Genomic DNA, 53,509 nt, shown 5'->3' with positions numbered 1-53,509 from the left:
GATGCTTTTGCTTATTGCCAAGGTTTATTTAATTTATTTATTTATTAATACTGTGAGCCGTAAGGCCGTTACAGGGTGCACGCATACAACTCAGGAAGTACACACAGCCACAAGTAAAAAAATTTATACAACTATATGAAATCATCTTGCCAGCAGACAAAACCACAAGTGTGCCAGATAGGTTGCGTGTTCATAACAATACGCTCGGTTTCAGACCACCGATGATCGGAACCGCAGGCAAAGAACATAATGAATGACAGCAATGGCAAATGGTTTTTATACGCTTAAATAAAGGGACAGATAAGTTTCAAACTGGTGTAGATTGTCTGCTTGCAAAATGTCCTGGTTTAAACTCACGAGGCTGTGATCAGAGAATGAAACAGGTATAACGTTGTAACTATTGTAAAGGGGAATTAGAGCTAGGGACACGTAAAATCTGCCAAGCCTGGCTTGACTACCTTGCTGGGTGTGAGTGAACTGCGGCCGCCCGCCGCTTATTATTGTGTGACCCACGTGCTCCAAGTCCTTGTCAACCACAAAGGAGCTAAGTAACTCGGCGCTCCTATCACGTACATATGCCACTCTAGATCTATCCTCCGAAAAGCAAACACAATGAATGTCTCCCAGCAGAATAAGATGCCTTTCATAAGGCAGATACTAATTAAGGTGTTCAAAGAAAATACATATCTCACTGACATTTGTGCGGGGCATAGACACACACCAGACGCCACTTTTCTCCCGCCAACGAAAAATCCCAGACGATGAGGCGACCGTTTTCGGACACAGTAATCATTTCCTGAATAATCCCCACTCTTTTGCGTATCAATACAGTACAGCCAGCAGATTTTCCTACTGCATGGCATACACAGACTTTATAAATCGTTGTGAAAGGTGACACCATATAATCAGTCTGCTCTTGGTTTTCCACCTTTGTTTCTTGTAGCGCAATTAGATCTAACTTGTTTTCTATTCAAATGCGGCATAGCTGGTATTGCCGTCGCCTTGCAGCCAAGCCTGTAATATTAATTGTCCCTATGCGTAGCGAAGAATTTAAGATAGTTGCCACTTTGAATGAAGCATAAAGATACCAATGATGTCATTACAAACATGACTGACCCTGTTCTATCACTTCTAAGCTGAACCATTACAACTTGACACACCAAAACCGAGTCCAGTAAAGTCTTCAACCTTACATCGAATGTGTTGCTCGTAGTTTCAGTTGTTCCTTCCAATTGGAATCAGCAATTACCCGGCGCCTTCGACGGCAGCAAGTGTATATGCTAAGTGGGCGTCACCGCCGAACTTTTATCCGGCGGGATTTTCGGTTTCGGGCGCAACGTAGGCCGACGCGCACCCGGCGTTTTTGTCGGGGGTTCATCGTTGTTCGGCTCACTCGGTTGTCCATCGTGGGTAGCTAACTCATCATAAGTTCTCTTTACCACCATAACGCTTGTGCCTGTGTCGCTGGCGTTCATTGCCTCAGCTTTCTCCGTAGCATTTCTTCCATCGTGCGTGCTTAGAGAGGTTGCACCCGTAGTCGTGTTCGTAGCAGTGGGCTCCAGTTCAGAAGTAGTGCGAGACGGAGAATCACTGGCCGTTGCCTTGTGGTCGCCTCCGAAATAATGTTCCGGAGGCTTCGCGTCCTCGCCGCTCTTCTCCTCTGCTCCTTTCGAAGATTCCTCTACTTCGGCTTCATCTGTCATTAGGTCGCTGACGTCTAATTCCCTCGTAGCTTTCTGTGTGACAGAAGCATACGTCTTCATGCACTGCGCTTCTCCGTGGCCGTATCGGTGGCATAGTGCGCAGCGTGGCACGCGGCAGTCGCGTCGAATGTGTCCGGTATTACGACAGCGCAAGCATAGCGTAGCCCTACCGGGCACACCAACAAGCTCCAGTTCACCTGCAACACGGATCTGATGTGGGAAGTCGTCCACTGTCACGCCCGTCACGATAAGAAACAGACATTCTATTATGCAAGCCCAAACATTCGTCGATAGAACGATCCCGTTTCGAGTTGTCGTACTTGTCACGAACGGCTCCCGGCTATAGATGTTAACCGTATCCACCGTAACTCTGCATCCCAAACGTTCCACATGCAGCGATAGCGTATTTATTCATAAACAGATAACTTTAACCGATGTTTATCTGCTATTTATTTATTTCTTCTCTTTAAAACTTAGCCGAAAACGGTGTGCACGATAATCGCTGCATAAGCTCATTTTCTTTTGTTTAGCCCTTGCCCCCTTTCTCCTTTTCTCAACACGGCGACCTCTGGTTGCACTTTTTGGCCATACAGCGAAAACGTATAACAGCTAGCTTTTAGCGATGCCCGTCAGAGGATAACGAAATCTACTGCAGGAGGCACCGTGAGTACACGTCTTACGTTCTACGTTCTTTGCCTCAGGCAAGCAGCTTTCCACCGAAGCAACAGCGCTGTTCGCTGAAAATTATTCTGAGCGACGCGTAATTACTAGTCAATTCGAGCGTGAATTAGTTCACTATACCCTTCGCATCTGCCAGCAGAGCTAGCCGAGCTGCTGAAGAGCCTGCTCTCGCCCCATAGTTGAGCAGAACTCTCTTCCTTGGAACCTGAATTAAATTTGATTTGAGTGCTTTCGCACGTAACGTTCATTTGCCTGCCTGCGTAAATTTTACTGACGAAGAACAATGAGCATATAGTCTCGCGTAAGGTTTGCTTGCATTGTACATAACTGAATGCATGCCCGCACGCACCTAGCGGAATGTATAGCGAAACAGTACAATAATTACTTACAAGCAAAACTGTACTTAGTGCCTATCTTCACTAAGTCCAGATTCAGGAGGAGAAATTAGGCACCAGAGCAATAAGTCTTGTATTTCAGGGTCCATTCCGTTGGGTAACCTGAAATAAATAAGTGTGCTCCTTTTTTTGCTTTTTTTTTCTCAAACGCAACTACCCGTTCGCACACTTATTATATTTACCAGTAATCCAGGTGTGTAATTTGATTATTGCCGATTCCTGCCTGTCAGTGACCACATAGCTCGCCCCCTTCTGCAACTTTCAGGATATGGCCGTCTCCTATGCACTGCTGAGAATTGCGCTCTGCGCGTCAGAGTGGCCACAGCCGGCATAATGTGTGGCTCTGCACAAGACGAAGCGGCCGACAGAACAAGCTGCACCGTTTGGAACTTTCGCAACGACCACGGTGACACCGACTCAGACAACTCGAAGCACCGTGGCGAAAGGCGAGATGGAGACCAGGAACCCGTGAAGAGCGTGTGTCCTGACGATTTGGCACGTATCCAGCTCTGAACAGAATGCATTGAACGAGAGTCTGGCAAACTCAACTCATCCGTTGCGCTAACCCTGGACCGTGGGCAGCGAGAGTTCTTGGAACGTCTCTTGTTGTGCCCAGGGCAGCTTTGGTTGGTCGAGTACAGGCAACAACACCACTGGCAGAGGATCTGGAAGGGGTTGGGGCGGTAGCGACGGAAACGTCTCCAAAAGCGCCAAGTCGTGGGAAAGAAGTTCTAGATTCAGAGCAGAACCGGGATCTGTACAAGGCTATCGTTGAGGGGCAGGGAAAGGGCCAAGCAGTGGTGGGTGGCTTGGCGGCTCAGGTTAGGTCGGCAGGAGTGGCGAAAGTGAGCAAGGCTCCGGGCAAAGCAGTGGTTAGCATGACGGCTCGGGTAAGACCGGCTGTAGTGGTGGGAGTGGACAAGGCTCCGGGCAAAGCAGTGGGTGGCATGGCGGCTCGGGTCCGGTCGGCTGTAGTGGCGAAAGTGGGCAAGGCTCCGGGCAAAGGAGTGCGTGGCATGGCGGCTCGGGTCAGGTCGGCTGGAGTGGTGGGAGTGGACAAGGCTCCGGGCAAAGGAGTGCGTGGCATGGCGGCTCGGGTCAGGTCGGCTGGAGTGGTGGGAGTGGACAAGGCTCCGAGCAAAGCAGTGGGTGGCATGGCGGCTCGGGTCAGGTCGGCTGGAGTGGCGAAAGTGGGCAAGGCTCCGGACAAAGCAGTGGGTGGCATGGCGGCTCGGGTTAGGTCGGCTGTAGTGGTGGGAGTGGCCAAGGCTCCTGGCAAAGCAGTGGGTGGCACGGCGGCTCGGGTTGGGTAGGCAGGAGTGGCGAAAGTGGGCAAGGCTCCGGGCAAAGCAGTGATTGGCATGACGGCTCGGGTCAGATCGGCGTTGTGGTGGGAGTGGACAAGGTTCCGGGCAAAGCAGTGGGTGGCATGGCGGCTCGGGTCAGGTCGGCTGGAGTGGCGAAAGTGGGCAAGGCTCCGGGCAAAGCAGTGGGTGGCATGGCGGCTCGGGTTAGGTCGGCTGTAGTGGTGGGAGTGGCCAAGGCTCCGGGCAAAGCAGTGCGTGGCATGGCGGCTCGGGTCAGATCGGCTGTAGTGGTGGGAGTGGACAAGGCTCCGGGCAAAGCAGTGCGTGGCATGGCGGCTCGGGTCTGATCGGCTGTAGTGGTTGGAGTGGACAAGGCTCCGGGCAAAGCAGTGGGTGGCATGGCGGCTCGGATCAGGTCGGCTGGAGTGGCGAAAGTGGGCAAGGCTCCGGGCAAAGCAGTGGGTGGCATGGCGGCTCGGGTCAGGTCGGCAGGAGTGGCGAAAGTGGGCAAGTCTCCGGGCAAAGCAGTGCGTGGCATGGCGGCTCGGGTCAGGTTGGCTGGAGTGGTGGGAGTGGACAAGGCTCCGGGCAAAGCAGTGGTTGGCATGACGGCTCGGGTCATATCGGGTGTAGTGGTGGGAGTGGACAAGGCTCCGGGCAAAGCAGTAGGTGGCATGGCGGCTCGGGTCAGGTCGGCTGGAGTGTCGGAAGTGGGCAAGGATCCGGGCAAAGCAGTGGGCGCATGGGGTGGCCATGGTGACGGTTCCGGTGCAGGCAAAATGCAGGTATCTGGTTGGGGAGCCGGAAGTGGACAAGGAGGTGGCCAAGGCTCCGGCCAGGATGGAGGCTGGGGCTCTGGTCAAGGCAGCTGCCAAGGATCTGCCTCCGGCCAACGTGGAGGATGGGGCTGTGGGCAAGGATCTGGCTCTGGACAAGGCGGCGGTTGAGGTACTGGACAAGGTCAAGACAGCGGCCAAGGATCTGGCTCCGGACAAGGCGGCGGTAGGTGTTCTGGACTAGGTCAAGGCAGCGCCCAAGGATCTGGCCCTGGACAAGGTGGCGGCTGCAGCTCTGGACATGGTCAAGGTAGAGGCTAAGGAGTGGCTCTGGACAAGGCGGCGGTTAGGGCTTTATGAATACTAGACATAATAGAACGCCCTTTGAGGCCGCATGTCTGTTGAGCGCCTACTACCACATTCATTACCCTTTGTAACCGCCTTGCTTGCACCATCATAAATATTTGGTAGTCCACGTTCGTGAGTGAAATCGGCCTGTTGGCTGCAACCTGCTTTAACTTTTCGCGGTCTTCTGTTTTTGGAATTAGGGCAGTGTGAGATATGCAAAGAGTAGGTGTTAGTGCTTTTAATTCATATGCATCATTAATGACCGCAGTCAGCGAGGGCGAAATGTCTCGCTGAAAGGCTTTATACAAAGCCGCACTTAAACCATCTGGTCTAGGCGACTTACCCGAGTTAAAGTTGTCTATTGCTTTTTACACTTCACACTCGCTTATTGGTTCCGTTAATATCGGTTTCTGTTGATCACCTTGTCTTGGCATTGCTTTTAGAAACTTGTCTTTGAATGTGTCAATGTCTACGTCTTGTTTTGAGAAAAGCGACTGATATTATTCACCAAAAGCTTGCTTTACATGCCCTTCGTCATCTGCTATGACACCACCCCATTCATTCTTATCAACCCGATTACTCTCAGCCCGGGCTTTTTTCATTCTCAATGCTAGTTTTGTTGGTGCTTCATTGAAAACCGCCTCTTCTGCTCTCGCACGCACCAGCGCACCGCGATAACGTTATTCTTTCATAACTTCAATGTTTCGCTTAATTTTCTTTAAGTTATCAGTACACAGACCAGGAGCTTTATTCTTCTGCTCAATTAGTTTCCACAGCAGTTCTCTTAAATTCTTTTCCTTACTTTTCCTCTTTTTTCATGCAGCAAGCCTTTTCAATTGCATTCATTTTAATTTGCTGCTTACATAGTTCTCACTGCTCTCATAGGTTTTCTCTTGAATTAGGCATTCCTTTGCAAATTTCTTCTTTTAGGTTGTCATATATGTCATTAAATTTCCACAAGTTCCAGTTAAACGCATTGTCCCGTTTTCCTGTGCCTAGCCTACACTGTAACAAACTGTGGTCTGAAAACGATACAGGTACAACCTCGTAAATGTTACATCTTTGAAGCAGGCCTATCGCCATATAAATATGATCTAGACGTGCGTGACTTGACCACTGAAAGTGCGTGAATTGCACATCTCGCTCGCTTTCTAAACAGTCCTCCCCATCATCAATATTTCATTTATCTACCAACGCGGACAGTATATCGGTCCTTCTGTCTTTGAGTAAGTTATCGCTTGATTTGTCCCGCGCCGGCAAGACAGTTGAAATCACCCATGACGATCAACTGCCTTTCGACAGTACAGTACTGTTAGATGCTTTCAAAAAAGGCTGCCTTCTCATCAACCTTGATAGGTGCGTTAATGCTGATTATTCCACACTCCACTTCCAAGTCGGCATAATCAAGCGCAATAAATCGTCCATGAGAACATGTCGCGTAAGCTTGAACGACCCGTCCCGGTAGCTTTTTACAGAAGAGCACACACCCAGCCGACGTTCCAACTGCACCATCAACTATCTCGTAATACTCCGAAGTGAAACGCTGTACCACGCACCCGGTCTATTCCTACCCGTCTACTTTAGTTTCTTGCACCGCCAACAGACAAATGTCGTAGTCAGTTCTGAGTCGATATACTTTTCTCTGTTTTTTTTCCCCGCCATCCCCTTTACATTAAGTGTGGTTATTTTCAGGCAAAGTAGAGGATCAAATTTCGACAAAAGTAGACGAGACAGAGAGTATGGCGCTTACCTTTCACGTCCAGCGTATTGCTAGACGCTTTCTTTGAAGCCCGGGTCATCAGGTCGATCGCCGGGGTCTTGCCGCACAGGTGAGCTTGCGGCGACTCGCCTCTCAGCAGAAAAGTTCGGGCGCGGCTTGAAATCAGGCCTCCGGGCGTGAACAGTTTTCGCTGGAGGCTCCTCTCCACTGGCTGCAGTCTCGTTGGCCTTTTCCTTGCGAGCCGGTTCATGACGTTTGACGGGCGCGCTAATTGCCACCAAGCGGCTGTCGCTGTCATCCATGTCCTCCTCACACACAGGTTGGGGCACCTCGGTTTTTGAAGCGCCTACAGATCCGCCGTCCTCTGCCATTTTGATTGCCGTAGATGCTGGCGGTTCAGGCTTCTCCCCTTGGTCACTGGGCGTCCCGGTGTCCTCCGCCGATGACGGTGAGGAAACCGTGGCTACTGCTGCCTTGTCCGTTTCCTCTGCACCCTTAGAAACCTCCTCTGCTTCAGCGGCATCCATTTGCTTCTCCGCTTTTTCTTCGTCGACCGCAGCTACCGTTACCGATGCGTAGGTGCGAACGCAATTAGCGTCGCCATGACCGAAACGTGTGCATTTAGTGCAGCGAGGAATCTTGCAATCTCGCCACACGTGCCCAGTGCCGCGGCAGCGCAGGCATTGCATAGGCCTGCAAGGCACAACCACCATTGGCAGCTCTCCCGCAACACTCACCTGATGAGGGATGTCTTCAATTGTTACACCTGGCTTCATCTTCAGTAAAACAGTCCTTGTAGTCGAGGCTTTATCCGTCATACCTTGAACTTGCCACCGTTCATGTTTCACTGCTGTGACCTTTCCGAACGCTGCAAATGCCGTTCTTATTTCCTCGTCATCAACGCCAGGGAGCATCCAATGAAGCCGCACTTTGACATCCTGGCCCTCAGGGTCGATGATCATGCATCGCCCCCCTTTTACTTGCACTTCCCTCACGGCGAGCAGCCGCTTGGTCGCCTCAGCAGTTCTCAAGGTCACCGCCCATAAGTGGTTAACCTTGTACGGTCCCAGAGCAACCACGTCAGGCAGGCTGCCGGTCTCGGCCAGGGCATCTCGGAAGTCCTGGACTTTGAAGGGCCGTAGTCGCACATCGCCATGAAGAAAAAGAGTATTTAACACCACGCGTCCGGTGGGCAAAGTTGGTAAAAGAACTTGGTAGTCGTTATTTGCAGCCGCAGCATTCCTGTTTCCGCGGCCGCCCTGAGCGGCTATCGCTGCTCCAACGGAGCCCATCCTACCTGCGTCCATCTCACTCGGTGGCCGGAAGTAGAATGCCGATTGCGGCACGGAAGCTGAATGTCAGCAGAAGAGAACTCGACATAAGAAGGGAAGCAAACTGCGAAAGATTACCGTTTATTTTTGAACTGGAGGAAATGAGGATGGAAAAAACGGACAGAAGCACAGGACGCGAGCTCCCTCATTTTTCAAAAGATGGACAAGGCAGAGAAGAAGAAGAAAAGGACTGCCAAACATGAGCAGCAAACGATGCTAACCCCTGAAAATAGAAATAGGGAAGTCTTGAAAAGAATATAAAAACTGTATGCTCGCTTCCTGGAGGGATCGAACCTCCAACCTTTCGGTTCACACCCGAACGCGCTAGCCGATTGCGCTACGGAGGCTGAGCGTCGGTAGAGGAGAACTCGAATTAAGAAGTGCAGCAAACTGGGCAAGTTTGATGGTTTATTTTTGAACAGGAGAAAGTTTGGATGCAAAAAACGCCATACAAGCACAGGACTCGGGCTCCCTCATTTTTCAAAGATGGACAAGGCAGAGAAGAAGATGAAAAGAACTGCCAAATATCGGCAGCAAACGATGCTAACCCCTGAATGTAGATTGAGGGGCGGCTTGGAAAGAATACAAAAACATTATGTTTGCCTAAGGGGGGGAGGGGGGGGCTCGAGCCTCCAACCTTTCGGTTGTTAGGTTAGGTTAGGTTAGGTTAGCCGAACGCGCTAGCCGACTGCGCCGCGCACGCTGAGTGTCAGCAGAGAACTCGACTTAAGACGTGCAGCAAACTGGGCAAGTTTGATGGTTTATTTTTGAAGGGGAGAAAGTGCAGATGCAAAAAACGCCATACAAGCACAGGACTCGGGCTCCCTCATTTTTCAAAGATGGACAAGGCAGAGAAGAAGATGAAAAGAACGGCCAAATATCGGCAGCAAACGATGCTAACCCCTGAATGTAGATTGAGGGGAGCCTTGAAAAGAATACAAAAACGTTATGTTTGCCTAAGGGGGGGGGGGCTCGAGCCTCCAACCTTTCGGTTGTTAGGTTAGGTTAGCCGAACGCGCTAGCCGACTGCGCCGCGGACACTGAGTGTCAGCAGAGAACTCGACTTAAGACGTGCAGCAAACTGGGCAAGTTTGATGGTTTATTTTTGAAGGGGAGAAAGTGCGGATGCAAAAAACGCCAAACAAGCACAGGACGCGAGCTCCCTCATTTTTCAAAAATGGACAAGGCAGAAAAGAAGAAGAAAAGAACTGACAAACATAAGCAGCAAACGATGCTAACCCCAGAATATAAGAAAGAAGGAAGGCTTGAAAATAATACATAAACTGTATGCCCGCCTCCGGGAGGGCTCGAGCCTCCAACCTATCGGTTAGGAGCCGAACGCGCTAGCGGATTGCACCACGGAGGCATTTTTTCTTTACCGCCGGACTTCGACAGAGATCAACTGAAAAAATTTCACCAAAAACCACCACAAAGACGAGCACAATAGTAGCCTAAAACCTAAATTGGTTCGGCATTGTCAGGTTAAAATTTTCTGAGATGCGTCAAAGGTTCCAACTTTGACAACGACTCAGGAGCGTATGAATCTGTTTGTATTACCTCACAAAACTTGTGCATGCTTTCATGAAGATACATTCGAGCTGGCCTCGCGTCCGGGTCACAGTGGTACCCAGCCATTCGAGAGCGCCATATACTGTGAAGGCTCTTGAGCATAACAAGGTCTTCATGTAAGCCACCTTCGTTCTCTGTGAGCAGAAATCTGATTCATTTGGGGTGCAGCGGTAATTCTTTCTTTAAGGTCTTTTGCAGGACATCCTGGAAAAAAAACCCTCCCAACAATGAAGTGAAACGTGATCTATGGTTTCCGGTCTTGGATATTAGGCAAAGTGATCCCCGCGGAAAAAAGAGCCCCTTAGCTTGTTGAAATGATCTCAAACTCAAAGTTCTTGTGTTCAGCTTGAAAAAAAAAAGTTTTTTTTTGTCTATGACGGCACATGCATATTTTTGACCCGTTTAAGGAAGTCACTGCCTGGGCCTCCAGAGTATAAGACTCTGTACATAGGTTTCGCGAAAACGGTTTCACATATTTTCTTAAACAATGTTTTCCTCTTAACTTTGCTTAAAAACTGTACTGAAAAACGGGCGACGAGAAAACGAACACTGAGGACAATTTCTCTAAAAAGCCCTGAAGTTCGCACCGTCGTTTGTTGTGTTGCGACAACGAACAACGAACGAACGCCCACCAGTTCACCAAACTTCCGGTAACTCAGCTAAAGTTCTTTGCAACATCGACCGTGTGACTTATACTGCTCTGATCGACAGAAAAAACAGCGACGTTGTCAGCGTATGCAAGCAACGGCACTTCCGCTGCCTGCACTTGGAAGCCATGAATTGAATCATTTTCGATTATTTTTAAACACGGTGCTTCAATATATATATATATATATATATATATATATATATATATATATATATATATATATATATATATATATATATATATATATATATATATACAAATCAACAGAGGGCTGAGGGGGCAGCCTCGGCGCACCGAACGTTGTACGCTTATAGGCGGCCCTAACATCTTATTTACAATTAACCTTGTACTGCAGTTACGGTACGCCATGGCAACTCCCTCACTAATTACAGACCCGAAATTACTAGGGTCTAGAATACACAGTAAAAGTTGATGAGAGACACAGTAAAACGCTTTTTCGAAGTCGAGCTGGAGGACTGCGACACGGTCATACGTGGCATCACAGCACTCCAGCACGCACTTCGCTTTGTTGGACCGATGGAGCGCCATTTTTTTGAAGGGATGTTTAATTCCTCAGGGCAGAAAGATAATGAAGTGAGAGATGAGTAAGATGCTTAAATAAATGAAAAATGTTGAGCTGATCTGATTAAATGAAGAAGTGAACAATGATATGGACCCTGGGTCCATGCAATATATGAATCCGGACTGTCCGGTGAAAGTCCCACAGACGCCAGGTGCCGAATTCTCGTCGGCTTCAGCGCCGGGAAGTCCCTCAACAGGTGGTGGATATCCGCCTCTGTCTCTGTTCTTGCAGACTGGACACCCGGGGCGGGGATATAAATCTTTGAAATCCGGCCACTTGCGAGTCACAGTTGGTGTTAGGGCAACCCCGACCCGTATTCTCCGAAGCGCTACCTCTTCTGCACGGTTAGGACCACGGGGGAGGGTTACCGCACACGGAGGAATTAGAGCACATGTGCGGCGCCGGAGGTGTTCCTTTCTTGTTAAAAGGAGGGTGGTGTCATCCAGAGTGAGGACTCGAGGCAAAGACGAGGTTGAGGTCGAAAGTCGGGTCGAAGAATCTGCGCGGCTTTGTGCGCTCAGGAGGTCACGCGGGACCCACTCAATACGGATTTGTTGCGGTTGCGTGCCGCTAGACGATGGACGTTTTGGCAGGTTTCTGGGGTGCGACTGACTCGTCGTAATAGGCGTGTGACGTGAAGGGCGTCGGTGCGAATGACAATGCGGGCCGTGGGTAGCATGGGAACGGCGGCCACAGAGCAAAGTGCCTCTTGAACCGTAAGCATATCTGCACAGAAGGAGGTTCTGAGAGGTGAAACCTTGACGTTTTGTTCAGAGCAGGCTTGCAAGCACAGTAACCTGCTGTAGTTGTTTCGCAGGCCTGAATGCTTGCGTCAACGTACATAACGATGGAGCCATGCTGCAGATTGGCGTCTTGCTCTATAATTCGGTCGCGAAACGACGATGCCGCGCGGGTAGATGATGGCCGACGTAGATCAGTTGGCTTGTTGCCGCTTAGCTGCACAAAACGCCAGGGAGGAAGAACTGGCGGGGGCGGCTGTAGAATGGAGTGCGATGAAGCATATGTTCTGAGTGCACACGTGATGTGTGTAAGACTTGATTTAGGAGGCGAGCATACACACTCTCGCGATCTTGACAGAATACGGCTATGCCATCAGCATACGCCAGCAGTTTTACCTCAGAAGAATGCACTTTTAAACCTCGTATTGACGTTTGGTGAATACGGCTAAACAAAAAGGATCGACACATATAGCATACAAAAGGGGAGGAAGTGGATATCCTTGCCTTACAGGAGATTGCACTGGGACACTTTATGTTAGTGAATTATTTATTACGAGCTGGGTGCAGCAATCTCGATAGGCAATCATTACACCATCTAAAATTGTGCTGACAACGTTTGCATGCTTCAATATGCAGAAGAGGACCTCGTGTGACACCCTGTCGAAAGCTTTCGCCAAATCGAGTTGCAACATGGCAACTTGGCCGTCCACGTGGTCGCAGCATTCTAAACCTACGTGAGTGTTCGTGAATATCGTTGGACCTTTCATGCCGCATGTTTTAAGTGCTTGATCACCGTTTGCACCTGCTTCGCGAGCACTTTCATAAACACTTTGTAATCGGTGTTCGTAATGCTGATAGGCCTGTATTAACCTACTGACAGCAGCTTGTCACGATCATCCGTCTAAGGAATCAAAACGATATAAGCAGGTCTTAAGGATGGTGGCACCCGCCTTGTTTTATACGCCCCATTGATAACGCGATGTAATACACATGCTAGTTGATGGGCGAAAACCTTGTAAAATGAGGCTCCCAAGCCGTTTAGTCCCGGGGACTTTCCTGCCGGCAATTCCCCGGTAGCGGCCTCGATTTCGCGAAAACTTATCTCTTCCTCAAGGCTGTCTCTGACGTCATCTGATATATTTGGCATATAAGTCACGAATTCTGTGATGAAAGTGTCACTTACACGAGTAACGTTGGTAAGCATCTCGCGATAATATTCCACAAACGCCTGCTCTATCTTTTTCTGCTTGCCCGTCACCTCTTTCTTATAGCGGATCTGTTTGATTTCATTTTTTGATGCATACCTTTTCTCGTCAGTAAGAGAGCGTTTATTCGGTGCTTCCCCAAGCCATAATCGTTCGCGTCGTGCGCGAATCATCACTGCCTTATTTCTTTCATTGTATATCACCTGATGTTCACTTTTGGTTCTTCTTATTTCGTCTGCCACTTTTCCAGGCTCCAAACTCTCTGTGTTTAGCAAGCATTCTTGTTGGCGCTGAGGATCTCTTTAATTCTTCATCTAATTTCGACGCTTGATGCTTGCTCTTTCAATCGCTGCCATTTTTACTTCATTTTTGTATTGCTTCCAGGCAACCGAATAATTTTCTGGCTCATCATTCACTAGCCGCCTTAGTTCTTCCTCAACTGCTTCAACAAAAGTTTGATCATTGAGCAATTTAGCGTTCAACTTCCACAGGTTCCAGTTAAATCGTGGATGCTTTTGCTTATTGCCAAGGTTTATTTAATTTATTTATTTATTAATACTGTGAGCCGTAAGGCCGTTACAGGGTGCACGCATACAACTCAGGAAGTACACACAGCCACAAGTAAAAAAATTTATACAACTATATGAAATCATCTTGCCAGCAGACAAAACCACAAGTGTGCCAGATAGGTTGCGTGTTCATAACAATACGCTCGGTTTCAGACCACCGATGATCGGAACCGCAGGCAAAGAACATAATGAATGACAGCAATGGCAAATGGTTTTTATACGCTTAAATAAAGGGACATATAAGTTTCAAACTGGTGTAGATTGTCTGCTTGCAAAATGTCCTGGTTGAAACTCACGAGGCTGTGATTAGAGAATGAAACAGGTATAACGTTGTAACTATTGTAAAGGGGAATTAGAGCTAGGGACACGTAAAATCTGCCAAGCCTGGCTTGACTACCTTGCTGGGTGTGAGTGAACTGCGGCCGCCCGCCGCTTATTATTGTGTGACCCACGTGCTCCAAGTCCTTGTCAACCACAAAGGAGCTAAGTAACTCGGCGCTCCTATCACGTACATATGCCACTCTAGATCTATCCTCCGAAAAGCAAACACAATGAATGTCTCCCAGCAGAATAAGATGCCTTTCATAAGGCAGATACTAATTAAGGTGTTCAAAGAAAATACATATCTCACTGACATTTGTTCGGGGCATAGACACACACCAGACGCCACTTTTCTCCCGCCAACGAAAAATCCCAGACGATGAGGCGACCGTTTTCGGACACAGTAATCATTTCCTCAATAATCCCCACTCTTTTGCGTATCAATACAGTACAGCCAGCAGATTTTCCTACTGCATGGCATACACAGACTTTATAAATCGTAGTGAAAGGTGACACCATATAATCAGTCTGCTCTTGGTTTTCCACCTTTGTTTCTTGTAGCGCAATTAGATCTAGCTCGTTTTCCATGCAAATGCGGCATAGCTGGTATTGCCGTCGCCTTGCAGCCAAGCCCGTAACATTAATTGTCCCTATGCGTAGCGAAGAATTTAAGATAGTTGCCACTTTGAATGAAGCATAAAGATACCAATGATGTCTTTACAAACATGACTGACCCTGTTCTATCACTTCTAAGCTGAACCATTACAACTTGACACACCAAAACCGAGTCCAGTAAAGTCTTCAACCTTACATCGAATGTGTTGCTCGTAGTTTCAGTTGTTCCTTCCAATTGGAATCAGTAATTACCCGGCGCCTTCGACGGCAGCAAGTGTATATGCTAAGTGGGCGTCACCGCCGAACTTTTATCCGGCGGGATTTTCGGTTTCGGGCGCAACGTAGGCCGACGCGCACCCGGCGTTTTTGGCGGGGGTTCATCGTTGTTCGGCACACTCGGTTGTCCATCGTGGGTAGCTAACTCATCATAAGTTCTCTTTACCACCATAACACTTGTGCCTGTGTCGCTGGCGTTCATTGCCTCAGCTTTATCCGTAGCATTTCTTCCATCGTGCGTGCTTAGAGACGTTGCACCCGTAGTCGTGTTCGTAGCAGTGGGCTCCAGTTCAGAAGTAGTGCGAGACGGAGAATCACTGGCCGTTGCCTTGTGGTCGCCTCCGGAATTCTGTTCCGGAGGCTTCGCGTCCTCGCCGCTCTTCTCCTCTGCTCCTTTCGAAGATTCCTCTACTTCGGCTTCATCTGTCATTAGGTCGCTGACGTCTAATTCCCTCGTAGCTTTCTGTGTGACAGAAGCATACGTCTTCATGCACTGCGCTTCTCCGTGGCCGTATCGGTGGCATAGTGCGCAGCGTGGCACGCGGCAGTCGCGTCGAATGTGTCCGGTATTACGACAGCGCAAGCATAGCGTAGCCCTACCGGGCACACCAACAAGCTCCAGTTCACCTGCAACACGGATCTGATGTGGGAAGTCGTCCACTGTCACGCCCGTCACGATAAGAAACAGACATTCTATTATGCAAGCCCAAACATTCGTCGATAGAACGATCCCGTTTCGAGTTGTCGTACTTGTCACGAACGGCTCCCGGCTATAGATGTTAACCGTATCCACCGTAACTCTGCATCCCAAACGTTCCACATGCAGCGATAGCGTATTTATTCATAAACAGATAACTTTAACCGATGTTTATCTGCTATTTATTTATTTCTTCTGTTTAAAACTTAGCCGAAAACGGTGTGCACGATAATCGCTGCATAAGCTCATTTTCTTTTGTTTAGCCCTTGCCCCCTTTCTCCTTTTCTCAACACGGCGACCTCTGGTTGCACTTTTTGGCCATACAGCGAAAACGTATAACAGCTAGCTTTTAGCGATGCCCGTCAGAGGATAACGAAATCTACTGCAGGAGGCACCGTGAGTACACGTCTTACGTTCTACGTTCTTTGCCTCAGGCAAGCAGCTTTCCACCGAAGCAACAGCGCTGTTCGCTGAAAATTATTCTGAGCGACGCGTAATTACTAGTCAATTCGAGCGTGAATTAGTTCACTATACCCTTCGCATCTGCCATCAGAGCTAGCCGAGCTGCTGAAGAGCCTGCTCTCGCCCCATAGTTGAGCAGAACTCTCTTCCTTGGAACCTGAATTGAATTTGATTTTAGTGCTTTCGCACGTAACCTTCATTTGCCTGCCTGCGTAAATTTTACTGACGAAGAACAATGAGCATATAGTCTCGCGTAAGGTTTGCTTGTATTGTACATAACTGAATGCATGCGCGCACGCACCTAGCCGAATGTATAGCGAAACAGTACAATAATTACTTACAAGCAAAACTGTACTTAGTGCCTATCTTCACTAAGTCCAGATTCAGGAGGAGAAATTAGGCACCAGAGCAATAAGTCTTGTATTTCAGGGTCCATTCCGTTGGGTAACCTGAAATAAATAAGTGTGCTCCTTTTTTTGCTTTTTTTTCTCAAACGCAACTACCCGTTCGCACACTTATTATATTTACCAGTAATCCAGGTGTGTAATTTGATTATTGCCGATTCCTGCCTGTCAGTGACCACATAGCTCGCCCCCTTCTGCAACTTTCAGGATATGGCCGTCTCCTATGCACTGCTGAGAATTGCGCTCTGCGCGTCAGAGTGGCCACAGCCGGCATAATGTGTGGCTCTGCACAAGACGAAGCGGCCGACAGAACAAGCTGCACCGTTTGGAACTTTCGCAACGACCACGGTGACACCGACTCAGACAACTCGAAGCACCGTGGCGAAAGGCGAGATGGAGACCAGGAACCCGTGAAGAGCGTGTGTCCTGACGATTTGGCACGTATCCAGCTCTGAACAGAATGCATTGAACGAGAGTCTGGCAAACTCAACTCATCCGTTGCGCTAACCCTGGACCGTGGGCAGCGAGAGTTCTTGGAACGTCTCTTGTTGTGCCCAGGGCAGCTTTGGTTGGTCGAGTACAGGCAACAACACCACTGGCAGAGGATCTGGAAGGGGTTGGGGCGGTAGCGACGGAAACGTCTCCAAAAGCGCCAAGTCGTGGGAAAGAAGTTCTAGATTCAGAGCAGAACCGGGATCTGTACAAGGCTATCGTTGAGGGGCAGGGAAAGGGCCAAGCAGTGGTGGGTGGCTTGGCGGCTCAGGTTAGGTCGGCAGGAGTGGCGAAAGTGAGCAAGGCTCCGGGCAAAGCAGTGATTAGCATGACGGCTCGGGTAAGACCGGCTGTAGTGGTGGGAGTGGACAAGGCTCCGGGCAAAGCATGGGTGGCATGGCGGCTCGGGTCCGGTCGGCTGTAGTGGCGAAAGTGGGCAAGGCTCCGGGCAAAGGAGTGCGTGGCATGGCGGCTCGGGTCAGGTCGGCTGGAGTGGTGGGAGTGGACAAGGCTCCGGGCAAAGGAGTGCGTGGCATGGCGGCTCGGGTCAGGTCGGCTGGAGTGGTGGGAGTGGACAAGGCTCCGAGCAAAGCAGTGGGTGGCATGGCGGCTCGGGTCAGGTCGGCTGGAGTGGCGAAAGTGGGCAAGGCTCCGGACAAAGCAGTGGGTGGCATGGCGGCTCGGGTTAGGTCGGCTGTAGTGGTGGGAGTGGCCAAGGCTCCTGGCAAAGCAGTGGGTGGCACGGCGGCTCGGGTTGGGTAGGCAGGAGTGGCGAAAGTGGGCAAGGCTCCGGGCAAAGCAGTGATTGGCATGACGGCTCGGGTCAGATCGGCGTTGTGGTGGGAGTGGACAAGGTTCCGGGCAAAGCAGTGGGTGGCATGGCGGCTCGGGTCAGGTCGGCTGGAGTGGCGAAAGTGGGCAAGGCTCCGGGCAAAGCAGTGGGTGGCATGGCGGCTCGGGTTAGGTCGGCTGTAGTGGTGGGAGTGGCCAAGGCTCCGGGCAAAGCAGTGCGTGGCATGGCGGCTCGGGTCAGATCGGCTGTAGTGGTGGGAGTGGACAAGGCTCCGGGCAAAGCAGTGCGTGGCATGGCGGCTCGGGTCTGATCGGCTGTAGTGGTTGGAGTGGACAAGGCTCCGGGCAAAGCAGTGGGTGGCATGGCGGCTCGGATCAGGTCGGCTGGAGTGGCGAAAGTGGGCAAGGCTCCGGGCAAAGCAGTGGGTGGCATGGCGGCTCGGGTCAGGTCGGCAGGAGTGGCGAAAGTGGGCAAGTCTCCGGGCAAAGCAGTGCGTGGCATGGCGGCTCGGGTCAGGTTGGCTGGAGTGGTGGGAGTGGACAAGGCTCCGGGCAAAGCAGTTTTTTGGCATGACGGCTCGGGTCATATCGGCTGTAGTGGTGGGAGTGGACAAGGCTCCGGGCAAAGCAGTGGGTGGCATGGCGGCTCGGGTCAGGTCGGCTGGAGTGGCGGAAGTGGGCAAGGATCCGGGCAAAGCAGTGGGCGCATGGGGTGGCCATGGTGACGGTTCCGGTGCAGGCAAAATGCAGGTATCTGGTTGGGGAGCCGGAAGTGGACAAGGAGGTGGCCAAGGCTCCGGCCAGGATGGAGGCTGGGGCTCTGGTCAAGGCAGCTGCCAAGGATCTGCCTCCGGCCAAGGTGGAGGATGGGGCTGTGGGCAAGGATCTGGCTCTGGACAAGGCGGCGGTTGGGGTACTGGACAAGGTCAAGACAGCGGCCAAGGATCTGGCTCCGGACAAGGCGGCGGTAGGTGTTCTGGACTAGGTCAAGGCAGCGCCCAAGGATCTGGCCCTGGACAAGGTGGCGGCTGCAGCTCTGGACATGGTCAAGGTAGGGGCTAAGGAGTGGCTCTGGACAAGGCGGCGGTTAGGGCTTTATGAATACTAGACATAATAGAACGCCCTTTGAGGCCGCATGTCTGTTGAGCGCCTACTACCACATTCATTACCCTTTGTAACCGCCTTGCTTGCACCATCATAAATATTTGGTAGTCCACGTTCGTGAGTGAAATCGGCCTGTTGGCTGCAACCTGCTTTAACTTTTCGCGGTCTTCTGTTTTTGGAATTAGGGCAGTGTGAGATATGCAAAGAGTAGGTGTTAGTGCTTTTAATTCATATGCATCATTAATGACCGCAGTTAGCGAGGGCGAAATGTCTCGCTGAAAGGCTTTATACAAAGCCGCACTTAAACCATCTGGTCCAGGCGACTTACCCGAGTTAAAGTTGTCTATTGCTTTTTGCACTTCACACTCGCTTATTGGTTCCGTTAATATCGGTTTCTGTTCATCACCTTGTCTTGGCATTGCTTTTAGAAACTTGTCTTTGAATGTGTCAATGTCTACGTCTTGTTTTGAGAAAAGCGACTGATATTATTCACCAAAAGCTTGCTTTACATGCCCTTCGTCATCTGCTATGACACCTCCCCATTCATTCTTATCAACCCGATTACTCTCAGCCCGGGCTTTTTTCATTCTCAATGCTAGTTTTGTTGGTGCTTCATTGAAAACCGCCTCTTCTGCTCTCGCACGCACCAGCGCACCGCGATAACGTTATTCTTTCATAACTTCAATGTTTCGCTTAATTTTCTTTAAGTTATCAGTCCACAGACCAGGAGCTTTACTCTTCTGCTCAATTAGTTTCCACAGCAGTTCTCTTAAATTCTTTTCCTTACTTTTCCTCTTTTTTCATGCAGCAAGCCTTTTCAATTGCATTCATTTTAATTTGCTGCTTACATAGTTCTCACTGCTCTCATAGGTTTTCTCTTGAATTAGGCATTCCTTTGCAAATTTCTTCTTTTAGGTTGTCATAAATGTCATTAAATTTCCACAAGTTCCAGTTAAACGCATTGTCCCGTTTTCCTGTGCCTAGCCTACACTGTAACAAACTGTGGTCTGAAAACGATACAGGTACAACCTCGTAAATGTTACATCTTTGAAGCAGGCCTATCGCCATATAAATATGATCTAGACGTGCGTGACTTGACCACTGAAAGTGCGTGAATTGCACATCTCGCTCGCTTTCTAAACAGTCCTCCCCATAATCAATATTTCATTTATCTACCAACGCGGACAGTATATCGGTCCTTCTGTCTTTGAGTAAGTTATCGCTTGTTTTGTCACGCGCCGGCAAGACAGTTGAAATCACCCATGACGATCAACTGCCTTTCGACAGTACAGTACTGTTAGATGCTTTCAAAAAAGGCTGCCTTCTCATCAACCTTGATAGGTGCGTTAATGCTGATTATTCCACACTCCACTTCCAAGTAGGCATAATCAAGCGCAATAAATCGTCCATGAGAACATGTCGCGTAAGCTTGAACGACCCGTCCCGGTAGCTTTTTACAGAAGAGCACACACCCAGCCGACGTTCCAACTGCACGATCAACTATCTCGTAATACTCCGAAGTGAAACGCTGTACCACGCACCCGGTCTATTCCTACCCGTCTACTTTAGTTTCTTGCACCGCCAACAGACAAAGGTCGTAGTCAGTTCTGAGTCGATATACTTTTCTCTGTTTTTTTTCCCCGCCATCCCCTTTACATTAAGTGTGGTTATTTTCAGGCAAAGTAGAGGATCAAATTTCGACAAAAGTAGACGAGACCGAGAGCATGGCGCTTACCTTTCACGTCCAGCGTATTGCTAGACGCTTTCTTTGAAGCCCGGGTCATCAGGTCGATCGCCGGGGCCTTGCCGCACAGGTGAGCTTGCGGCGACTCGCCTCTCAGCAGAAAAGTTCGGGCGCGGCTTGAAATCAGGCCTCCGGGCGTGAACAGTTTTCGCTGGAGGCTCCTCTCCACTGGCTGCAGTCTCGTTGGCCTTTTCCTTGCGAGCCGGTTCATGACGTTTGACGGGCGCGCTAATTGCCACCAAGCGGCTGTCGCTGTCATCCATGTCCTCCTCACACACAGGTTGGGGCACCTCGGTTTTTGAAGCGCCTACAGATCCGCCGTCCTCTGCCATTTTGATTGCCGTAGATGCTGGCGGTTCAGGCTTCTCCCCTTGGTCACTGGGCGTCCCGGTGTCCTCCGCCGATGACGGTGAGGAAACCGTGGCTACTGCTGCCTTGTCCGTTTCCTCTGCACCCTTAGAAACCTCCTCTGCTTCAGCGGCATCCATTTGCTTCTCCGCTTTTTCTTCGTCGACCGCAGCTACCGTTACCGATGCGTAGGTGCGAACGCAATTAGCGTCGCCATGACCGAAACGTGTGCATTTAGTGCAGCGAGGAATCTTGCAATCTCGCCACACGTGCCCAGTGCCGCGGCAGCGCAGGCATTGCATAGGCCTGCAAGGCACAACCACCATTGGCAGCTCTCCCGCAACACTCACCTGATGAGGGATGTCTTCAATTGTTACACCTGGCTTCATCTTCAGTAAAACAGTCCTTGTAGTCGAGGCTTTATCCGTCATACCTTGAACTTGCCACCGTTCATGTTTCACTGCTGTGACCTTTCCGAACGCTGCAAATGCCGTTCTTATTTCCTCGTCATCAACGCCAGGGAGCATCCAATGAAGCCGCACTTTGACATCCTGGCCCTCAGGGTCGATGATCATGCATCGCCCCCCTTTTACTTGCACTTCCCTCACGGCGAGCAGCCGCTTGGTCGCCTCAGCAGTTCTCAAGGTCACCGCCCATAAGTGGTTAACCTTGTACGGTCCCAGAGCAACCACGTCAGGCAGGCTGCCGGTCTCGGCCAGGGCATCTCGGAAGTCCTGGACTTTGAAGGGCCGTAGTCGCACATCGCCATGAAGAAAAAGAGTATTTAACACCACGGGTCCGGTGGGCAAAGTTGGTAAAAGAACTTGGTAGTCGTTATTTGCAGCCGCAGCATTCCTGTTTCCGCGGCCGCCCTGAGCGGCTATCGCTGCTCCAACGGAGCCCATCCTACCTGCGTCCATCTCACTCGGTGGCCGGAAGTAGAATGCCGATTGCGGCACGGAAGCTGAATGTCAGCAGAAGAGAACTCGACATAAGAAGGGCAGCAAACTGCGAAAGATGACCGTTTATTTTTGAACTGGAGGAAGTGAGGATGGAAAAAACGGACAGAAGCACAGGACGCGAGCTCCCTCATTTTTCAAAAGATGGACAAGGCAGAGAAGAAGAAGAAAAGGACTGCCAAACATGAGCAGCAAACGATGCTAACCCCTGAAAATAGAAATAGGGAAGTCTTGAAAAGAATATAAAAACTGTATGCTCGCTTCCTGGAGGGATCGAACCTCCAACCTTTCGGTTCACACCCGAACGCGCTAGCCGATTGCGCTACGGAGGCTGAGCGTCGGTAGAGGAGAACTCGAATTAAGAAGTGCAGCAAACTGGGCAAGTTTGATGGTTTATTTTTGAACAGGAGAAAGTTTGGATGCAAAAAACGCCATACAAGCACAGGACTCGGGCTCCCTCATTTTTCAAAGATGGACAAGGCAGAGGAGAAGAAGAAAAGGACTGCCAAACATGAGCAGCAAACGATGCTAACCCCTGAAAATAGAAATAGGGAAGTCTTGAAAAGAATATAAAAACTGTATGCTCGCTTCCTGGAGGGATCGAACCTCCAACCTTTCGGTTCACACCCGAACGCGCTAGCCGATTGCGCTACGGAGGCTGAGCGTCGGTAGAGGAGAACTCGAATTAAGAAGTGCAGCAAACTGGGCAAGTTTGATGGTTTATTTTTGAACAGGAGAAAGTTTGGATGCAAAAAACGCCATACAAGCACAGGACTCGGGCTCCCTCATTTTTCAAAGATGGACAAGGCAGAGAAGAAGATGAAAAGAACTGCCAAATATCGGCAGCAAACGATGCTAACCCCTGAATGTAGATTGAGGGGCGGCTTGGAAAGAATACAAAAACATTATGTTTGCCTAAGGGGGGGAGGGGGGGGCTCGAGCCTCCAACCTTTCGGTTGTTAGGTTAGGTTAGGTTAGGTTAGCCGAACGCGCTAGCCGACTGCGCCGCGCACGCTGAGTGTCAGCAGAGAACTCGACTTAAGACGTGCAGCAAACTGGGCAAGTTTGATGGTTTATTTTTGAAGGGGAGAAAGTGCGGATGCAAAAAACGCCATACAAGCACAGGACTCGGGCTCCCTCATTTTTCAATGATGCACAAGGCAGAGAAGAAGATGAAAAGAACGGCCAAATATCGGCAGCAAACGATGCTAACCCCTGAATGTAGATTGAGGGGAGGCTTGAAAAGAATACAAAAACGTTATGTTTGCCTAAGGGGGGGGGGGCTCGAGCCTCCAACCTTTCGGTTGTTAGGTTAGGTTAGGTTAGGTTAGCCGAACGCGATAGCCGACTGCGCCGCGGACACTGAGTGTCAGCAGAGAACTCGACTTAAGACGTGCAGCAAACTGGGCAAGTTTGATGGTTTATTTTTGAAGGGGAGAAAGTGCGGATGCAAAAAACGCCAAACAAGCACAGGACGCGAGCTCCCTCATTTTTCAAAAATGGACAAGGCAGAAAAGAAGAAGAAAAGAACTGACAAACATAAGCAGCAAACGATGCTAACCCCAGAATATAAGAAAGAAGGAAGGCTTGAAAATAATACATAAACTGTATGCCCGCCTCCGGGAGGGCTCGAGCCTCCAACCTATCGGTTAGGAGCCGAACGCGCTAGCAGATTGCACCACGGAGGCATTTTTTCTTTACCGCCGGACTTCGACAGAGATCAACTGAAAAAATTTCACCAAAAACCACCACAAAGACGAGCACAATAGTAGCCTAAAACCTACATTGGTTCGGCATTGTCAGGTTAAAATTTTCTGAGATGCGTCAAAGGTTCCAACTTTGACAACGACTCAGGAGCGTATGAATCTGTTTGTATTACCTCACAAAACTTGTGCATGCTTTCATGAAGATACATTCGAGCTGGCCTCGCGTCCGGGTCACAGTGGTACCCAGCCATTCGAGAGCGCCATATACTGTGAAGGCTCTTGAGCATAACAAGGTCTTCATTTAAGCCACCTTCGTTCTCTGTGAGCAGAAATCTGATTCATTTGGGGTGCAGCGGTAATTCTTTCTTTAAGGTCTTTTGCAGGACATCCTGGAAAAAAAACCCTCCCAACAATGAAGAGAAACGTGATCTATGGTTTCCGGTCTTGGATATTAGGCAAAGTGATCCCCGCGGAAAAAAGAGCCCCTTAGCTTGTTGAAATGATCTCAAACTCAAAGTTCTTGTGTTCAGCTTGAAAAAAAAAAGTTTTTTTTTTTGTCTATGACGGCACATGCATATTTTTGACCCGTTTAAGGAAGTCACTGCCTGGGCCTCCAGAGTATAAGACTCTGTACATAGGTTTCGCGAAAACGGTTTCACATATTTTCTTAAACAATGTTTTCCTCTTAACTTTGCTTAAAAACTGTACTGAAAAACGGGCGACGAGAAAACGAACACTGAGGACAATTTCTCTAAAAAGCCCTGAAGTTCGCACCGTCGTTTGTTGTGTTGCGACAACGAACTCCGGCAAAGCACGCCCACCAGTTCACCAAACTTCCGGTAACTCAGCTAAAGTTCTTTGCAACATCGACCGTGTGACTTATACTGCTCTGATCGACAGAAAAAACAGCGACGTTGTCAGCGTATGCAAGCAACGGCACTTCCGCTGCCTGCACTTGGAAGCCATGAATTGAATCATTTTCGATTATTTTTAAACACGGTGCTTCAATATATATATATATATATATATATATATATATATATATATATATATATATATATATATATATATATATATATATATATATATATATATACAAATCAACAGAGGGCTGAGGGGGCAGCCTTGGCGCACCGAACGTTGTACGCTTATAGGCGGCCCTAACATCATATTTACAATTAACCTTGTACTGCAGTTACGGTACGCCATGGCAACTCCCTCACTAATTACAGACCCGAAATTACTAGGGTCTAGAATACACAGTAAAAGTTGATGAGAGACACAGTAAAACGCTTTTTCGAGGTCGAGCTGGAGGACTGCGACAAGGTCATACGTGGCATCACAGCACTCCAGCACGCACTTCGCTTTGTTGGACCGATGGAGCGCCATTTTTTTGAAGGGATGTTTAATTCCTCAGGGCAGAAAGATAATGAAGTGAGAGATGAGTAAGATGCTTAAATAAATGAAAAATGTTGAGCTGATCTGATTAAATGAAGAAGTGAACAATGATATGGACCCTGTGTCCATGCAATATATGAATCCGGACTGTCCGGTGAAAGTCCCACAGACGCCAGGTGCCGAATTCTCGTCGGCTTCAGCGCCGGGAAGTCCCTCAACAGGTGGTGGATATCCGCCTCTGTCTCTGTTCTTGCAGACTGGACACCCGGGGCGGGGATATAAATCTTTGAAATCCGGCCACTTGCGAGTCACAGTTGGTGTTAGGGCAACCCCGACCCGTATTCTCCGAAGCGCTACCTCTTCTGCACGGTTAGGACCACGGGGGAGGGTTACCGCACACGGAGGAATTAGAGCACATGTGCGGCGCCGGAGGTGTTCCTTTCTTGTTAAAAGGAGGGTGGTGTCATCCAGAGTGAGGACTCGAGGCAAAGACGAGGTTGAGGTCGAAAGTCGGGTCGAAGAATCTGCGCGGCTTTGTGCGCTCAGGAGGTCACGCTGGACCCACTCAATACGGATTTGTTGCGGTTGCGTGCCGCTAGACGATGGACGTTTTGGCAGGTTTCTGGGGTGCGACTGACTCGTCGTAATAGGCGTGTGACGTGAAGGGCGTCGGTGCGAATGACAATGCGGGCCGTGGGTAGCATGGGAACGGCGGCCACAGAGCAAAGTGCCTCTTGAACCGTAAGCATATCTGCACAGAAGGAGGTTCTGAGAGGTGAAACCTTGACGTTTTGTTCAGAGCAGGCTTGCAAGCACAGTAACCTGCTGTAGTTGTTTCGCAGGCCTGAATGCTTGCGTCAACGTACATAACGATGGAGCCATGCTGCAGATTGGCGTCTTGCTCTATAATTCGGTCGCGAAACGACGATGCCGCGCGGGTAGATGATGGCCGACGTAGATCAGTTGGCTTGTTGCCGCTTAGCTGCACAAAACGCCAGGGAGGAAGAACTGGCGGGGGCGGCTGTAGAATGGAGTGCGATGAAGCATATGTTCTGAGTGCACACGTGATGTGTGTAAGACTTGATTTAGGAGGCGAGCATACACACTCTCGCGATCTTGACAGAATACGGCTATGCCATCAGCATACGCCAGCAGTTTTACCTCAGAAGAATGCACTTTTAAACCTCGTATTGACGTTTGGTGAATACGGCTAAACAAAAAGGATCGACACATATAGCATACAAAAGGGGAGGAAGTGGATATCCTTGCCTTACAGGAGATTGCACTGGGACACTTTGTGTTAGTGAATTATTTATTACGAGCTGGGTGCAGCAATCTCGATAGGCAATCATTACACCATCTAAAATTGTGCTGACAACGTTTGCATGCTTCAATATGCAGAAGAGGACCTCGTGTGACACCCTGTCGAAAGCTTTCGCCAAATCGAGTTGCAACATGGCAACTTGGCCGTCCACGTGGTCGCAGCATTCTAAACCTACGTGAGTGTTCGTGAATATCGTTGGACCTTTCATGCCGCATGTTTTAAGTGCTTGATCACCGTTTGCACCTGCTTCGCGAGCACTTTCATAAACACTTTGTAATCGGTGTTCGTAATGCTGATAGGCCTGTATTAACCTACTGACAGCAGCTTGTCACGATCATCCGTCTTAGGAATCAAAACGATATAAGCAGGTCTTAAGGATGGTGGCACCCGCCTTGTTTTATACGCCCCATTGATAACGCGATGTAATACACATGCTAGTTGATGGGCGAAAACCTTGTAAAATGAGGCTCCCAAGCCGTTTAGTCCCGGGGACTTTCCTGCCGGCAATTCCCCGGTAGCGGCCTCGATTTCGCGAAAACTTATCTCTTCCTCAAGGCTGTCTCTGACGTCATCTGATATATTTGGCATATAAGTCACGAATTCTGTGATGAAAGTGTCACTTACACGAGTAACGTTGGTAAGCATCTCGCGATAATATTCCACAAACGCCTGCTCTATCTTTTTCTGCTTGCCCGTCACCTCTTTCTTATAGCGGATCTGTTTGATTTCATTTTTTGATGCATACCTTTTCTCGTCAGTAAGAGAGCGTTTATTCGGTGCTTCCCCAAGCCATAATCGTTCGCGTCGTGCGCGAATCATCACTGCCTTATTTCTTTCATTGTATATCACCTCATGTTCACTTTTGGTTCTTCTTATTTCGTCTGCCACTTTTCCAGGCTCCAAACTCTCTGTGTTTAGCAAGCATTCTTGTTGGCGCTGAGGATCTCTTTAATTCTTCATCTAATTTCGACGCTTGATGCTTGCTCTTTCAATCGCTGCCATTTTTACTTCATTTTTGTATTGCTTCCAGGCAACCGAATAATTTTCTGGCTCATCATTCACTAGCCGCCTTAGTTCTTCCTCAACTGCTTCAACAAAAGTTTGATCATTGAGCAATTTAGCGTTCAACTTCCACAGGTTCCAGTTAAATCGTGGATGCTTTTGCTTATTGCCAAGGTTTATTTAATTTATTTATTTATTAATACTGTGAGCCGTAAGGCCGTTACAGGGTGCACGCATACAACTCAGGAAGTACACACAGCCACAAGTAAAAAAATTTATACAACTATATGAAATCATCTTGCCAGCAGACAAAACCACAAGTGTGCCAGATAGGTTGCGTGTTCATAACAATACGCTCGGTTTCAGACCACCGATGATCGGAACCGCAGGCAAAGAACATAATGAATGACAGCAATGGCAAATGGTTTTTATACGCTTAAATAAAGGGACAGATAAGTTTCAAACTGGTGTAGATTGTCTGCTTGCAAAATGTCCTGGTTTAAACTCACGAGGCTGTGATCAGAGAATGAAACAGGTATAACGTTGTAACTATTGTAAAGGGGAATTAGAGCTAGGGACACGTAAAATCTGCCAAGCCTGGCTTGACTACCTTGCTGGGTGTGAGTGAACTGCGGCCGCCCGCCGCTTATTATTGTGTGACCCACGTGCTCCAAGTCCTTGTCAACCACAAAGGAGCTAAGTAACTCGGCGCTCCTATCACGTACATATGCCACTCTAGATCTATCCTCCGAAAAGCAAACACAATGAATGTCTCCCAGCAGAATAAGATGCCTTTCATAAGGCAGATACTAATTAAGGTGTTCAAAGAAAATACATATCTCACTGACATTTGTTCGGGGCATAGACACACACCAGACGCCACTTTTCTCCCGCCAACGAAAAATCCCAGACGATGAGGCGACCGTTTTCGGACACAGTAATCATTTCCTGAATAATCCCCACTCTTTTGCGTATCAATACAGTACAGCCAGCAGATTTTCCTACTGCATGGCATACACAGACTTTATAAATCGTTGTGAAAGGTGACACCATATAATCAGTCTGCTCTTGGTTTTCCACCTTTGTTTCTTGTAGCGCAATTAGATCTAGCTTGTTTTCCATGCAAATGCGGCATAGCTGGTATTGCCGTCACCTTGCAGCCAAGCCCGTAACATTAATTGTCCCTATGCGTAGCGAAGAATTTAAGATAGTTGCCACTTTGAGTGAAGCATAAAGATACCAATGATGTCATTACAAACATGACTGACCCTGTTCTATCACTTCTAAAGTGAACCATTACAACTTGACCCACCAAAACCAAGTCCAGTAAAGTCTTCAACCTTACATCGAATGTGTTGCTCGTAGTTTCAGTTGTTCCTTCCAATTGGAATCAGCAATTACCCGGCGCCTTCGACGGCAGCAAGTGTATATGCTAAGTGGGCGTCACCGCCGAACTTTTATCCGGCGGGATTTTCGGTTTCGGGCGCAACGTAGGCCGACGCGCACCCGGCGTTTTTGTCGGGGGTTCATCGTTGTTCGGCTCACTCGGTTGTCCATCGTGGGTAGCTAACTCATCATAAGTTCTCTTTACCACCATAACACTTGTGCCTGTGTCGCTGGCGTTCATTGCCTCAGCTTTCTCCGTAGCATTTCTTCCATCGTGCGTGCTTAGAGAGGTTGCACCCGTAGTCGTGTTCGTAGCAGTGGGCTCCAGTTCAGAAGTAGTGCGAGACGGAGAATCACTGGCCGTTGCCTTGTGGTCGCCTCCGGAATTCTGTTCCGGAGGCTTCGCGTCCTCGCCGCTCTTCTCCTCTGCTCCTTTCGAAGATTCCTCTACTTCGGCTTCATCTGTCATTAGGTCGCTGACGTCTAATTCCCTCGTAGCTTTCTGTGTGACAGAAGCATACGTCTTCATGCACTGCGCTTCTCCGTGGCCGTATCGGTGGCATAGTGCGCAGCGTGGCACGCGGCAGTCGCGTCGAATGTGTCCGGTATTACGACAGCGCAAGCATAGCGGGGCCCTACCGGGCACACCAACAAGCTCCAGTTCACCTGCAACACGGATCTGATGTGGGAAGTCGTCCACTGTCACGCCAGTCTTCAAATTTAAGGCAACTAAGCGTGTCGAGGACGCTTTGTCTGGCACACCTTGAGCAGGCCAACGTTCCCGGGAGACGTCCGTAACTCTGCCGTACGGCAAAAGCGCCACCCGTATGTCATTGTCCTGTACGTTGTGAAGCATCCAGTGAAGCTTGATACGCAAAGCTTGGTTGTTTGGATCTATCCCAACGCGCCGCCTTTTATTCACAATATTACCTTCAGAGCCAAAAACGTATGCACGCTGTCTCTATATGAAGGTTACAGCCCATACATGACTGATCTGATGCGCCCCCAGGGCGACAACTTCAGGCAGTAGGCCTAGGCTAACCAGTGTGTCACGGAAGTCTTGCACACGGTAAGGCCTTTCACGCACATCGGCATGCAAAAAAAGTGTTCAAAACAACTCGCACTGTAGGTACCTGAGGCAAAAGAACTTGATAGTGCGGGTCATCACAGCCAGAAACCCTGCTACCACGGCCCTGCTGGGCCGCTGAATCCGCTCGTACGGAGCCCATGACACACATGTCCGTTCACCTCGGCGCCGGGAAATGGAGTCCCCGCGGCATGGAGCGGGGCCGGCTCCAGGACGCTCAAGATGAAACTTACTTGTCGCTATGTGTATGCAGACACGTATAAAGAAGCCCGAACAACGAGCTTATATGCTTCCATGGCGGAACAGGGTTTGCCCTGAGATGCAGTTCTGACAAGACGAGCAGCCGTTTGCCAACGCGTCTTTAACGTGCTCGGCTATGATTGTTGTTAGATATGCTGTTAAATCGTCTTGTTTCGCTAATACCAAAGAGATCAAGGACTATGTTTGTATTGTTTAAATACGTTTTTGTACGCACGCGAGCCGCCGTCTGCTGACGCTCATATAGCTGGGAGTAGCAGACGGCATGCTCATCCTAAAGCGACCGCAGCGCCACCTCCTTAGTGGCGATGCCACGGGCCCGCTCCACTCCCTGAAACAACAGCGCTGTTTGGAAACTGCCCTATCCAAAAACGTTGGTAGGCATGCAACGCTCACCCATCCATCTTCTGATATAAATTGGTTCATTCATCTACTATGGTGGCGCCTTTTTCTTACCAAAGAAGAGAAGCAACTGATATGGCCGAATAAACAATCCAGCCGAGATCTTGTGGAAAGACACGTGGGCTGGATAAAGAAGGCATAAATTTCGTCATATGCCGACACACAAATCCACGGGAAACTACGATAAGAAACAGACATTCCATTATGCAAGCCCAAACATTCGTCGATAGAACGATCCCGTTTCGAGTTGTCGTACTTGTCACGAACGGCTCCCGCCTATAGATGTTAACCGTATCCACCGTAACTCTGCATCCCACACGTTCCACATGCAGCGATAGCGTATTTATTCATCAACAGATATCTTTAACCGATGTTTATCTGCTATTTATTTATTTCTTCTCTTTAAAACTTAGCCGAAAACGGTGTGCACGATAATCGCTGCATAAGCTCATTTTCTTTTGTTTAGCCCTTGCCCCCTTTCTCCTTTTCTCAACACGGCGACCTCTGGTTGCACTTTTTGGCCATACAGCGAAAACGTATAACAGCTAGCTTTTAGCGATGCCCGTCAGAGGATAACGAAATCTACTGCAGGAGGCACCGTGAGTACACGTCTTACGTTCTACGTTCTTTGCCTCAGGCAAGCAGCTTTCCACCGAAGCAACAGCGCTGTTCGCTGAAAATTATTCTGAGCGACGCGTAATTACTAGTCAATTCGAGCGTGAATTAGTTCACTATACCCTTCGCATCTGCCAGCAGAGCTAGCCGAGCTGCTGAAGAGCCTGCTCTCGCCCCATAGTTGAGCAGAACTCTCTTCTTTGGAACCTGAATTAAATTTGATTTTAGTGCTTTCGCACGTAACCTTCATTTGCCTGCCTGCGTAAATTTTACTGACGAAGAACAATGAGCATATAGTCTCGCGTAAGGTTTGCTTGTATTGTACATAACTGAATGCATGCGCGCACGCACCTAGCCGAATGTATAGCGAAACAGTACAATAATTACTTACCAGCAAATCTGTACTTAGTGCCTATCGCAAAACTGTACTTAGTGCCTATCTTCACTAAGTCCAGATTCAGAAGGAGAAATTAGGCACCAGAGCAATAAGTCTTGTATTTCTGGGTCCATTCCGTTGGGTAACCTGAAATAAAGTGTGCTCCTTTTTTGCTTTTTTTTCTAAAACGCAACTACCCGTTCGCACACTTATTATATTTACCAGTAATCCAGGTGTGTAATTTGATTATTGCCGATTCGTGCCTGTCAGTGACCACATAGCTCGCCCCCTTCTGCAACTTTCAGGATATGGCCGTCTCCTATGCACTGCTGAGAATTGCGCTCTGCGCGTCAGAGTGGCCACAGCCGACATAATGTGTGGCTCTGCACAAGACGAAGCGGCCGACAGAACAAGCTGCACCGTTTGGAACTTTCGCAACGACCACGGTGACACCGACTCAGACAACTCGAAGCACCGTGGCGCAAGGCGAGATGGAGACCAGGAACCCGTGGAGAGCGTGTGTCCTGACGATTTGGCACGCATCCAGCTCTGAACAGAATGCATTGAACGAGAGTCTGGCAAACTCAACTCATCCGTTGCGCTAACCCTGGACCGTGGGCAGCGAGAGTTCTTGGGACGTCTCTGGTTGTGCCCAGGGCAGCTTTGGTTGGTCGAGTACAGGCAACAACACCACTGGCAGAGGATCTGGAAGGGGTTGGGGCGGTAGCGACGGAAACGTCTCCAAAAGCGCCAAGTCGTGGGAAAGAAGTTCTAGATTCAGAGCAGAACCGGGATCTGTACAAGGCTATCGTTGAGGGGCAGGGAAAGGGCCAAGCAGTGGTGGGTGGCTTGGCGGCTCAGGTTAGGTCGGCAGGAGTGGCGAAAGTGAGCAAGGCTCCGGGCAAAGCAGTGGTTAGCATGACGGCTCGGGTAAGACCGGCTGTAGTGGTGGGAGTGGACAAGGCTCCGGGCAAAGCAGTGGGTGGCATGGCGGCTCGGGTCCGGTCGGCTGTAGTGGCGAAAGTGGGCAAGGCTCCGGGCAAAGGAGTGCGTGGCATGGCGGCTCGGGTCAGGTCGGCTGGAGTGGTGGGAGTGGACAAGGCTCCGGGCAAAGGAGTGCGTGGCATGGCGGCTCGGGTCAGGTCGGCTGGAGTGGTGGGAGTGGACAAGGCTCCGAGCAAAGCAGTGGGTGGCATGGCGGCTCGGGTCAGGTCGGCTGGAGTGGCGAAAGTGGGCAAGGCTCCGGACAAAGCAGTGGGTGGCATGGCGGCTCGGGTTAGGTCGGCTGTAGTGGTGGGAGTGGCCAAGGCTCCTGGCAAAGCAGTGGGTGGCACGGCGGCTCGGGTTGGGTAGGCAGGAGTGGCGAAAGTGGGCAAGGCTCCGGGCAAAGCAGTGATTGGCATGACGGCTCGGGTCAGATCGGCGTTGTGGTGGGAGTGGACAAGGTTCCGGGCAAAGCAGTGGGTGGCATGGCGGCTCGGGTCAGGTCGGCTGGAGTGGCGAAAGTGGGCAAGGCTCCGGGCAAAGCAGTGGGTGGCATGGCGGCTCGGGTTAGGTCGGCTGTAGTGGTGGGAGTGGCCAAGGCTCCGGGCAAAGCAGTGCGTGGCATGGCGGCTCGGGTCAGATCGGCTGTAGTGGTGGGAGTGGACAAGGCTCCGGGCAAAGCAGTGCGTGGCATGGCGGCTCGGGTCTGATCGGCTGTAGTGGTTGGAGTGGACAAGGCTCCGGGCAAAGCAGTGGGTGGCATGGCGGCTCGGATCAGGTCGGCTGGAGTGGCGAAAGTGGGCAAGGCTCCGGGCAAAGCAGTGGGTGGCATGGCGGCTCGGGTCAGGTCGGCAGGAGTGGCGAAAGTGGGCAAGTCTCCGGGCAAAGCAGTGCGTAGCATGGCGGCTCGGGTCAGGTTGGCTGGAGTGGTGGGAGTGGACAAGGCTCCGGGCAAAGCAGTGGTTGGCATAACGGCTCGGGTCATATCGGCTGTAGTGGTGGGAGTGGACAAGGCTCCGGGCAAAGCAGTGGGTGGCATGGCGGCTCGGGTCAGGTCGGCTGGAGTGGCGGAAGTGGGCAAGGATCCGGGCAAAGCAGTGGGCGGCATGGGGTGGCCATGGTGACGGTTCTGGTGCAGGCAAAATGCAGGTATCTGGTTGGGGAGCCGGAAGTGGACAAGGAGGTGGCCAAGGCTCCGGCCAGGATGGAGGCTGGGGCTCTGGTCAAGGCAGCTGCCAAGGATCTGGCTCCGGCCAAGGTGGAGGATGGGGCTGTGGGCAAGGATCTGGCTCTGGACAAGGCGGCGGTTGGGGTACTGGACAAGGTCAAGACAGCGGCCAAGGATCTGGCTCCGGACAAGGCGGCGGTAGGTGTTCTGGACTAGGTCAAGGCAGCGCCCAAGGATCTCGCCCTGGACAAGGTGGCGGCTGCAGCTCTGGACATGGTCAAGGTAGAGGCTAAGGAGTGGCTCTGGACAAGGCGACGGTTAGGGCTTTATGAATACTAGACATAATAGAACGCCCTTTGAGGCCGCATGTCTGTTGAGCGCCTACTACCACATTCATTACCCTTTGTAACCGGCTTGCTTGCACCATCATAAATATTTGGTAGTCCACGTTCGTGAGTGAAATCGGCCTGTTGGCTGCAACCTGCTTTAACTTTTCGCGGTCTTCTGTTTTTGGAATTAGGGCAGTGTGAGATATGCAAAGAGTAGGTGTTAGTGCTTTTAATTCATATGCATCATTAATGACCGCAGTTAGCGAGGGCGAAATGTCTCGCTGAAAGGCTTTATACAAAGCCGCACTTAAACCATCTGGTCCAGGCGACTTACCCGAGTTAAAGTTGTCTATTGCTTTTTGCACTTCACACTCGCTTATTGGTTCCGTTAATATCGGTTTCTGTTCATCACCTTGTCTTGGCATTGCTTTTAGAAACTTGTCTTTGAATGTGTCAATGTCTACGTCTTGTTTTGAGAAAAGCGACTGATATTATTCACCAAAAGCTTGCTTTACATGCCCTTCGTCATCTGCTATGACACCTCCCTATTCATTCTTATCAACCCGATTACTCTCAGCCCGGGCTTTTTTCATTCTCAATGCTAGTTTTGTTGGTGCTTCATTGAAAACCGCCTCTTCTGCTCTCGCACGCACCAGCGCACCGCGATAACGTTATTCTTTCATAACTTCAATGTTTCGCTTAATTTTCTTTAAGTTATCAGTCCACAGACCAGGAGCTTTACTCTTCTGCTCAATTAGTTTCCACAGCAGTTCTCTTAAATTCTTTTCCTTACTTTTCCTCTTTTTTCATGCAGCAAGCCTTTTCAATTGCATTCATTTTAATTTGCTGCTTACATAGTTCTCACTGCTCTCATAGGTTTTCTCTTGAATTAGGCATTCCTTTGCAAATTTCTTCTTTTAGGTTGTCATAAATGTCATTAAATTTCCACAAGTTCCAGTTAAACGCATTGTCCCGTTTTCCTGTGCCTAGCCTACACTGTAACAAACTGTGGTCTGAAAACGATACAGGTACAACCTCGTAAATGTTACATCTTTGAAGCAGGCCTATCGCCATATAAATATGATCTAGACGTGCGTGACTTGACCACTGAAAGTGCGTGAATTGCACATCTCGCTCGCTTTCTAAACAGTCCTCCCCATCATCAATATTTCATTTATCTACCAACGCGGACAGTATATCGGTCCTTCTGTCTTTGAGTAAGTTATCGCTTGTTTTGTCACGCGCCGGCAAGACAGTTGAAATCACCCATGACGATCAACTGCCTTTCGACAGTACAGTACTGTTAGATGCTTTCAAAAAAGGCTGCCTTCTCATCAACCTTGATAGGTGCGTTAATGCTGATTATTCCACACTCCACTTCCAAGTAGGCATAATCAAGCGCAATAAATCGTCCATGAGAACATGTCGCGTAAGCTTGAACGACCCGTCCCGGTAGCTTTTTACAGAAGAGCACACACCCAGCCGACGTTCCAACTGCACGATCAACTATCTCGTAATACTCCGAAGTGAAACGCTGTACCACGCACCCGGTCTATTCCTACCCGTCTGCTTAATTTCTTGCACCGCCAACAGACAAATGTCGTAGTCAGTTCTGAGTCGATATACTTTTCTCTGTTTTTTTTCCCCGCCATCCCCTTTACATTAAGTGTGGTTATTTTCAGGCAAAGTAGAGGATCAAATTTCGACAAAAGTAGACGAGACCGAGAGCATGGCGCTTACCTTTCACGTCCAGCGTATTGCTAGACGCTTTCTTTGAAGCCCGGGTCATCAGGTCGATCGCCGGGGCCTTGCCGCACAGGTGAGCTTGCGGCGACTCGCCTCTCAGCAGAAAAGTTCGGGCGCGGCTTGAAATCAGGCCTCCGGGCGTGAACAGTTTTCGCTGGAGGCTCCTCTCCACTGGCTGCAGTCTCGTTGGCCTTTTCCTTGCGAGCCGGTTCATGACGTTTGACGGGCGCGCTAATTGCCACCAAGCGGCTGTCGCTGTCATCCATGTCCTCCTCACACACAGGTTGGGGCACCTCGGTTTTTGAAGCGCCTACAGATCCGCCGTCCTCTGCCATTTTGATTGCCGTAGATGCTGGCGGTTCAGGCTTCTCCCCTTGGTCACTGGGCGTCCCGGTGTCCTCCGCCGATGACGGTGAGGAAACCGTGGCTACTGCTGCCTTGTCCGTTTCCTCTGCACCCTTAGAAACCTCCTCTGCTTCAGCGGCATCCATTTGCTTCTCCGCTTTTTCTTCGTCGACCGCAGCTACCGTTACCGATGCGTAGGTGCGAACGCAATTAGCGTCGCCATGACCGAAACGTGTGCATTTAGTGCAGCGAGGAATCTTGCAATCTCGCCACACGTGCCCAGTGCCGCGGCAGCGCAGGCATTGCATAGGCCTGCAAGGCACAACCACCATTGGCAGCTCTCCCGCAACATTCACCTGATGAGGGATGTCTTCAATTGTTACACCTGGCTTCATCTTCAGTAAAACAGTCCTTGTAGTCGAGGCTTTATCCGTCATACCTTGAACTTGCCACCGTTCATGTTTCACTGCTGTGACCTTTCCGAACGCTGCAAATGCCGTTCTTATTTCCTCGTCATCAACGCCAGGGAGCATCCAATGAAGCCGCACTTTGACATCCTGGCCCTCAGGGTCGATGATCATGCATCGCCCCCCTTTTACTTGCACTTCCCTCACGGCGAGCAGCCGCTTGGTCGCCTCAGCAGTTCTCAAGGTCACCGCCCATAAGTGGTTAACCTTGTACGGTCCCAGAGCAACCACGTCAGGCAGGCTGCCGGTCTCGGCCAGGGCATCTCGGAAGTCCTGGACTTTGAAGGGCCGTAGTCGCACATCGCCATGAAGAAAAAGAGTATTTAACACCACGGGTCCGGTGGGCAAAGTTGGTAAAAGAACTTGGTAGTCGTTATTTGCAGCCGCAGCATTCCTGTTTCCGCGGCCGCCCTGAGCGGCTATCGCTGCTCCAACGGAGCCCATTCTACCTGCGTCCATCTCACTCGGTGGCCGGAAGTAGAATGCCGATTGCGGCACGGAAGCTGAATGTCAGCAGAAGAGAACTCGACATAAGAAGGGCAGCAAACTGCGAAAGATGACCGTTTATTTTTGAACTGGAGGAAGTGAGGATGGAAAAAACGGACAGAAGCACAGGACGCGAGCTCCCTCATTTTTCAAAAGATGGACAAGGCAGAGAAGAAGAAGAAAAGGACTGCCAAACATGAGCAGCAAACGATGCTAACCCCTGAAAATAGAAATAGGGAAGTCTTGAAAAGAATATAAAAACTGTATGCTCGCTTCCTGGAGGGATGGAACCTCCAACCTTTCGGTTCACACCCGAACGCGCTAGCCGACTGCCCTACAGAGGCTGAGCGTCGGTAGAGGAGAACTCGAATTAAGAAGTGCAGCAAACTGGGCAAGTTTGATGGTTTATTTTTGAACAGGAGAAAGTTTGGATGCAAAAAACGCCATACAAGCACAGGACTCGGGCTCCCTCATTTTTCAAAGATGGACAAGGCAGAGAAGAAGATGAAAAGAACTGCCAAATATCGGCAGCAAACGATGCTAACCCCTGAATGTAGATTGAGGGGCGGCTTGGAAAGAATACAAAAACATTATGTTTGCCTAAGGGGGGGAGGGGGGGGGGGGCTCGAGCCTCCAACCTTTCGGTTGTTAGGTTAGGTTAGGTTAGGTTAGCCGAACGCGCTAGCCGACTGCGCCGCGCACGTTGAGTGTCAGCAGAGAACTCGACTTAAGACGTGCAGCAAACTGGGCAAGTTTGATGGTTTATTTTTGAAGGGGAGAAAGTGCGGATGCAAAAAACGCCATACAAGCACAGGACTCGGGCTCCCTAATTTTTCAAAGATGGACAAGGCAGAGAAGAAGATGAAAAGAACTGCCAAATATCGGCAGCAAACGATGCTAACCCCTGAATGTAGATTGAGGGGAGGCTTGAAAAGAATACAAAAACATTATGTTTGCCTAAGGGGGGGGGGGGCTCGAGCCTCCAACCTTTCGGTTGTTAGGTTAGGTTAGGTTAGGTTAGCCGAATGCGCTAGCCGACTGCGCCGCGGACGCTGAGTGTCAGCAGAGAACTCGACTTAAGACGTGCAGCAAACTGGGCAAGTTTGATGGTTTATTTTTGAAGGGGAGAAAGTGCGGATGCAAAAAACGCCAAACAAGCACAGGACGCGAGCTCCCTCATTTTTCAAAAATGGACAAGGCCGAAAAGAAGAAGAAAAGAACTGACAAACATAAGCAGCAAACGATGCTAACCCCAGAATATAAGAAAGAAGGAAGGCTTGAAAATAATACATAAACTGTATGCCCGCCTCCGGGAGGGCTCGAGCCTCCAACCTATCGGTTAGGAGCCGAACGCGCTAGCAGATTGCACCACGGAGGCATTTTTTCTTTACTGCCGGACTTCGACAGAGATCAACTGAAAACATTTCACCAAAAACCACCACAAAGACGAGCACAATAGTAGCCTAAAACCTACATTGGTTCGGCATTGTCAGGTTAAAATTTTCTGAGATGCGTCAAAGGTTCCAACTTTGACAACGACTCAGGAGCGTATGAATCTGCTTGTATTACCTCACAAAACTTGTGCATGTTTTCATGAAGATACATTCGAGCTGGCCTCGCGTCCGGGTCACAGTGGTACCCAGCCATTCGAGAGCGCCATATACTGTGAAGGCTCTTGAGCATAACAAGGTCTTCATGTAAGCCACCTTCGTTCTCTGTGAGCAGAAACCTGATTCATTTGGGGTGCAGCGGTAATTCTTTCTTTAAGGTCTTTTGCAGGACATCCTGAAAAAAAAACCCTCCCAACAATGAAGAGAAACGTGATCTATGGTTTCCGGTCTTGGATATTAGGCAAAGTGATCCCCGCGGAAAAAAGAGCCCCTTAGCTTGTTGAAATGATCTCAAACTCAAAGTTCTTGTGTTCAGCTTGAAAAAAAAAAGTTTTTTTTTTTGTCCATGACGGCACATGCATATTTTTAACCCGTTTAAGGACGTCACTGCCTGGGCCTCCAGAGTATAAGACTCTGTACATAGGTTTCGCGAAAACGGTTTCACATAGTTTCTTATACAATGTTTTCCTCTTAACTTTGCTTAAAAACTGTACTGAAAAACGGGCGACGAGAAAACGAACACTGAGGGCAATTTCTCTAAAAAGCCCTGAAGTTCGCCCCGTCGTTTGTTGTGTTGCGACAATGAACTCCGGCAAAGCACGCCCACCAGTTCACCAAACTTCCGGTAACTGAGCTAAAGTTCTTTGCAACATTGACCGTGTGGCTTATACTGCTCTGATCGACAGAAAAAACAGCGACTTTGTCAGCGTATGCAAGCAACGGCACTTCCGCTGCCTGCACTTGGAAGCCATGAATTGAATCATTTTCGATTATTTTTAAACACAGTGCTTCAATATATATATATATATATATATACAAATCAACAGAGGGCTGAGGAGGCAGCCTTGGCGCACCGAACGTTGTACGCTTATAGGCGGCCCTAACATCTTATTTACAATTAACCTTGTACTGCAGTTACGGTACGCCATTGCAACTCCCTCACTAATTACAGACCCGAAATTACTAGGGTCTAGAATACACAGTAAAAGTTGATGAGAGACACAGTAAAACGCTTTTTCGAGGTCGAGCTGGAGGACTGTGACACGGTCATACGTGGCATCACAGCACTCCAGCACGCACTTCGCTTTGTTGGACCGATGGAGCGCCATTTTTTTGAAGGGATGTTTAATTCCTCAGGGCAGAAAGATAATGAAGTGAGAGATGAGTAAGATGCTTAAATAAATGAAAAATGTTGAGCTGATCTGATTAAATGAAGAAGTGAACAATGATATGGACCCTGTGTCCATGCAATATATGAATCCGGACTGTCCGGTGAAAGTCCCACAGACGCCAGGTGCCGAATTCTCGTCGGCTTCAGCGCCGGGAAGTCCCTCAACAGGTGGTGGATATCCGCCTCTGTCTCTGTTCTTGCAGACTGGACACCCGGGGCGGGGATATAAATCTTTGAAATCCGGCCACTTGCGAGTCACAGTTGGTGTTAGGGCAACCCCGACCCGTATTCTCCGAAGCGCTACCTCTTCTGCACGGTTAGGACCACGGGGGAGGGTTACCGCACACGGAGGAATTAGAGCACATGTGCGGCGCCGGAGGTGTTCCTTTCTTGTTAAAAGGAGGGTGGTGTCATCCAGAGTGAGGACTCGAGGCAAAGACGAGGTTGAGGTCGAAAGTCGGGTCGAAGAATCTGCGCGGCTTTGTGCGCTCAGGAGGTCACGCGGGACCCACTCAATACGGATTTGTTGCGGTTGCGTGCCGCTAGACGATTGACGTTTTGGCAGGTTTCTGGGGTGCGACTGACTCGTCGTAATAGGCGTGTGACGTGAAGGGCGTCGGTGCGAATGACAATGCGGGCCGTGGGTAGCATGGGAACGGCGGCCACAGAGCAAAGTGCCTCTTGAACCGTAAGCATATCTGCACAGAAGGAGGTTCTGAGAGGTGAAACCTTGACGTTTTGTTCAGAGCAGGCTTGCAAGCACAGTAACCTGCTGTAGTTGTTTCGCAGGCCTGAATGCTTGCGTCAACGTACATAACGATGGAGCCATGCTGCAGATTGGCGTCTTGCTCTATAATTCGGTCGCGAAACGACGATGCCGCGCGGGTAGATGATGGCCGACGTAGATCAGTTGGCTTGTTGCCGCTTAGCTGCACAAAACGCCAGGGAGGAAGAACTGGCGGGGGCGGCTGTAGAATGGAGTGCGATGAAGCATATGTTCTGAGTGCACACGTGATGTGTGTAAGACTTGATTTAGGAGGCGAGCATACACACTCTCGCGATCTTGACAGAATACGGCTATGCCATCAGCATACGCCAGCAGTTTTACCTCAGAAGAATGCACTTTTAAACCTCGTATTGACGTTTGGTGAATACGGCTAAACAAAAAGGATCGACACATATAGCATACAAAAGGGGAGGAAGTGGATATCCTTGCCTTACAGGAGATTGCACTGGGACACTTTATGTTAGTGAATTATTTATTACAAGCTGGGTGCAGCAATCTCGATAGGCAATCATTACACCATCTAAAATTGTGCTGACAACGTTTGCATGCTTCAATATGCAGAAGAGGACCTCGTGTGACACCCTGTCGAAAGCTTTCGCCAAATCGAGTTGCAACATGGCAACTTGGCCGTCCACGTGGTCGCAGCATTCTAAACCTACGTGAGTGTTCGTGAATATCGTTGGACCTTTCATGCCGCATGTTTTAAGTGCTTGATCACCGTTTGCACCCGCTTCGCGAGCACTTTCATAAACACTTTGTAATCGGTGTTCGTAATGCTGATAGGCCTGTATGAACCTACTGACAGCAGCTTGTCACGATTATCCGTCTTAGGAATCAAAACGATATGAGCAGGTCTTAAGGATGGTGGCACCCGCCTTGTTTTATACGCCCCATTGATAACGCGATGTAATACACATGCTAGTTGATGGGCGAAAACCTTGTAAAATGAGGCTCCCGAGGACTTTCCTGCCGGCAATTCCCCGGTAGCGGCCTCGATTTCGCGAAAACTTATCTCTTCCTCAAGGTTGTCTCTGACGTCATCTGCTATCTTTGGCATATAAGTCACGAATTCTGTGATGAAAGTGTCACTTACACGAGTAACGTTGGTAAGCATCTCGCGATAATATTCCACAAACGCCTGCTCTATCTTTTTCTGCTTGCCCGTCACCTCGTTCTTATAGCGGATCTGTTTGATTTCATTTTTTGATGCATACCTTTTCTCGTCAGTAAGAGAGCGTTTATTCGGTGCTTCCCCAAGCCATAATCGTTCGCGTCGTGCGCGAATCATCGCTGCCTTATTTCTTTCAATGTATATCACCTCATGTTCACTTTTGGTTCTTCTTATTTCGTCTGCCACTTTTCCAGGCTCCAAACTCTCTGTGTTTAGCAAGCATTCTTGTTGGCGCTGAGGATCTCTTTAATTCTTCATCTAATTTCGACGCTTGATGCTTGCTCTTTCAATCGCTGCCATTTTTACTTCATTTTTGTATTGCTTCCAGGCAACCGAATAATTTTCTGGCTCATCATTCACTAGCCGCCTTAGTTCTTCCTCAACTGCTTCAACAAAAGTTTGATCATTGAGCAATTTAGCGTTCAACTTCCACAGGTTCCAGTTAAATCGTGGATGCGTTTGCTTATTGCCAAGGTTTATTTAATTTATTTATTTATTGATACTGTGAGCCGTAAGGCCGTTACAGGGTGGACGCATACAACTCAGGAAGTACACACAGCCACAAGTAAAAAAATTTATACAACTATATGAAATCATCTTGCCAGCAGACAAAACCACAAGTGTGCCAGATAGGTTACGTGTTCATAACAATACGCTCGGTTTCAGACCACCGATGATCGGAACCGCTGGCAAAGAACATAATGAATGACAGCAATGGCAAATGGTTTTTATACGCTTAAATAAAGGGACAGATAAGTTTCAAACTGGTGTAGATTGTCTGCTTGCAAAATGTCCTGGTTGACACTCACGAGGCTGTGATCAGAGAATGAAACAGGTATAACGTTGTAACTATTGTAAAGGGGAATTAGAGCTAGGGACACGTAAAATCTTGCCAAGCCTGGCTGGACTACCTTGCTGGGTGTGAGTGAACTGCGGCCGCCCGCCGCTTATTATTGTGTGACCCACGTGCTCCAAGTCCTTGTCAACCACAAAGGAGCTAAGTAACTCGGCGCTCCTATCACGTACATATGCCACTCTAGATCTATCCTCCGAAAAGCAAACGCAATGAATGTCTCCCAGCAGAATAAGATGCCTTTCATAAGGCAGATACTAATTAAGGTGTTCAATGAAAATACATATCTCACTGACATTTGTTCGGGGCATAGACACACACCAGACGCCACTTTTCTCCCGCCAACGAAAAATCCCAGACGATGAGGCGACCGTTTTCGGACACAGTAATCATTTCCTCAATAATCCCCACTCTTTTGCGTATCAATACAGTACAGCCAGCAGATTTTCCTACTGCATGGCATACACAGACTTTATAAATCGTTGTGAAAGGTGACACCATATGATCAATCTGCTCTTGGTTTTCCACCTTTGTTTCTTGTAGCGCAATTAGATCTAGCTCGTTTTCCATGCAAATACGGCATAGCTGGTATTGCCGTCGCCTTGCAGCCAAGCCCGTAACATTATTTGTCCCTATGCGTAGCGAAGAATTTAAGATAGTTGCCACTTTGAATGAAGCATAAAGATACCAATGATGTCATTACAAACATGACTGACCCTGTTCTATCACTTCTAAGCTGAACCATTACAACTTGACACACCAAAACCGAGTCCAGTAAAGTCTTCAACCTTACATCGAATGTGTTGCTCGTAGTTTCAGTTGTTCCTTCCAATTGGAATCAGTAATTACCCGGCGCCTTCGACGGCAGCAAGTGTATATGCTAAGTGGGCGTCACCGCCGAACTTTTATCCGGCGGGATTTTCGGTTTCGGGCGCAACGTAGGCCGACGCGCACCCGGCGTTTTTGGCGGGGGTTCATCGTTGTTCGGCACACTCGGTTGTCCATCGTGGGTAGCTAACTCATCATAAGTTCTCTTTACCACCATAACACTTGTGCCTGTGTCGCTGGCGTTCATTGCCTCAGCTTTATCCGTAGCATTTCTTCCATCGTGCGTGCTTAGAGAGGTTGCACCCGTAGTCGTGTTCGTAGCAGTGGGCTCCAGTTCAGAAGTAGTGCGAGACGGAGAATCACTGGCCGTTGCCTTGTGGTCGCCTCCGGAATTCTGTTCCGGAGGCTTCGCGTCCTCGCCGCTCTTCTCCTCTGCTCCTTTCGAAGATTCCTCTACTTCGGCTTCATCTGTCATTAGGTCGCTGACGTCTAATTCCCTCGTAGCTTTCTGTGTGACAGAAGCATACGTCTTCATGCACTGCGCTTCTCCGTGGCCGTATCGGTGGCATAGTGCGCAGCGTGGCACGCGGCAGTCGCGTCGAATGTGTCCGGTATTACGACAGCGCAAGCATAGCGGGGCCCTACCGGGCACACCAACAAGCTCCAGTTCACCTGCAACACGGATCTGATGTGGGAAGTCGTCCACTGTCACGCCCGTCTTCAAATTTAAGGCAACTAAGCGTGTCGAGGACGCTTTGTCTGGCACACCTTGAGCAGGCCAACGTTCCCGGGAGACGTCCGTAACTCTGCCGTACGGCAAAAGCGCCACCCGTATGTCATTGTCCTGTACGTTGTGAAGCATCCAGTGAAGCTTGATACGCAAAGCTTGGTTGTTTGGATCTATCCCAACGCGCCGCCTTTTATTCACAATATTACCTTCAGAGCCAAAAACGTATGCACGCCGTCTCCATATGAAGGTTACAGACCATACATGACTGATCTGATGCGCCCCCAGGGCGATAACTTCAGGCAGGTGGCCTAGGCTAACCAGTGTGTCACGGAAGTCTTGCACACGGTAAGGCCTTTCACGCACATCGGCATGCAAAAAAAGTGTTCAAAACAACTCGCCCTGTAGGTACCTGAGGCAAAAGAACTTGATAGTGCGGGTCATAACAGCCAGAAACCCTGCTACCACGGCCCTGCTGGGCCGCTGAAGCCGCTCGTACGGAGCCCATGATACACATTTCCGTTCACCTCGGCGTTGGGAAATGGAGTCCCCGCGGCACGGAGCGGGGCCGGCTCCAGGACGCTCAAGATGAAACTTACTTGTCGCTATGTGTATGCAGACACGTATAAAGAAGCCCGAACAACGAGCTTTTATGCTTCCATGACGAAACAGGGTTTGCCCTGAGATGCAGTTTTGAAAAGACGAGCAGCCGTTTGCCAACGCGTCTTTAACGTGCTCGGCTATGATTGTTGTTAGATATGCTGTTAAATCGTCTTGTTTCGCTAATACCAAAGAGATCAAGGACTATGTTTGTATTGTTTAAATACGTTTTTGTACGCACGCGAGCCGCCGTCTGCTGACGCTCATCAAGCTGGGAGTAGCAGACGGCATGCTCATCCTAAAGCGACCGCAGCGCCACCTCCTTAGTGGCGATGCCACGGGCCCGCTCCTCTCCCTGAAACAACAGCGCTGTTTGGAAACTGCCCTATCCAAAAACGTTGGTAGGCATGCAACGCTCACCCATCCATCTTCTGATATAAATTGGTTCATTCATCTACTATGGTGGCGCCTTTTTCTTACCAAAGAAGAAAAGCAACTGATATGGCCGAATAAACAATCCAGCCGAGATCTTGTGGAAAGACACGTGGGCTGGATAAAGAAGGCATAAATTTCGTCATATGCCGACACACAAATCAACGGGAAACTACGATAAGAAACAGACATTCTATTATGCAAGCCCAAACATTCGTCGATAGAACGATCCCGTTTCGAGTTGTCGTACTTGTCACGAACGGCTCCCGGCTATAGATGTTAACCGTATCCACCGTAACTCTGCATCCCAAACGTTCCACATGCAGCGACAGCGTATTTATTCATCAACAGATATCTTTAACCGATGTTTATCTGCTATTTATTTATTTCTTCTCTTTAAAACTTAGCCGAAAACGGTGTGCACGATAATCGCTGCATAAGCTCATTTTCTTTTGTTTAGCCCTTGCCCCCTTTCTCCTTTTATCAACACGGCGACCTCTGGTTGCACTTTTTGGCCATACAGCGAAAACGTATAACAGCTAGCTTTTAGCGATGCCCGTCAGAGGATAACGAAATCTACTGCAGGAGGCACCGTGAGTACACGTCTTACGTTCTACGTTCTTTGCCTCAGGCAAGCAGCTTTCCACCGAAGCAACAGCGCTGTTCGCTGAAAATTATTCTGAGCGACGCGTAATTACTAGTCAATTCGAGCGTGAATTAGTTCACTATACCCTTCGCATCTGCCAGCAGAGCTAGCCGAGCTGCTGAAGAGCCTGCTCTCGCCCCATAGTTGAGCAGAACTCTCTTCCTTGGAACCTGAATTAAATTTGATTTTAGTGCTTTCGCACGTAACCTTCATTTGCCTGCCTGCGTAAATTTTACTGACGAAGAACAATGAGCATATAGTCTCGCGTAAGGTTTGCTTGTATTGTACATAACTGAATGCATGCGCGCACGCACCTAGCCGAATGTATAGCAAAACAGTACAATAATTACTTACAAGCAAAACTGTACTTAGTGCCTATCTTCACTAAGTCCAGATTCAGGAGGAGAAATTAGGCACCAGAGCAATAAGTCTTGTATTTTAGGGTCCATTCCGTTGGGTAACCTGAAATAAATAAGTGTGCTCCTTTTTTGCTTTTTTTTTCTCAAACGCAACTACCCGTTCGCACACTTAATATATTTACCAGTAATCCAGGTGTGTAATTTGATTATTGCCGATTCCTGCCTGTCAGTGACCACATAGCTCACCCCCTTCTGCAGCTTTCAGGACATGGCCGTCTGCTATGCACTGCTGAGAATTGCGCTCTGCGCGTCAGAGTGGCCACAGCCGGCATAATGTGTGGCTCTGCACAAGACGAAGCGGCCGACAGAACAAGCTGCACCGTTTGGAACTTTCGCAACGACCACGGTGACACCGACTCAGACAATTCGAAGCACCGTGGCGAAAGGCGAGATGGAGACCAGGAACCCGTGGAGAGCGTGTGTCCTGAAGATTTGGCATGTATCCAGCTTTGAACAGAATGCATTGAACGAGAGTCTGGCAAACTCAACTCATCCGTTGCGCTAACCCTGGACCGTGGGCAGCGAGAGTTCTTGGAACGTCTCTGGTTGTGCCCAGGGCAGCTTTGGTTGGTCGAGTACAGGCAACAACACCACTGGCAGAGGATCTGGAAGGGGTTGGGGCGGTAGCGACGGAAACGTCTCCAAAAGCGCCAAGTCGTGGGAAAGAAGTTCTAGATTCAGAGCAGAACCGGGATCTGTACAAGGCTATCGTTGAGGGGCAGGGAAAGGGCCAAGCAGTGGTGGGTGGATTGGCGGCTCAGGTTAGGTCGGCAGGAGTGGCGAAAGTGGGCAAGGCTCCGGGCAAAGCAGTGGTTAGTATGACGGCTCGGGTAAGACCGGCTGTACTGGTGGGAGTGGACAAGGCTCCGGGCAAAGCAGGGGGTGGCATGGCGGCTCGGGTCCGGTCGGCTGTAGTGGCGAAAGTGGGCAAGGCTCCGGGCAAAGGAGTGCGTGGCATGGCGGCTCGGGTCAGGTCGGCTGGAGTGGTGGGAGTGGACAAGGCTCCGAGGAAAGCAGTGGGTGGCATGGCGGCTCGGGTTAGGTCGGCTGTAGTGGTGGGAGTGGACAAGGCTCCGAGCAAAGCAGTGGTTGGCATGACGGCTCGGGTAAGATCGGCTGTAGTGGTGGGAGTGGACAAGGCTCCGGGCAAAGCAGTGGGTGGCATGGCGGCTCGGGTCAGGTCGGCTGTAGTGGCGAAAGTGGGCAAGGCTCCGGGCAAAGGAGTGCGTGGCATGGCGGCTCGGGTCAGGTCGGCTGGAGTGGTGGGAGTGGACAATACTCCGAGCAAAGCAGTGGGAGGCATGGCGGCTCGGGTTAGGTAGGCTGTAGTGGTGGGAGTGGACAAGGCTCCGGGCAAAGCAGTGGGTGGCATGGCGGCTCGGGTTAGGTCGGCAGGAGTGGCGAAAGTGCGCAAGGCTCCGGGCAAAGCAGTGGTTGGCATGACGGCTCGGGTCTGATCGGCTGTAGTGGTGGGAGTGGACAAGGTTCCGGGAAAAGCAGTGGGTGGCATGGCGGCTCGGGTCAGGTCGGCTCGAGTGGCGAAATTGGGCAAGGCTCCGGACAAAGCAGTGGGTGGCATGGCGGCTCGGGTTAGGTCGGCTGTAGTGGTGGGAGTGGCCAAGGCTCCTGGCAAAGCAGTGGGTGGCATGGCGGCTCGGGTTAGGTCGGCAGGAGTGGCGAAAGTGGGCAAGGCTCCGGGCAAAGCAGTGATTGGCATGACGGCTCGGGTCAGATCGGCTGTTGTGGTGGGAGTGGACAAGGCTCCGGGCAAAGCAGTGGGTGGCATGACGGCTCGGGTTAGGTCGGCAGGAGTGGCGAAAGTGGGCAAGGCTCCGGGCAAAGCAGTGGTTGGCATGACGGCTCGGGTCTGATCGACTGTAGTGGTGGGAGTGGACAAGGTTCCGGGCAAAGCAGTGGGTGGCATGGCGGCACGGGTCAGGTCGGCTGGAGTGGCGAAAGTGGGCAAGGCTCCGGGCAAAGCATTGGGTGGCATGGCGGCTCGGGATAGGTCGAATGTAGTGGTGGGAGTGGCCAAGGCTCCGGGCAAAGCAGTGCGTGGCATGGCGGCTCGGGTCAGATCGGCTGTAGTGGTGGGAGTGGACAAGGCTCCGGGCAAAGCAGTGCGTGGCATGGCGGTTCGGGTCTGATCGGCTGTAGTGGTTGGAGTGGACAAGGCTCCGGGCAAAGCAGTGGGCGGCATGGGGTGGCCATGGTGACGGTTCTGGTGCAGGCAAAATGCAGGTATCTGGTTGGGGAGCCGGAAGTGGACAAGGAGGTGGCCAAGGCTCCGGCCAGGATGGAGGCTGGGGCTCTGGTCAAGGCAGCTGCCAAGGATCTGGCTCCGGCCAAGGTGGAGGATGGGGCTGTGGGCAAGGATCTGGCTCTGGACAAGGCGGCGGTTGGGGTACTGGACAAGGTCAAGACAGCGGCCAAGGATCTGGCTCCGGACAAGGCGGCGGTAGGTGTTCTGGACTAGGTCAAGGCAGCGCCCAAGGATCTGGCCCTGGACAAGGTGGCGGCTGCAGCTCTGGACATGGTCAAGGTAGAGGCTAAGGAGTGGCTCTGGACAAGGCGGCGGTTAGGGCTTTATGAATACTAGACATAATAGAACGCCCTTTGAGGCCGCATGTCTGTTGAGCGCCTACTACCACATTCATTACCCTTTGTAACCGGCTTGCTTGCACCATCATAAATATTTGGTAGTCCACGTTCGTGAGTGAAATCGGCCTGTTGGCTGCAACCTGCTTTAACTTTTCGCGGTCTTCTGTTTTTGGAATTAGGGCAGTGTGAGATATGCAAAGAGTAGGTGTTAGTGCTTTTAATTCATATGCATCATTAATGACCGCAGTTAGCGAGGGCGAAATGTCTCGCTGAAAGGCTTTATACAAAGCCGCACTTAAACCATCTGGTCCAGGCGACTTACCCGAGTTAAAGTTGTCTATTGCTTTTTGCACTTCACACTCGCTTATTGGTTCCGTTAATATCGGTTTCTGTTCATCACCTTGTCTTGGCATTGCTTTTAGAAACTTGTCTTTGAATGTGTCAATGTCTACGTCTTGTTTTGAGAAAAGCGACTGATATTATTCACCAAAAGCTTGCTTTACATGCCCTTCGTCATCTGCTATGACACCTCCCCATTCATTCTTATCAACCCGATTACTCTCAGCCCGGGCTTTTTTCATTCTCAATGCTAGTTTTGTTGGTGCTTCATTGAAAACCGCCTCTTCTGCTCTCGCACGCACCAGCGCACCGCGATAACGTTATTCTTTCATAACTTCAATGTTTCGCTTAATTTTCTTTATCAGTCCACAGACCAGGAGCTTTACTCTTCTGCTCAATTAGTTTCCACAGCAGTTCTCTTAAATTCGTTTCCTTACTTTTCCTCTTTTTTCATGCAGCAAGCCTTTTCAATTGCATTCATTTTAATTTGCTGCTTACATAGTTCTCACTGCTCTCATAGGTTTTCTCTTGAATTAGGCATTCCTTTGCAAATTTCTTCTTTTAGGTTGTCATAAATGTCATTAAATTTCCACAAGTTCCAGTTAAACGCATTGTCCCGTTTTCCTGTGCCTAGCCTACACTGTAACAAACTGTGGTCTGAAAACGATACAGGTACAACCTCGTAAATGTTACATCTTTGAAGCAGGCCTATCGCCATATAAATATGATCTAGACGTGCGTGACTTGACCACTGAAAGTGCGTGAATTGCACATCTCGCTCGCTTTCTAAACAGTCCTCCCCATCATCAATATTTCATTTATCTACCAACGCGGACAGTATATCGGTCCTTCTGTCTTTGAGTAAGTTATCGCTTGTTTTGTCACGCGCCGGCAAGACAGTTGAAATCACCCATGACGATCAACTGCCTTTCGACAGTACAGTACTGTTAGATGCTTTCAAAAAAGGCTGCCTTCTCATCAACCTTGATAGGTGCGTTAATGCTGATTATTCCACACTCCACTTCCAAGTAGGCATAATCAAGCGCAATAAATCGTCCATGAGAACATGTCGCGTAAGCTTGAACGACCCGTCCCGGTAGCTTTTTACAGAAGAGCACACACCCAGCCGACGTTCCAACTGCACGATCAACTATCTCGTAATACTCCGAAGTGAAACGCTGTACCACGCACCCGGTCTATTCCTACCCGTCTACTTTAGTTTCTTGCACCGCCAACAGACAAATGTCGTAGTCAGTTCTGAGTCGATATACTTTTCTCTGTTTTTTTCCCCGCCATCCCCTTTACATTAAGTGTGGTTATTTTCAGGCAAAGTAGAGGATCAAATTTCGACAAAAGTAGACGAGACCGAGAGCATGGCGCTTACCTTTCACGTCCAGCGTATTGCTAGACGCTTTCTTTGAAGCCCGGGTCATCAGGTCGATCGCCGGGGCCTTGCCGCACAGGTGAGCTTGCGGCGACTCGCCTCTCAGCAGAAAAGTTCGGGCGCGGCTTGAAATCAGGCCTCCGGGAGTGAACAGTTTTCGCTGGAGGCTCCTCTCCACTGGCTGCAGTCTCGTTGGCCTTTTCCTTGCGAGCCGGTTCATGACGTTTGACGGGCGCGCTAATTGCCACCAAGCGGCTGTCGCTGTCATCCATGCCCTCCTCACACACAGGTTGGGGCACCTCGGTTTTTGAACCGCCTGCAGATCCGCCGTCATCTGCCATCTTGCTTGCCATAGATCCTGGCGGTTCGGGCTCCTCCCCTTGGTCACTGGACGTCCCGGTGTCCTCCGCCGATGACGGTGAGGAAACCGTGGCTACTGCTGCCTTGTCCGTTTCCTCTGCACCCTTAGAAACCTCCTCTGCTTCAGCGGCATCCATCTGCTTCTCCGCTTTTTCTTCGTCGACCGCAGCTACCGTTACCGATGCGTAGGTGCGAACGCAATTAGCGTCGCCATGACCGAAACGTGTGCATTTAGTGCAGCGAGGAATCTTGCAATCTCGCCACACGTGCCCAGTGCCGCGGCAGCGCAGGCATTGCATAGGCCTGCAAGGCACAACCACCATTGGCAGCTCTCCCGCAACACTCACCTGATGAGGGATGTCTTCAATTGTTACACCTGGCTTCATCTTCAGTAAAACAGTCCTTGTAGTCAAGGCTTTATCCGTCATACCTTGAACTTGCCACCGTTCATGTTTCACTGCTGTGACCTTTCCGAACGCTGCAAATGCCGTTCTTACTTCCTCGTCATCAACGACAGGGAGCATCCAATGAAGCCGCACTTTGACATCCTGGCCCTCAGGGTCGATGATCATGCATCGCCCCCCTTTTACTTGCACTTCCCTCACGGCGAGCAGCCGCTTGGTCGCCTCAGCAGTTCTCAAGGTCACCGCCCATAAGTGGTTAACCTTGTACGGTCCCAGAGCAACCACGTCAGGCAGGCTGCCGGTCTCGGCCAGGGCATCTCGGAAGTCCTGGACTTTGAAGGGCCGTAGTCGCACATCGCCATGAAGAAAAAGAGTATTTAACACCACGCGTCCGGTGGGCAAAGTTGGTAAAAGAACTTGGTAGTCGTTATTTGCAGCCGCAGCATTCCTGTTTCCGCGGCCGCCCTGAGCGGCTATCGCTGCTCCAACGGAGCCCATCCTACCTGCGTCCATCTCACTCGGTGGCCGGAAGTAGAATGCCGATTGCGGCACGGAAGCTGAATGTCAGCAGAAGAGAACTCGACATAAGAAGGGCAGCAAACTGCGAAAGATGACCGTTTATTTTTGAACTGGGAGGAAGTGAGAATGCAAAAAACGGCAAAAGATGCACAGGACGTGAGCTCCCTCATTTTTCAAAAGATGGACAAGGCAGAGAAGAAGAAGAAAAGGACTGCCAAACATGAGCTGGAAACGATGCTAACCCCTGAAAATAGAAATAGGGAAGGCTTGAAAAGAATATAAAAACCGTATGCTCGCTTCCGGGAGGGATCGAACCTCCAACCTTTCGGTTAACAGCCGAACGCGCTAGCCGATTGCGCCACGATTTTTTTTCCTTATTACCGACTTGGCAAATACACACAATCACACAAAAAGGCAACACTGCTATATACAAAGAGATGAAAGCACTAGTTTAGTTTTGTCTAGTGCAATGCAGTTAAAAATGCCTCATTGAGAACAGCTCGTCCAGGATCGGTAACCAATCAGGAGGTTCATTCTGTGCCTTGAAAACATCGCTGATGTACATCATACTCAGCGAAATACTGTCGAGCGGGACGTATAACAACATGTTCGTGTCTTACATCCATTCTTATTTTCCACACGCTGTGCATGCACAGCAGCATCATCATGTCACACGGCATTCCTTCAGGTGAAGCACATGGCAGAAAACGTATCCCAAAAGGCGTTATCGGCAAATCGTTTTTTTTTAAAGCTCGCTGAAGAATATCCCACAGGAAAACTGCGTCGTGGCAGTCGAGAAAGATATGTTCAATAGTGCCGATTGCGCCACGAAGGCTGTTTTTTTCTTTATTGCCTTGAAAAACACAAGTAACAAATGATAAAAGCACCTCAGCTACACTTCAGTAGGTGCAGATGAATTAAAATCTTTTCAAAATAACCAAATCATCAAACACAGAAACCCACTCTGGTGGGTCAGGCTGAACCCTGAAAGCTTCGCGTAGATAAACAGCACTCTCAATGAAGTTTTCACGTGCAGAGCGAATGTTGACAACTGCGTGTCGCACCTGCATTCGCGTTTTGCACAGACCATGGAGGCCGAGAAGCATAATCAAATCATAGGGCACTTCCTCATTTTCGACGGGAGATCTTTTTTAATCACTCTTTGGAGGACATCCCAAAGATAGGGTCCCAGCTCTCTAAGATAACGTGCTCGATTGTTTCAGGTGTTTTGAACAACAAACAATTTGTCGTCCATGACACGAAGATTCCTTTATCATTTAGCCATGTTTAAACAGCGAGCGTATTGTTATAGGGGGGGGGGGGGGTTGGAAAAGAATGTTTTAACTCCTAACCTAACGGGCATCATCTTAACTCGCTTTAAACCATCTTGCCAGGGCCGCAACGGTGAGGTGACCCGTACAAAGGTGCCGGCAGCGTCACATCAACCAGATCTTTGTACAATTTTTTTTTCGTGACATTGCATAGGCAATCTGGGGAGAAACGTACTTCCAACACCTTGCACGACAGAACAACCTCGCGCAAGTAGCCAGTCACCGCACCTTTCATGTTTTCGCATGACACTATTTTTCCAGGCAGCAGCCTCTGCAAGCGCACTTGCATAACCGTTCTTATAAAGATATCACTTTGATCACGGAGGAAAATAAATCGCCAATCAACTTGACGCAAACACAAGTGTGCCAGCCCAAGCCCTCCGCTTTTGACAGTACGAAAAAAATTCGTTAGGCTGGTTTTCTCCAATGTCGATGCCCAACTAGAAACAGCAAAAACA

The 53,509-nt window shown here is 49.7% G+C and overlaps 1 protein-coding gene and 4 non-coding genes across 5 annotated transcripts; all 5 read right to left on the bottom strand.

Annotated features, from left to right (window-relative positions):
• Positions 1–8,534: 8,534 nt before the first annotated feature.
• TRNAH-GUG (transfer RNA histidin (anticodon GUG)) lies at positions 8,535–8,608 on the bottom strand. The gene has a single exon. It is a non-coding gene; the product is annotated as a tRNA-His (tRNA).
• A 9,985-nt stretch (positions 8,609–18,593) lies between these two features.
• LOC144133316 (uncharacterized) lies at positions 18,594–21,508 on the bottom strand. The gene is made up of 2 exons (XM_077666312.1): positions 20,475–21,508; positions 18,594–18,671 (listed from the first exon to the last, which is right to left on the bottom strand). The coding sequence occupies exon 1, from the start codon at positions 21,404–21,406 to the stop codon at positions 20,495–20,497; it is 912 nt and encodes a 303-aa protein (XP_077522438.1). The 5' UTR covers positions 21,407–21,508; the 3' UTR covers positions 18,594–18,671; positions 20,475–20,494.
• Positions 21,509–22,048: 540 nt separating this feature from the next.
• Positions 22,049–22,122, bottom strand: TRNAH-GUG (transfer RNA histidin (anticodon GUG)). The gene has a single exon. It is a non-coding gene; the product is annotated as a tRNA-His (tRNA).
• A 253-nt stretch (positions 22,123–22,375) lies between these two features.
• TRNAH-GUG (transfer RNA histidin (anticodon GUG)) lies at positions 22,376–22,449 on the bottom strand. The gene has a single exon. It is a non-coding gene; the product is annotated as a tRNA-His (tRNA).
• Positions 22,450–52,014: 29,565 nt separating this feature from the next.
• TRNAN-GUU (transfer RNA asparagine (anticodon GUU)) lies at positions 52,015–52,085 on the bottom strand. Its single transcript has one exon. It is a non-coding gene; the product is annotated as a tRNA-Asn (tRNA).
• Between the last annotated feature and the right edge of the window lie 1,424 nt (positions 52,086–53,509).

This window comes from Amblyomma americanum, chromosome 1 (assembly GCF_052857255.1).
Source record: "Amblyomma americanum isolate KBUSLIRL-KWMA chromosome 1, ASM5285725v1, whole genome shotgun sequence".
Lineage (NCBI taxonomy): Eukaryota > Metazoa > Arthropoda > Arachnida > Ixodida > Ixodidae > Amblyomma > Amblyomma americanum.
This window is presented reverse-complemented; position numbering and strand designations above follow the sequence as displayed.

Excerpts from the sequence above, each read along its gene's own strand:
- LOC144133316 (XM_077666312.1), bottom strand. The coding sequence starts at position 21,406 with ATGATCATCGACCCTGAGGGCCAGGATGTCAAAGTGCGGCTTCATTGG.